The 72,089-nt window shown below is 46.1% G+C and overlaps 1 protein-coding gene across 1 annotated transcript; it reads right to left on the bottom strand.

The window, feature by feature from the left end:
* Positions 1-36,534: 36,534 nt before the first annotated feature.
* On the bottom strand, positions 36,535-54,139 carry LOC135007766 (uncharacterized; the record flags this gene model as incomplete). The annotated part of the gene is made up of 3 exons (XM_063952150.1): positions 54,053-54,139; positions 38,767-39,234; positions 36,535-38,403 (listed from the first exon to the last, which is right to left on the bottom strand). Coding segments are annotated over exons 1-3 (2,424 nt in total), but the record flags the coding sequence as incomplete, so codon positions are not given.
* Positions 54,140-72,089: the final 17,950 nt, after the last annotated feature.

The following is a 72,089-nucleotide window of genomic DNA, read 5'->3' as shown; positions in this document are numbered from 1 at the left end:
GCTCTTTATTTACATTACTCCACACCATATTGCTCTTTATTCACATGAGACCACACAGTAGTGCCCTTTCTATACATTACACCACACCACACAGTAAAGCACTTTATACACATAATGCCACACATTGGTAATGCATTTATACACATAATACCACACAGTAATGCCCCTCACACATATGACACACATTATTAATTTCCTTATAAAAAAAATGCGCCTTACACATTATGCCAACCTTTATTAATGCTCTTATACACATAATGACACACATAATGCCCCTTTACACATATGCCGCACATTATTAGTGCACTTATACACATAATGACACACATAGTGCCCCTTTCACATATGCCACACATTATTAAAGTATTTATACACCTAATGACACACATGATGCCCCTTACACATATGCCGAACACTACTGCACAACTAACCCACCCGCACACAGCACTGCCTGGATACAGATGAGTCCTTATACATCTTACATCTTGCCTCAATATGCCATGCAGCAGGAGACGCCTGGTGTGAGTCAGCTGGCAGCTCTGCTAACGTCGGGCGCCTTTTTTGACATAAATGCATCTTATTTGCATTACTATGTGGCTGGGATGCACAAGCGGCTTCTGCTGATTACAATGATATGCGGCATGCCTATATTCTGTGTGCGACTGTGGCTGTATCTGCATACAAAATGCTACAGTGATTTCCAGGAATACACTATATCATACAGTAGCATTTCGTATGCAGTTACAGCCGCAGTCACACACAGAATATAGGCATGCCACATATCATTTTAATCAGCAGAAGCTGCTTGTGCGCCTAGGCATACTAAATACCCTAGGCATTTGCCTAGTTTGCCTATGCCTAGGACCAGCTCTGGTGCTGCAGCCGCATTTCTATCCTGACGGGCAATCTACATCAACTGTGATCCATTCATAATCCTAAACCAATCCATTACTGAAGAATTTGCTGTTGTGCTTACTAGTTTTAAGCGTGCCAATATCCCTGAAATTAGACAGACTGAAATTATAACTTGATTGTTGGTCAAAAATATATAATATTGCATGCGGATGTGGCACCACTCATTTAATGTGTTATGCAAACATAGTGTCTGTAAACACAAACCTGTTTCATAGTAACATAGTAACATAGTATCTAAGGTTGAAAAAAGACAATTGTCCATCGGGTTCAACCTATTTGTGGTCTCCTATGCACGATTATTTTGTATAAAATTTTGACTGAAGTTGCTGACTGCCGTTCCGATTAACCCCTCTTTTTTATAATAACCATAGAGCGTGACTATGCCCCGTAACCCTGGATATCCTTATCCATTAGGAATTTATCTAACCCATTCTTAAAGGTGTTGACTGAGTTGGCCATTACAACTCCCTCAGGCAGGGAATTACAAACACGTATCGCCCTTACCGTAAAAAAGCCTTTACGCCATATTGTGTGGAATCTCCTCTCCTCTAACCTGAGCGAGTGTCCACGAGTTCTCTGTGTTGATCTAACCAAAAACAGGTCCTGCGCAAGATCTGTATATTGTCCCCTTATATATTTGTAAATGTTGATCATGTCCCCTCTTAATCTCCTCTTTTCCAGTGTAAACATGCCTAGTCTTGCAAGCCTTTCCTCGTATTCCAGCGTCTCCATACCCTTAATTAGTTTGGTCGCCCGCCTTTGAACCTTTTCTAGCTCCAGGATATCCTTTTTGTAGTAAGGTGCCCAGAATTGTACACAGTATTCAAGGAGTGGCCTCTCAAGTGATTTATATAACGGGAGTATAATACTCTCGTCCCTAGCATCAATTCCCCGTTTTATGCATGCTAATATCTTATTAGCCTTCTTTGCTGCAGTCCTACTTTGGGTACTACTGCTTAGTTTGCTATCTATGAGGACACCTAAGTCCTTTTCCAGTACAAAATCCCCTAATTTTACCCCATTTAGTAGGTAGGTGTTATTTTTGTTCTTGTTACCACAGTGCATTACCTTACACTTGTCTGTATTGAAGCGCATTCTCCATTTCGCTGCCCAAGCTTCTAATTTAACTAAGTCATTCTGAAGCGACTCAGCATCCCCCTCCGCATTTATAACTTTACACAATTTGGTATCATCTGCAAAAATTTACACCATGCTCTCTAGACCTTCTGTTAGGTCGGTAATGAAAATATTGAACAATAGCGGTCCTAATACTGAGCCTTGCGGCACACCACTTAGCACTTCAGTCCAAGTTGAAAAAGATCCATTAACCACAACGCGCTGCTCCCTATTATCTAACCAGTTTTTGACCCAAGTGCATATTGTGCTTCCTAGCCCTGATTCTTGTAGCTTGTAGATAAGTCTCATTTGTGGTACAGTATCGAACGCTTTGGCAAAATCTAAAAAGATTACATCCACCTCTTTACCCTGATCTAGGTTTGCGCTTACTGTTTTATAAAAGCCAAGTAAGTTGGTTTGACAGGATCTGTCCTTCATAAACCCATGTTGATTCATTTTAATGACCTTATTGACTTCAAGGAACTTCTGAATACTATCTTTTAAAATACCTTCCAATACTTTCCCCACTATAGATGTAAGACTAACTGGTCTATAATTACCTGGTTCAGCTTTACTTCCCTTTTTGAATATAGGCACTACTTCCGCTATACGCCAGTCTTTGGGAACCATACCTGATATTACTGAATCCTTAAAGATCAAAAATAGCGGTTTTGCAAGTTCAGAATGAAGCTCCATTAGAACCCTTGGGTGAATACCATCGGGACCTGGTGACTTTAAATGTTTTAATCGGTCACAGAGTACTTCCTCGCTTAAATAAGTACCTATCAGTGGGATATTCTCATTATTGAGATTATATGTTAGTCCCTGAATTGGGTCCTCTCTAGTTTCATAATGACATTGGGGGTAATTCCAAGTTGATCGCAGCAGGAATTTTGTTAGCAGTTGGTCAAAACCATGGTGGTCATTCCGAGTTGTTCGCTCGTTGCCGATTTTCGCTATATTGCGATTAGTCGCTTACTGCGCATGCACAAGGTTCGCAGAGCGCATGCCGTTAGTTATTTTACACAAAAATTTGGTATTTTACTCACGAGGATATATATGACCAGCAGCCCTCCAGGAGCTCCAACAACCGATCCGTGCGTGTTGGTGAGCACGACCAGGGTTGGAGGGGGGGAGTTTGTGGCCAGGGCCGGCGATGGGGGGGGGGGGGGGGGTCAAAGGGGACACCTGTACCAGGCCCCAAGGATATGCCACTTAGTGCCTGGCAGAGATGTGAGTCAACTTGTCCAAATAGCGCAGAGAGCTGTAGGTGGAGTGAGCGTAGCCTAAGAGCGACCAAAGCATCTCAAACACAGTGACTGTGCAGCGTGAATGTGTGCCTGCTCTTCTGGGTCTAGCCATGTTGCAGGCAGTTATGGGATATGGCAGCAGCTCCACTGGCCAGGATTCTCATGCCCTGTGCCAGCCTCTTCTGGGGTGTGAGGACCGAATGGTACCTGCTGTACAGTGTGAATGTCTGGCTACTGGGGAGTGCAACGCAGGCGAGTCTCTCCCCGGAGTAAGAGTGGCTTGGTGAGGGGATACAGGGCTTTGGGATGGGATGGTTGGAGCTGGGAATGCTGCATGGAGTCATTGGGGAGAGACAGACTGTGGGGTATATCGGTGGAAGGAGAGATATACATAGATAGATAGATAGATAGATAGATAGATAGATGTATATATCTATCTATCTATATATATTTAAATATTTATTAACAGTTTAACAGCAAATTCCGTTGTGCTTATATTATATATATATATATATATATATATATATATATATAAAACGAGGATTTTTCAACGTTCTGGTGATCGTAGTGTGATTGACAGGAAGTGGGTGTTTCTGGGCGGAAACTGGACGTTTTCTGGGCATGTGTGAAAAAACGCTGGCGTTTCTGGGAAAAACGCGGGAGTGTCTGAAGAAACGGGAAGTGTCTGGGCGAACGCTGGGTGTGTTTGTGACGTCAAACCAGGAACGAAACTGACTGAACTGATCGCAATGGCTTTCGTTCGCAATTCTGCTAAGCTAAGATACACTCCCAGAGGTCGTCGGCTTAGCGTGTGCAATGCTGCTAAAAGCAGCTAGCGAGCGAACAACTCGGAATGAGGGCCCATGTGCACTGCAGGGAAGGCAGATTTAACATGTGCAGAGAGAGTTAGATTTGGGTGTGGTGTGTTCAATCTGCAATCTAATTTGCAGTGTAAAAATAAAGCAGCCAGTATTTAGCCTGCACAGAAATAAAATAACCCACTCAAATCTAACTCTTATTGCACATGTTATATCTGCCTCCCCTGCAGTGCACATGGTTTTGCCAAACTGCTAAAAAAATTCCTGCTGCGATCAACTTGGAATTACCCCCCTTATGTTGAAACCCTGTGTAATTATCCGTATAATGGGGGTAATTCCAAGTTGATCGCAGCAGGAAATTTTTTAGCAGTTGGGCAAAACCATGTGCACTGCAGGGGGGGCAGATATAACATTTGCAGAGAGAGTTAGATTTGGGTGGGTTATTTTGTTTCTGTTCTGTTGTGTGTAAATACTGGCTGCTTTATTTTTACACTGCAAATTAGATTGCAGATTGATCTCACCACACCCAAATCTATCTCTCTCTGCACATGTTATATCTGCCTCCCCTGCAGTGCACATGGTTTTGCCCAGTTGCTAACATAATTCCTGCTGCGATCAACTTGGAATTACCCCCAATAGTCTTTACATTATGCCGTTATATTACTATTTGAGGTTCAATCTATATGGTGTATATCTCCTACAAAGAGCACAGTTAATGGATATGGAAATTTATCAAGTATAGACCTATATTCGGAATAATGACCTCCTGAGCTATGCGGGCTAGGTGATACTTTAGAAGAAGACACATCATACAAACGATATATATAATATATGGATAATAATAACACCGGTCGATGATAGATACATACTTTAGCCGTATATAATATTGAGTGGTTATAACATACACTATTGGGGAGGAATTGCATTAGCAATCAGGACATTTATCTTGGAATATCATTAGCCTGTTCAGCACAAAAAAAACACAAAAAACAGAAAACTGTGGTGCGCAGGAACCTGGCAGTATGATCAGCTCTGTGTGTCCGATGGACACACAAGCTGATCGCATTTAAAAAAAGTAAAAACAAATCCCACTCACCTACCCAGGGACCGGTGATTAGTGCTACAGTGTGGGCTGCAGATCATTGGGGCTCCCTGCCACTCTGGTGACCCCTAGTGCAGCAAATTGATGCTGAAAAGCGGAGGCTCACTTTACAACACCGGAGGCCACAGCAACAGGGAGCCCTGATGACCAGCAGCCCTCCAGGAGCTCCAACAACCGATCCGTGCGTGTTGGTGAGCACGACCAGGGTTGGAGGGGGGGAGTTTGTGGCCAGGGCCGGCGATGGGGGGGGGGGGGGGGTCAAAGGGGACACTTGTACCAGGCCCCAAGGATATGCCACTTAGTGCCTGGCAGAGATGTGAGCCAACTTGTCCAAATAGCGCAGAGGGCTGTAGGTGGAGTGAGCGTAGCCTAAGAGCGACCAAAGCATCTCAAACACAGTGACTGTGCAGCGTGAATGTGTGCCTGCTCTTCTGGGTCTAGCCATATTGCAGGCAGTTATGGGATATGGCAGCAGCTCCACTGGCCAGGATTCTCATGCCCTGTGCCAGCCTCTTCTGGGGTGTGAGGACCGAATGGTACCTGCTGTACAGTGTGAATGTCTGGCTACTGGGGAGTGCAACGCAGGCGAGTCTCTCCCCGGAGTAAGAGTGGCTTGGTGAGGGGATACAGGGCTTTGGGATGGGATGGTTGGAGCTGGGAATGCTGCATGGAGTCATTCGGGAGAGACAGACTGTGGGGTATATCGGTGGAAGGAGAGATATACATAGATAGATAGATAGATAGATAGATAGATAGATAGATAGATAGATAGATAGATAGATAGATAGATAGATAGATAGATGTATATATCTATATATATTTAAATATTTATTAACAGTTTAACAGCAAATTCCGTTGTGCTTATAAGTAATACCCTGAAGCTATTGCACCATGGAGATCCCCTTGTGATTTTTTTTTTTGTTTACATTGTGGAACTACAAGTCCCAGAGTAGATTGTGGGCTGAACTTTATGTGACCCTGTCAGCTTGGGACAGGGATTTTGCCGCCAATTCTCTGGTCCTGTCACTTCTTACCCAGCAACATAAAAAGTCTGGGAAACATGTCCCCAGCTGATTGGGTCCCCTGGGTTGTAGGGCAGAGTGACCAGGAGGTAGTCTGTTGCTGGGGCCCCGGGAGCCAGTCATCATAGAGGAGAGGGGAGGTGGAGGAGCACCAGGACCCTTAAAAGAAGCCTCACAGCACAGGAGAAGGAGACCTGGAGGAATGGGAATATGTACCTGGGGAAGTGGAGCCATGTAGTGTCCAGAGCCTGAAGACTGGAGTATGCAGCGCTGGGAGGATCGCTGCCAGAGGAGCCCTGGAGGAATGGGAAGATTACCTGGGGAAGGTGTCGCCATGTAGCCCCAGGAGCCGCCTGCCAGTGTGTGAGGACCGTCTGCGCAGAGAAGAAGCCGAGGGGAGAACCAGCGACCGGAGCACCAGTGCCAGAAGAATGCCGGAGACCCTGCCTGAGGAGAAGAGCTGGCCGCGTCAGTGCCAGCGGGGATGGAGTGCGGAGAAGAGCCGCCGCTGCTGAGAGACTGGAGCGCTGGGCCGGAGGAACCGCAGCCCGTCCAGCAGAGCAGTGATGACATCCGTCCCCTGGATTCCAAGGAGCGGCAGATGAGAAGCGCGCAGGCACCGCGAAGGACGACCCCGGGAAGAAGACCCCAGCGAGGACCCCTGGCGGCTGGAGTACGGCGAGGACCCGAGAAGACCCCAGCGTAGAGATGACGGCGCGGACCGGAGTCTGCTGCACAAGAGGAGTGAAGACCCGGAGACGGCGCGGAGGCAGCTGAAGAGTAGTAGACCGGACCGGAGACTGAGGAGGGAGACTCCAGACAGCCACGCTGAAGATGCGGAGGATCGGAGGTGGCAGAAGCGCCGCAGCGATGGGTGAGAACTTGCAAACAACCCTTCCGCTGCCAGAAACTCTGCCCCTGTTGTGCCCTCCGCTGCAAAAACTCTGCTAATAGGGGACATAGTATTTGAAAAAAGGTGTAGACACCCCTAAGATCCCCTGTGTCCGGTATTTAACCCCTTCCGCTGCATGAACTCTGCATTTGGGGAACATATTTACTAAGTGGGTAGGTTGCCCTTCATGAGTGCCCCGGTGAGACAATTAATAATAAAAGGGGTGGGCTCCCCTCATCACAGTACCCCCGCAAGTTTAGATAATTAGGAGTTGCGCTCCCCTCATTTGTATGTGCCCGGCTTAACCCCTTCTGCTGCAAAGACTCTGTAATCTGGGGGCAATATATTGTATTCCAGGGGAAGAGGCTCCCCACTAGTGCTGTGCCCCGCATATTTGTTTTTGAATGTTGTAAAAGGGGGTAGACTGCCCTTATATATTTGTGAATGTATTTATCTGCTATTAAGGAATGCTGGTACTGATAGGTCTTTTTATGCAAGCTCCGCCCAGCAGTGTGAAAGCTAATGTTAATGTATTTATCTGCTATTAAGGATTGCTGATACTGATAGTTCTTTTATGCAAGCTCCGCCCAGCAGTGTAAAAGCTAATGTTAATGCATTTATCTGCTATTAAGGATTGCTGATACTGATAGTTCTTTTATGCAAGCTCCGCCCAGCAGTGTGAAAGCTAATGTTAATGCATTTATCTGCTATTAAGGATTGCTGATACTGATAGTTCTTTTTATGCAAGCTCCGCCCAGCAGTGTGAAAGTTAATGTTAAAGCATTTATCCGCTATTAAGGATTGCTGATACTGATAGTTTTTTTTTATGCAAGCTCCGCCCAGCAGTGGGAAAGCTAATGTTAATGCATTTATCTGCTATTAAGGAATGCTGGTACTGATAGTTCTTTTTATGCAAGCTCCGCCCAGCAGTGTGAAAGTTAATGTTAAAGCATTTATCCGCTATTAAGGATTGCTGATACTGATAGTTCTTTTTATGCAAGCTCCGCCCAGCAGTGTGAAAGCTAATGTTAATGCATTTATCTGCTATTAAGGATTGCTGATACTGATAGTTTTTTTTTATGCAAGCTCCGCCCAGCAGCGTGAAAGCTAATGTTAATGCATTTATCTGCTATTAAGGAATGCTGGTACTGATAGTTCTTTTTTATGCAAGCTCCGCCCAGCAGTGTGAAAGTTAATGTTAAAGCATTTATCCGCTATTAAGGATTGCTGATACTGATAGTTCTTTTTTATGCAAGCTCCGCCCAGCAGTGTGAAAGCTAATGTTAATGCATTTATCTGCTATTAAGGAATGCTGGTACTGATAGTTCTTTTTATGCAAGCTCCGCCCAGCAGTGTGAAAGCTAATGTTAATGCATTTATCTGCTATTAAGGAATGCTGGTACTGATAGTTCTTTTTATGCAAGCTCCGCCCAGCAGTGTGAAAGCTAATGTTAATGCATTTATCCGCTACTAAGGAACGCTGGTTACCTGAGACTGTTGTTAACAAGCCATAACCAGCCTGCTTTAATTGTGCACAAGTTCCTGCTTACCTACTACCTGTATTGCTGACGCTGGTTACCTGAGACTATTATTTAGAAGCCATAACCAGCCTGCTTCAATTGTGCAACAGTTACCTGCTTACCTGCCACCTGTATTGCCAACGCTGGTTACCTGAGACTGTTATTTAGAAGCCATAACCAGCCTGCTTCAATTGTGCGCCAGTTACCTGTTTACCTGCCACCTGCATTGCCAATGCTGGTTACCTGAGACTATTATTTAGAAGCCATAACCAGCCTGCTTTAATTGTGCACAAGTTACCTGCTTACCTGCTACTTGTATTGCTAACGCTGGTTACCTGAGACTGTCGTTTAATAGCCATAACCAGCCTGCTTTAATCGTGCACCAGTTACTTGCTTACCTGCTACCTGTATTGCTAACGCTGGTTACTTGAGACTGTTATTTAGAAGCCATAACCAGCCTGCTTCAATTGTGCGCCAGTTTCCTGTTTACCTGCCACTTGTAAATTTTGTTAGGATAATAAAATGGAGTTGGATACTATATTATGTTTGTGTTGTCATTGTGTCTGAGAGGTAAAGCAGGTCTGCCGCTCTGATCACCCGAACCTGATTCACACTAGCACCCCACAATTTAGTTCAAGTTTTCGGCACCGTAAATGTCATGTGTTTGTTTGTGGGTGGACATTACATAAATTTTGGCGTCATGAACAGGATTCGAACCTGTGCGGGGAAACCCCATTGGATTTCGAATCCAAAGCCTTAACCACTCGGTAACTATCTTGCTCTCATCAATAACTTATCGTTTGTTTTATTTATTTTCGTTTACCTGGCTCTATTCTATATCCTGTAGTAGTGCTTGTGCTAGGTGTAAACAACTGTTTGGGATGTAATCCTGTTATTCTTTACAGAAGAAATAAAATCGTGTTGTACTCATTAAAAAAAAAAAAAAAATTATCAGAACTATCAGTACCAGCATTCCTTAATAGCAGATAAATGCATTAACATTAGCTTTCACACTGCTGGGCGGAGCTTGCATAAAAAAGAACTATCAGTATTAGCAATCCTTAATAGCGGATAAATGCTTTAACATTAACTTTCACACTGCTGGGCGGAGCTTGCATAAAAAGAACTATCAGTACCAGCATTCCTTAATAGCAGATAAATGCATTAACATTAGCTTTCCCACTGCTGGGCGGAGCTTGCATAAAAAAAACTATCAGTATCAGCAATCCTTAATAGCGGATAAATGCTTTAACATTAACTTTCACACTGCTGGGCGGAGCTTGCATAAAAAGAACTATCAGTATCAGCAATCCTTAATAGCAGATAAATGCATTAACATTAGCTTTTACACTGCTGGGCGGAGCTTGCATAAAAGAACTATCAGTATCAGCAATCCTTAATAGCAGATAAATACATTAACATTAGCTTTCACACTGCTGGGCGGAGCTTGCATAAAAAGACCTATCAGTACCAGCATTCCTTAATAGCAGATAAATACATTCACAAATATATAAGGGCAGTCTACCCCCTTTTACAACATTCAAAAACAAATATGCGGGGCACAGCACTAGTGGGGAGCCTCTTCCCCTGGAATACAATATATTGCCCCCAGATTACAGAGTCTTTGCAGCAGAAGGGGTTAAGCCGGGCACATACAAATGAGGGGAGCGCAACTCCTAATTATCTAAACTTGCGGGGGTACTGTGATGAGGGGAGCCCACCCCTTTTATTATTAATTGTCTCACCGGGGCACTCATGAAGGGCAACCTACCCACTTAGTAAATATGTTCCCCAAATGCAGAGTTCATGCAGCGGAAGGGGTTAAATACCGGACACAGGGGATCTTAGGGGTGTCTACACCTTTTTTCAAATACTATGTCCCCTATTAGCAGAGTTTTTGCAGCGGAGGGCACAACAGGGGCAGAGTTTCTGGCAGCGGAAGGGTTGTTTGCAAGTTCTCACCCATCGCTGCGGCGCTTCTGCCACCTCCGATCCTCCGCATCTTCAGCGTGGCTGTCTGGAGTCTCCCTCCTCAGTCTCCGGTCCGGTCTACTCCTCTTCAGCTGCCGCCGCGCCGTCTCCGGGTCTTCACTCCTCTTGTGCAGCAGACTCCGGTCCGCGCCGTCATCTCTACGCTGGGGTCTTCTCGGGTCCTCGCCGTACTCCAGCCGCCAGGGGTCCTCGCTGGGGTCTTCTTCCCGGGGTCGTCCTTCGCGGTGCCTGCGCGCTTCTCATCTGCCGCTCCTTGGAATCCAGGGGACGGATGTCATCACTGCTCTGCTGGACGGGCTGCGGTTCCTCCGGCCCAGCGCTCCAGTCTCTCAGCAGCGGCGGCTCTTCTCCGCACTCCATCCCCGCTGGCACTGACGCGGCCAGCTCTTCTCCTCAGGCAGGGTCTCCGGCATTCTTCTGGCACTGGTGCTCCGGTCGCTGGTTCTCCCCTCGGCTTCTTCTCTGCGCAGACGGTCCTCACACACTGGCAGGCGGCTCCTGGGGCTACATGGCGACACCTTCCCCAGGTAATCTTCCCATTCCTCCAGGGCTCCTCTGGCAGCGATCCTCCCAGCGCTGCATACTCCAGTCTTCAGGCTCTGGACACTACATGGCTCCACTTCCCCAGGTACATATTCCCATTCCTCCAGGTCTCCTTCTCCTGTGCTGTGAGGCTTCTTTTAAGGGTCCTGGTGCTCCTCCACCTCCCCTCTCCTCTATGATGACTGGCTCCCGGGGCCCCAGCAACAGACTACCTCCTGGTCACTCTGCCCTACAACCCAGGGGACCCAATCAGCTGGGGACATGTTTCCCAGACTTTTTATGTTGCTGGGTAAGAAGTGACAGGACCAGAGAATTGGCGGCAAAATCCCCGTCCCAAGCTGACAGGGTCACATAAAGTTCAGCCCACAATCTACTCTGAGACTTGTAGTTCCACAATGTAAACAAAAAAAAAAAATCACAAGGGGATCTCCATGGTGCAATAGCTTCAGGGTATTACTTATAAGCACAACGGAATTTGCTGTTAAACTGTTAATAAATATTTAAATATAAATTAGATTGCAGATTGATCTCACCACACCCAAATCTATCTCTCTCTGCACATGTTATATCTGCCTCCCCTGCAGTGCACATGGTTTTGCCCAGTTGCTAACATAATTCCTGCTGCAATCAACTTGGAATTACCCCCAATAGTCTTTACATTATGCCGTTATATTACTATTTGAGGTTCAATCTATATGGTGTATATCTCCTACAAAGAGCACAGTTAATGGATATGGAAATTTATCAAGTATAGACCTATATTTGGAATAATGACCTCCTGAGCTATGCGGGCTAGGTGATACTTTAGAAGAAGACACATCATACAAACGATATATATAATATATGGATAATAATAACACCGGTCGATGATAGATACATACTTTAGCCGTATATAATATTGAGTGGTTATAACATACACTATTGGGGAGGAATTGCATTAGCAATCAGGACATTTATCTTGGAATATCATTAGCCTGTTCAGCACAAAAAAAACACAAAAAACAGAAAACTGTGGTGCGCAGGAACCTGGCAGTATGATCAGCTCTGTGTGTCCGATGGACACACAAGCTGATCGCATTTAAAAAAAGTAAAAACAAATCCCACTCACCTACCCAGGGACCGGTGATTAGTGCTACAGTGTGGGCTGCAGATCATTGGGGCTCCCTGCCACTCTGGTGACCCCTAGTGCAGCAAATTGATGCTGAAAAGCGGAGGCTCACTTTACAACACCGGAGGCCACAGCAACAGGGAGCCCTGATGACCAGCAGCCCTCCAGGAGCTCCAACAACCGATCCGTGCGTGTTGGTGAGCACGACCAGGGTTGGAGGGGGGGAGTTTGTGGCCAGGGCCGGCGATGGGGGGGGGGTCAAAGGGGACACCTGTACCAGGCCCCATGGATATGCCACTTAGTGCCTGGCAGAGATGTGAGCCAACTTGTCCAAATAGCGCAGAGAGCTGTAGGTGGAGTGAGCGTAGCCTAAGAGCGACCAAAGCATCTCAAACACAGTGACTGTGCAGCGTGAATGTGTGCCTGCTCTTCTGGGTCTAGCCATGTTGCAGGCAGTTATGGGATATGGCAGCAGCTCCACTGGCCAGGATTCTCATGCCCTGTGCCAGCCTCTTCTGGGGTGTGAGGACCGAATGGTACCTGCTGTACAGTGTGAATGTCTGGCTACTGGGGAGTGCAACGCAGGCGAGTCTCTCCCCGGAGTAAGAGTGGCTTGGTGAGGGGATACAGGGCTTTGGGATGGGATGGTTGGAGCTGGGAATGCTGCATGGAGTCATTGGGGAGAGACAGACTGTGGGGTATATCGGTGGAAGGAGATATATACATAGATAGATAGATAGATAGATAGATAGATAGATAGATAGATAGATAGATAGATAGATAGATAGATCTATCTATATATATTTAAATATTTATTAACAGTTTAACAACAAATTCCGTTGTGCTTTTATATATATATATATATATATATATATATATATATATATATATATAAACTAAGGGGGCCCCAGAGATATCACTGTACCGAGCCCCAAGAATTCTGTTTCCGGCCCTGTTTGTGGCGCAGGGGAGGTTGTCACGACGGGGAGGGGGTGCCAGCGGCAGTGATAGCAATGGGGATGTCTGGTAGCGGCACATGCGTAGTACATATTCAGGATATTTTTTTCATGAAAAATACCCCAATTTGGCTGCAGAGTGGCATCGCAGGGACAGAGCTTTCTCGCAAGCTCTGTCCCTGCATGCTGTAATTGATACATCCATGCGATGAAATCCATTATCACATTGCAGATTGGGCAGTTATTATCACAGCACATCTGCATGCTCAGATGCGGATGGTGATAACTTGGCCCCTTATTCCATACAGTACAAAAGTGCAGTAATATGCTGTAAAATATTTGCTAAGCTTTTTTCCAAATGTTAATTAATTCAGCCTTTGTAACTACAACAGAAAGATAAGTGGATAGTTTAGGGACTGAAGGTACAATGGGTCAATATACAGTTTTTTAACACTTCTAGAAAGCGATTCAATTCAAAGTGATAGCTGGAAAGATGGCACATTGTCCCTCATCGAAGATGGAAAATAAGAAAATGTGTGTAGGAAAATATGCATTGTTGGCCTACAGCCGGTTATTGTAACCACACAGCCCAAGAATTGAATTGCCCTCTACAAATAGGATTTTGGTACCTACCGGTAAATCCTTTTCTCGTAGTCCGTAGAGGATGCTGGGGTCCACATTAGTACCATGAGGTATAGACGGGTCCACCAGAAGACATTGGCACTTTAAGAGTTTTAGAGTGTGGGCTCTATATGCCCCTCCTACCAGACTCAGTCTAGAAACTGTACCCGAGGAGACGACATACTTCGAGAGAAGGATTATACACAGATAGTGGTGAGATTCATACCAGCTCACACATACAAGGCACGTCAAGTCAACTAGCTTGAACTACTCAGCAACAGCTGAAACATTACTTACCAAGTAACAACGCAGTACTCAACTAAACCGAAGTAGTACTGAACCAAATAACATTTGCAGGAAAACGAAGCGCTGGGCGGACATCCAGCATCCTCTATGGACTACGAGAAAAGGATTTACCGGTAGGTACCAAAATCCTATTTTCTCTTACGTCCTAGAGGATGCTAGGGTCCACATTAGTACCATGGGGATGTACCAAAGCTCCCAGAACGGGAGGGAGAGCGCAGAGGCTCCTGCAGAACTGATTGACTGAACTTCAGATCATCAGAGGCCAAATAATCGAACTTGTAAAACTTAGCAAACGTGTTCGACCCAGACCAAGTTGCAGTTCGGCAAAGTTGCACAGCCGAGACACCCCAGGCAGCCACCCAGGAAGACCCCACCTTATGAGTAGAGTTGGCCTTAACAGATTTTGTACACGGCAGTCCTGCCGTAGAATAAGCGTGCTGGATAGTAAACCTGATCCAGCGAGAGATCGTCTGCTTAGAAGCAGGACACCCAATTTTCTTGGGATCATATAGGACAGAGAGTCCGACTTTCGGTGAAGAGAAGTTCTCTTCACATATATCTTCAGAGCCCTTACGACATCCAAGGACTTTGAAGTAATCGAGGAGTCAGGTGCGACTGGCACCACAATAGGTTGGTTGATATGAAATGCCGACACAACCATCGGAAGAAACTGCTGACGAGTCAGTAGCTCAGCTCTATCTTTGTGGAAGATTAAGTAAGGGTTTTTACAGGATAATGCCGTAGGCGGTACAAAGGGAGGTTGGATATGCAGAACTCACTTCAAAAGGGTTTGAACCTCAGGGAGGGCAGCCAATTGTTTCTGAAAGAAAATGGATAGGGCTGAAATCTGGACCTTCACAGATCCCGACCTCAGACCCATATCCACTCCTGCTTGCAGGAAGAGGAGGAAACGTACCAGTTGAAATTCCACCGCAGGAAACTTCTTGGACTCACACCAAGAAACATATTTCTTCCAAATACGATGGTAATATTTTGACGTTACCCCTTTTCTAGCCTGTATGAGGGTAGGAATAACTTTCTTCGGAATGCCCTTCCGAGCAAGAATCAAGCACTCAACTTCCATGCCGTCAAACGTAGCCGCGGTAAGTCTTGATAGGCGAATGGTCCCTGCTGCAGCAGGTCCTCCCGAAGAGGAAGAGGCCTCGGCTCTTCTTGTAGTAGATTCAGAAGAACCGCGTACCAAGCCCTTCTTGGCCAGTCTGGGGCAATGAGGATCGCTTGAACCCTTGTTCTCCTTATGAGCTTTAGGATTCTTGGGATGAGTGGGAGTGGTGGAAACACTGACTGGTACACCCACGGAGACACCAGGGCGTCCATTGCCACTGCCTGTGGGTCCCTCAACCTGGAACAATAACGCCAAAGCTTCTTGTTGAGACGAGAGGCCATCATGTCTATTTGGGGTAGGCCCCAAAGATCTGTTATTTCCTTGAACACCTTCGGATGGAGTCCCCACTCTCCCGGATGGAGGAGATCGTGTCTGCTGAGGAAGTCTGCTTCCCAGTTGTCTACACCCGGAATGAAGATGGCTGACAGCGCCAACGCGTGCTTTTCTGTCCAGAGGAGTATTCTTGTCACCTCTGACATTGCTGCTCTGCTCTTCGTTCCGCCATGTCGGTTTATGTAAGCCACTGTTACGTTGTCCGACTGCACTTGAATGGCCCGATTTCGTAGAAGAGGGGCCGTCTGAAGACCGCTGTAGACGGCTCTTAGTTCCAGAATGTTGATGGGCAGGCCGGCTTCCAGGCTTGACCACCGTCCTTGGAAGGTAACTCCGTGAGTGACAGCTCCCCAGCCCCTGAGGCTCGCATCCGTTGTTAGCAGGACCCAGTCCTGAATCCCGAACCTGCATCCTTCCAGGAGATGAGGCAATTTGAGCCACCAGAGGAGTGAAATCCTGGCCCTTGGTGACAGACGAATTCTCTGATGCATGTGGAGTTGAGATCCCGACCACTTGTCCAGGAGATCCAGTTGGAAGGTCCGAGCGTGGAACCTCCTGTACTGGAGAGCCTCGTAAGAGGCCACCATCTTTCCCAATAGGCGAATGCATTGATGAACCGACACCCGGGGTTGCTTCAAGTCATCCCGGACCATGCATTGGATCACCAACGCCTTGTCCTGCGGAAGAAACACCCGCTGCACTTCCGTATCCAGGATCATTCCCAGAAATGACAATCTCTGGGTTGGTTCCAAATGTAACTTTGGAAAGTTCAGAATCCAACCGTGACTCTGGAGCAGTCGCGTTGTGAGAACAATGGACTGCAGCAGCTTCTCCTTGGACGATGCCTTTATCAGGAGATTGTCCAGATATGGAATGATGTTCACACCCTGTTTGTGGAGGAGTATCATCATTTCCGCCATCACCTTGATAAACACCCTCGGTGCTGTGGAGAGGCCGAATGGCAGAGCCTGGAACTGAAAATGACAGTCCAGCAATGCGAAGCGGAGATAAGCCTGATGCGGCAGCCAGATCGGATTGTGAAGGTACACATCCTTGATATCCAGTGATACCAGGAATCCCCCCTCTTCCAGACCTGATATCACCGCCCTGAGAGACTCCATCTTGAACTTGAACTCCTTTAGAAAGGGGTTCAGTGATTTTAGGTTCAGAATGGGCCTGACCGAACCATCCGGTTTCGGTACCACAAAAAGGTTCGAATAGTAACCTTTGTTCAGCATGTGAGGTGGTACCGGCACAATGACTTTTGCCTCTACCAGCTTTTGGACAGCGTCCTGAAGCATTGCGCTGTCCTCCAACAGGGTTGGCAAGCCCGACTTGAAAAAGCGATGGGGAGGGAGACTTTAAAATTCCAGCCTGTATCCCTGAGACACAATATCTACTACCCAGGGATCCAGGCTGGACGACACCCAGACATGACTGAAATGTCTGAGTCTTGCTCCCACTGGCCCCACCGCCGGGCCGTGCAGTCCACCGTCATGCAGAGGACTTTGGGGTACCTGAAGCAGGCTTTTGTTCCTGGGAACCTGCAGCGGCAGGTTTCTTGGACTTTACCCTACCTCCCCTAAAGAAGGTATTGAATGTTCTTTCTAGGCTTGTTAGGCCGAAAGTACTGCTGTGCAGCTGAGGGGAAGGATTTCTTCGGAGCAGGTGCTGCTGAGGGAAGAAAAGGAGACTTACCCGCTGTAGCGGTGGATATCCACGCGTCTAGAGCTTCCCCAAAGACAGCCTGACATGTATAGGGTAGCGACTCCACACTTCTTCTGGATTCCGCGTCGGCCGACCACTGGCGCAGCCATAGTCCCCGACGAGCTGAAACAGACATGGAAGAAATTCCCGCAGCCATGGAACCCAGGTCTTTCATGGATTCTACCATAAAACCTGCAGAATCATGTATGTTGCGTAAATATAATGCATCGTCATCCCTATCCATCGTATACCAATCCTCAAGCAAGGTAGCCAACCACTTCACTATTGCTTTTGCAATCCATGCACTAGCAATAGTCGGACGTAATATGGCCCCAGAGGCAGTATACATTGATTCAAGTGTGTTATCAATCTTTCTATCTACCGGCTCCTTTAAGGCGGTAGATCCTGGAACAGGCAAAACCACCTTTTTTGAGAGTCTGGACACAGATGCGTCAACAATCAGTGGGTTTTCCCACTTTTTCCTATCCTCCTCAGGGAAAGGAAAAGCCACCTGAACACTTTTAGGGATCTGGAACTTTTTCTCAGGGTTTTCCCATGCTTTTTCAAATATAGCATTAAACTCCTTTGACACAGGGAAGGTTAGCGAGGCTTCTTTATTTTCAGTGAAAAAAGCCTCCTCAACCTGCTCAGGTGTGGTATCATTAACATTTAACACATCCCTGATAGCCTCTATCAATAATTGCACCCCCCTTGCAAGAGATGCGGCCCCCCGCAACACGTCCCCATCACGCCTGTAGTGTCAGAATCGGTATCTGTGTCATCTTGTGTGACATGCACAAGCGCACGTTTGTGGGGGTATATAGCGGGGTGTCCCGAGGTACCAGACACAGGCCATACAGCCATAGAACTCTGTAATACCTGGGTTGCAGATTCATTACTAGCAACTAGAGATGAGCGGGTTCGGTTTCTCGGAAACCGAACCCCTCCGAACTTCAGCCTTTTTACACGGGTCCGAGGCAGACTCGGATCTTCCCGCCTTGCTCGGCTAACCCGAGCGTGCCCGAACGTCATCATCCCGCTGCCGGATTCTCGCGAGGCTCGTATTCTATCGCGAGACTCGGATTCTATATAAGGAGCCGTGCGTCGCCGCCATTTTCACACGTGCATTGAGATTGATAGGGAGAGGACGTGGCTGGCGTCCTCTCCGTTTAGAGTAGACTAGAGAGTAGTAGAGAGTAGAGACACTTGATTTACTAATTTTGGGGAGCATATTAGGACGGAGTACTACTTGCTGATAGTGTGACCAGTGACCACCAGTTTAATTAATCCGTTCTCTGCCTGAAAAAAAACGATACACAGTGTGACACAGTCACATACCATATCTGTGCTCAGCCTCAGTGTGCCCTCAGTGTGCTGCATCATCTATGTAATACTGTATATCTGACTGTGCTGAGTGCTCACTGCTCACACAGCTTAATTGTGGGGGAGACTGGGGAGCAGTTATAGCAGGAGTACATATTTTAACAGTGCACACTTTTGCTGCCAGAGTGCCACTGCCAGTGCCAGTGTGACTGACCAGTGACCACTACTACTTGCTGATAGTGTGACCAGTGACCACCAGTTTAATTAATCCGTTCTCTGCCTGAAAAAAAACGATACACAGTGTGACTGTTATGCACACCAGTGCCTGCAGGAAAGTACTGGTGTCAGAACTATTATGCACTCCAGTGCCTGCAGGAATGTACTGGTGTTTGAACTGTTATGCAAAACAAATGGACTCACAGACAGACTGGGGAATATGACATAACGTACACAGAAGGTGATAGGGTAACAAAATACACACAATGTGAACAGAGAAGCCCAGAGGCTAAGGAACTGGGTATCTCCCTTGTATTAGAAATGCTCAGATGGGAAAAGCAAGATGTTGTGTTTTAATACGTAGAGAACCCGAAATGCTGTTGCTAAGGGCAACAGCAAAACCCTAAAGGGTTACCAACGGGTGTGGCAGTAAACTCCTTGGTCAGAGATGGAATGATAGACACAAGGAGAGTCTCCACAAGCCTAATTCTCACTTGCAGTGCACAGGTTCAGCTTACTGCCACTAAGCTGACCCCTGACACCTAGCACAGTGAGACAGGATTAGACAGGCAAGTCTTAGAATACAGCCGCAAACTTGCTAAGTTCACAGAGTAATAACAGAACCCCAGCAAGCTAAACGACTGACTCCAGTCTTACTGCTAGGTCTGGATTGGCAGAGTGTAATACCAAATCCCCAGGCCTATTTGCAGTAAGCAACAAACAAATACAAAGCTACACAGTACTGGTTAACTTTCAGGAACTGACTAACCAACAAAGATTCAGCAGCATCTGCTTACCCTGAGAAGAGGCCTTATAAAGCAGGTGCTGTCCACGCCCCACTCAGACCTCACAGACTGTGAGCACAAAAACCAGCACCGGATCCCCTGCCGTGCACAGAGCCTATAACCACTGCACAGCAAAAGACCCGAACCGGAGTATCAGCTGCGCTCAGGTTACTCCGCTAGCACTTGTCTCCCGGTTGCCATGACGACGTGGCAGCACAGGGCAGGAGACCCTAACAGTACCCCCCCTCTGACGAGGGGTCAAAGAACCCCTACCACCGGGTTTATCGGGGAACTGCGAGAAGAAAGAGCGTATCAGTCTGGGGGCATGAAGATCACAACTGCGCACCCACGACCGCTCCTCCGGGCCATACCCCTTCCAGTGCACCAAAAATGACAGCCGACCCCGAACCACCTTGGAGTCAAGAATCCTTTCAACAACAAACTCCCTCTGGCCACGTATCAGAAGAGGGGAAGGTCTTCCACTGGAAGAAGGATTACTAATCCCCCGTTTTAAAAGGGAACAATGAAATGTTTTATTGGTACCCAAAGAACGGGGCAGATCTAACTGAAATGCCACCGGATTGATAACCCTGGTGATCTTATAAGGGCCGATGAACCGGGGGCCTAACTTATGAGATGGCTGTCTCAACTTCAAATTCTTGGTAGACAACCAGACGAAGTCTCCTAATTTGAAGCTGCAGGGTCTTTTCCGCTTATCAAAAACCCTTTTGGTCACTAATGACACAGACACAAGGGCTTTCTTCACTTTCCGCCAAATACCTCTAAGGACCGAAACCACAGAGTAACCACCAGGCGTGGAGTCCAGGGGGTCAAAAGAATTGGCCTTAGGATGATGCCCATACACACAAAGGAAGGGAGAGATCCCTGTAGCAGAGTGAGCCGCGTTGTTATAGGCAAACTCCGCCATGGACAGATGAGCAACCCAGTCAGTCTGACACTTGGAGACATAACACCTGAGGAACTGCTCCAAGGACTGGTTCACCCTTTCAGTCTGCCCATTAGACTGCGGATGGTAGCCTGACGACAAGCTGACAGAAATCTGGAGATCGGAACAAAATGCCCTCCAGAATTTGGCCACAAACTGGGATTCGCGGTCAGAGACCACATCAAGTGGCAACCCGTGGAGACGCACAACATGCAGCATAAATAATTCAGACAGGCGTCTAGCCGATGGCAGCCCAACCAGTGGAACGAAGTGCGCCATCTTCGAAAACCTGTCAACGACAACCCAGATGGCTGTCATCCCCGAGGATTTGGGCAAGTCCACCACAAAATCCATTGAAATGTGGGTCCATGGCTTAGATGGGATAGAGAGTGGATGTAATGGGCCAACAGGAACCCCTCTAGGAGTCTTATTTCGGGCACAAATGTCACATGCCCGAACCCACTGATCCACATCCTTAGCCACCGAGGGCCACCACACCGCCCTAGATAGCAACTCCCGAGTTCTGGCAATACCCGGGTGACCTGCCGACTTCTTGGCATGGAATTCCAGGAACACTCGCTGTCTTAACCTAGGAGGCACAAACAAAAGACCTACCGGAAGGTCTGGAGGAGCCTGCTCCTGTGCTCTAAGGACTAATGATAAGAGGTCCTGGGTAATGCCCACTTTAATACATGATGGGGAAACAATGGGCAACGGCTCCTCGGTGGTCTCCTGGATTTGAGCAAAACTCCGCAAGAGCGCATCAGCCTTGATGTTTTTTGACCCAGGGCGATATGTTATCAAAAAATGAAAGCGAGCAAAAAACAAAGCCCATCGTGCCTGCCTGGCATTGAGACGCTTCGCTGACTCTAAATATGCCAGATTCTTATGGTCAGTGAGAATGGAGACCACAAACTTAGCCCCCTCAAGCCAGTGTCTCCACTCCTCGAGTGCATCCTTAATAGCCAACAATTCCCGGTTACCCACGTCATAATTCATCTCGGCAGGCGAAAATTTACGGGAAAAGTAAGCACAGGGATGAAGGCGATTATCAGACACTCCCATCTGAGAAAGCACTGCCCCAATACCCATCTCAGAGGCATCCACCTCCACCACAAAAGGACGCTCTGGATCTGGGTGTCGCAGCACCTTGGCCGAAACAAATGCCCTTTTGAGACGGGCAAAAGCCGCTTTAGCCTCACAAGACCAGTGAGCAACATCCGCCCCTTTCTTAGTGAGTGCCACCAAGGGCGCCACTATAGACGAAAATCCAGCGATAAATCGTCTATAAAAATTCGCAAAGCCCAGGAAACGCTGAAGCGCCTTCAAACTAGTGGGCTGCACCCAATCCAGGACTGCCTGTACCTTGGAACCCTCCATTTGGAAACCTTCTGGGGAGATAATATATCCTAGAAATGCGATTTGCTGAACTTCAAATTCGCACTTCTCCAGCTTCGCCCCAAGCCGGTGGTCTCTGAGTTTCTGGAGGACTAAGCGTACATGCTTCCGATGTTCCTCCAGGGAATGGGAGAAGATTAGGATGTCATCTAAGTATACAACTAAGAATCTATCCAAATATTCCCTGAGCACATCATTCATGAAATCCTGGAAGACTGCCGGGGCATTACAGAGCCCAAAAGGCATCACCAAATATTCATAATGCCCTGAGTGGGTATTAAAGGCAGTCTTCCATTCATCCCCCTCTCTTATTCGGATTAGATTGTACGCACCGCGTAGGTCAATCTTAGAAAAAATGGTGGCAGTACGAAGCTGGTCAAACAAGACCGAAATGAGAGGCAGTGGGTATGAGTTTTTAATCGTGATACGGTTCAATTCCCTGAAGTCGATGCAGGGTCGCAACGAACCATCCTTTTTACCCACGAAGAAGAACCCCGACCCAACTGGAGACTGTGAAGGTCTGATAAATCCCTTAGCCAAGTTCTCCTGAATGTACTCTGCCATAGCCTGAGTCTCAGGACGTGACAGGGAGTACAACCTGCTCTTGGGAAGCTTAGCATTTGGCAACAAATCAATGGCACAGTCATAGGGGCAATGGGGAGGTAGTACCTCTGCAACTTTTTTGGAGAACACGTCCGCAAAATCTGCATAACACCCTGGCAATCCTGGCAAGCTTAGCTGCGAGAGCCTGACTGGAAGGCTCAAGCAACTCCTGAAACAATCAGTACCCCAACTAAGAATCTCCCCAGAGACCCAGTCAAATTGAGGATTGTGGGCCCTTAACCAGGGTAACCCCAACACCAATGGGGCAAAAGTACAGACAGTCACATAAAAGGACAATTTTTCAGAGTGTGTGGCTCCAATAAACAAAGAAATCTGGCTAGTGCAAGAGGTAATTTTACCTTGGGATAATGGTTCCCCGTTTAACCCACAAATCTCAATTTCCGATGCCAAGGGTACTAAGGAAACAGAGTGTTTCAGGGCGAATTGGCGGTCCATAAAAACCCCGTCGGCCCCACTGTCCACAAAGGCCTCAGTCTTGACAGTTTGACCGAGGATCTTCAAGGTCACCGGAATGATAAAAGTCTTCTTGGGAAATTCTGACTTCTGGCCTGACAGGATATTTCCCATCACCCTCAGGCCCTGAAGTTTTCCGGCTTTTCTGGGCATGATACTAACACATGACCTTTATTCCCACAGTACAAACACAACCCCTGCTGTCTCCTCCGCGTCTTCTCACGCGAGGAGAGGCGGGTAGCCCCAATCTGCATAGGCTCCTCGGAAAATTCCTCAGAGTCTGAGGTTCCCTTGGGAAGGAAGGAAATCTCAGTCTCCCTTTCAAGCCTACTCTCTCTCAGCCGTCTATCCACCCGGATGGATAACTGCATGAGCTGATCCAAGCTATCAGGCAAGGGATATTGTACCAGTTGGTCCTTTATCTGGTTAGAAAGACCTCTTCGGTACTGGTGTCTCAGGGCTGGGTCATTCCACTGGGTATCATGGGCCAACCTCCGAAACTCCGTACAGTAAACCTCAACTGGCCTTCGCCCTTGCTTAAGGATCAAAATCTGAGCCTCGGCTGAGGCCGTCTTGTCAGGGTCATCATACAACATGCCCAGTGCCGTAAAAAAAGCATCAACACTTTTAAGCGACGGACAGTCAGGCTGCAACCCATATGCCCAGACCTGTGGGTCTCCTTGTAGCAAGGAAATCACTATGCCCACCCGCTGAATCTCCGACCCAGAAGACTGAGGCCTAAGCCGGAAGTATAGCTTGCAGCTCTCCTTGAAACAAAAGAACTGCGAGCGATCTCCAGAAAAACGATTCGGGAGATTTACTTTCGGCTCCTTAACCCCTGCAGGTGCTGCTGCGGGAGCTCCGCCAGCAGCCTGGGAGGTGTGCATTTTAATGGACAAATCATTAAATTGTCGAGTCAGGACCTGCACCTGATCGACCACCTGTTGCAACGTATTTTGAGGGGTATGCTCCATATTCCCACAAAATTTCAACAGGAGTATTAGGCTGCTGAATATGTTATGCACACCAGTGCCTGCAGGAAAGTACTGGTGTCAGAACTATTATGCACTCCAGTGCCTGCAGGAATGTACTGGTGTTTGAACTGTTATGCAAAACAAATGGACTCACAGACAGACTGGGGAATATGACATAACGTACACAGAAGGTGATAGGGTAACAAAATACACACAAAGTGAACAGAGAAGCCCAGAGGCTAAGGAACTGGGTATCTCCCTTGTATTAGAAATGCTCAGATGGGAAAAGCAAGATGTTGTGTTTTAATACGTAGAGAACCCGAAATGCTGTTGCTAAGGGCAACAGCAAAACCCTAAAGGGTTACCAACGGGTGTGGCAGTAAACTCCTTGGTCAGAGATGGAATGATAGACACAAGGAGAGTCTCCACAATCCTAATTCTCACTTGCAGTGCACAGGTTCAGCTTACTGCCACTAAGCTGACCCCTGACACCTAGCACAGTGAGACAGGATTAGACAGGCAAGTCTTAGAATACAGCCGCAAACTTGCTAAGTTCACAGAGTAATAACAGAACCCCAGCAAGCTAAACGACTGACTCCAGTCTTACTGCTAGGTCTGGATTGGCAGAGTGTAATACCAAATCCCCAGGCCTATTTGCAGTAAGCAACAAACAAATACAAAGCTACACAGTACTGGTTAACTTTCAGGAACTGACTAACCAACAAAGATTCAGCAGCATCTGCTTACCCTGAGAAGAGGCCTTATAAAGCAGGTGCTGTCCACGCCCCACTCAGACCTCACAGACTGTGAGCACAAAAACCAGCACCGGATCCCCTGCCGTGCACAGAGCCTATAACCACTGCACAGCAAAAGACCCGAACCGGAGTATCAGCTGCGCTCAGGTTACTCCGCTAGCACTTGTCTCCCGGTTGCCATGACGACGTGGCAGCACAGGGCAGGAGACCCTAACAGTGACACAGTCACATACCATATCTGTGCTCAGCCTCAGTGTGCCCTCAGTGTGCTGCATCATCTATGTAATACTGTATATCTGACTGTGCTGAGTGCTCACTACTCACACAGCTTAATTGTGGGGGAGACTGGGGAGCAGTTATAGCAGGAGTACATATTTTAACAGTGCACACTTTTGCTGCCAGAGTGCCACTGCCAGTGCCAGTGTGACTGACCAGTGACCACTGACCACCAGTATATTGTGATTGTCTGCCTGAAAAAGTTAAACACTCGTCGTGTGGTGTTTTTATTCTATAAACGCATTCTGCTGACAGTGTCCAGCAGGTCCGTCATTATATAATATATACCTGTCCGGCTGCAGTAGTGATAGATATATATATATATATATTTTTTATATCATTATCATCCAGTCTATATTAGCACTGCAGCAGACGCAGTACGGTAGTCCACGGCTGTACCTACCTCTGTGTCGGCAGTCGCTCGTCCATCCATAATTGTATACCACCTACCCGTGGTGTTTTTTTTTTTTCTATCTTCTTGATACTAGTAGCTTACTTTAGGAGTCTGCAGTGCTGAGCTGACAGTGTCCAGCAGGTCCGTCATTATATAATATATACCTGTCCTGCTGCAGTAGTGATATATATATATATTTTTTATATCATTATCATCCAGTCTATATTAGCAGCAGACGCAGTACGGTAGTCCACGGCTGTAGCTACCTCTGTGTCGGCAGTCGCTAGTCCATCCATAATTGTATACCACCTACCCGTGGTGTTTTTTTTTTCTTCTATCTTCTTGATACTACTAGTAGCTTACTTTAGGAGTCTGCAGTGCTGAGCTGACAGTGTCCAGCAGGTCCGTCATTATATAATATATACCTGTCCTGCTGCAGTAGTGATATATATATATATTTTTTATATCATTATCATCCAGTCTATATTAGCAGCAGACGCAGTACGGTAGTCCACGGCTGTAGCTACCTCTGTGTCGGCAGTCGCTCGTCCATCCATAATTGTATACCACCTACCTGTGGTGTTTTTTTTCTTCTATCTTCTTGATACTAGTAGCTTACTTTAGGAGTCTGCAGTGCTGAGCTGACAGTGTCCAGCAGGTCCGTCATTATATAATATATACCTGTCCGGCTGCAGTAGTGATATATATATATATTTTTTATATCATTATCATCCAGTCTATATTAGCAGCAGACGCAGTACGGTAGTCCACGGCTGTAGCTACCTCTGTGTCGGCAGTCGCTCGTCCATCCATAATTGTATACCACCTACCCGTGGTGTTTTTTTCTTCTTCTATCTTCTTGATACTAGTAGCTTACTTTAGGAGTCTGCAGTGCTGAGCTGACAGTGTCCAGCAGGTCCGTCATTATATAATATATACCTGTCCTGCTGCAGTAGTGATATATATATATATTTTTTATATCATTATCATCCAGTCTATATATTAGCAGCAGACGCAGTACGGTAGTCCACGGCTGTAGCTACCTCTGTGTCGGCAGTCGCTAGTCCATCCATAATTGTATACCACCTACCTGTGGTGTTTTTTTTCTTTTCTATCTTCTTGATACTACTAGTAGCTTACTTTAGGAGTCTGCAGTGCTGAGCTGACAGTGTCCAGCAGGTCCGTCATTATATAATATATACCTGTCCGGCTGCAGTAGTGATATATATATATATTTTTTATATCATTATCATCCAGTCTATATTAGCAGCAGACGCAGTACGGTAGTCCACGGCTGTAGCTACCTCTGTGTCGGCAGTCGCTCGTCAATCCATAAGTATACTAGTATCCATCCATCTCCATTGTTTACCTGAGGTGCCTTTTAGTTGTGCCTATTAAAATATGGAGAACAAAAATGTTGAGGTTCCAAAAATAGGGAAAGATCAAGATCGACTTCCACCTCGTGCTGAAGCTGCTGCCACTAGTCATGGCCGAGACGATGAAATGCCAGCAACGTCGTCTGCCAAGGCCGATGCCCAATGTCATAGTACAGAGCATGTAAAATCCAAAACACCAAATATCAGTAAAAAAAGGACTCAAAAATCTAAAATAAAATTGTCGGAGGAGAAGCGTAAACTTGCCAATATGCCATTTACCACACGGAGTGGCAAGGAACGGCTGAGGCCCTGGCCTATGTTCATGGCTAGTGGTTCAGCTTCACATGAGGATGGAAGCACTCAGCCTCTCGCTAGAAAAATTCAAAGACTCAAGCTGGCAAAAGCACAGCAAAGAACTGTGCGTTCTTCGAAATCACAAATCCACAAGGAGAGTCCAATTGTGTCGTTTGCGATGCCTGACCTTCCCAACACTGGACGTGAAGAGCATGCGCCTTCCACCATTTGCACGCCCCCTGCAAGTGCTGGAAGGAGCACCCGCAGTCCAGTTCCTGATAGTCAGATTGAAGATGTCAGTGTTGAAGTACACCAGGATGAGGAGGATATGGGTGTTGCTGGCGCTGGGGAGGAAATTGACCAGGAGGATTCTGATGGTGAGGTGGTTTGTTTAAGTCAGGCACCCGGGGAGACACCTGTTGTCCGTGGGAGGAATAGGGCCATTGACATGCCTGGTGAAAATACCAAAAAAATCAGCTCTTCGGTGTGGAAGTATTTCAACAGAAATGCGGACAACATTTGTCAAGCCGTGTGTTGCCTTTGTCAAGCTGTAATAAGTAGGGGTAAGGACGTTAACCACCTCGGAACATCCTCCCTTATACGTCACCTGCAGCGCATTCATCATAAGTCAGTGACAAGTTCAAAAACTTTGGGCGACAGCGGAAGCAGTCCACTGACCAGTAAATCCCTTCCTCTTGTAACCAAGCTCACGCAAACCACCCCACCAACTCCCTCAGTGTCAATTTCCTCCTTCCCCAGGAATGCCAATAGTCCTGCAGGCCATGTCACTGGCAATTATGACGAGTCCTCTCCTGCCTGGGATTCCTCCGATGCATCCTTGCGTGTAACGCCTACTGCTGCTGGCGCTGCTGTTGTTGCTGCTGGGAGTCGATGGTCATCCCAGAGGGGAAGTCGTACTCGTAAGACCACTTTTACTACTTCCACCAAGCAATTGACTGTCCAACAGTCCTTTGCGAGGAAGATGAAATATCACAGCATTCATCCTGCTGCAAAGCGGATAACTGAGGCCTTGGCATCCTGGGCGGTGAGAAACGTGGTTCCGGTATCCATCATTACTGCAGAGGCAACTAGAGACTTGTTGGAGGTACTGTGTCCCCGGTACCAAATACCATCTAGGTTCCATTTCTCTAGGCAGGCGATACCGAAAATGTACACAGACCTCAGAAAAAGACTCACCAGTGTCCTAAAAAATGTAGTTGTACCCAATGTCCACTTAACCACGGACATGTGGACAAGTGGAGCAGGGAAGGCTCAGGACTATATGACTGTGACAGCCCACTGGGTAGATGTATGGACTCCCGCCGCAAGAACAGCAGCGGCGGCACCAGTAGCAGCATCTCGCAAACGCCAACTCTTTCCTAGGCAGGCTACGCTTTGTATCACCGCTTTCCAGAATACGCACACAGCTAAAAACCTCTTACGGCAACTGAGGAAGATAATCGCAGAATGGCTTACCCCAATTGGACTCTCCTGTGGATTTGTGGCATCGGACAACGCCAGCAATATTGTGTGTGCATTAAATATGGGCAAATTCCAGCACGTCCCATGTTTTGCACATACCTTGAATTTGGTGGTGCAGAATTATTTAAAAAACGAGAGGGGCGTGCAAGAGATGCTGTCGGTGGCCAGAAGAATTGCGGGACACTTTCGGCGTACAGGCACCACGTACAGAAGACTGGAGCACCACCAAAAACGCCTGAACCTGCCCTGCCATCATCTGAAGCAAGAAGTGGTAACGAGGTGGAATTCAACCCTCTATATGCTTCAGAGGTTGGAGGAGCAGCAAAAGGCCATTCAAGCCTATACAACTGAGCACGATATAGGAGGTGGAATGCACCTGTCTCAAGCGCAGTGGAGAATGATTTCAACGTTGTGCAAGGTTCTGCAACCTTTTGAACTTGCCACACGTGAAGTCAGTTCAGACACTGCCAGCCTGAGTCAGGTCATTCCCCTCATCAGGCTTTTGCAGAAGAAGCTGGAGACATTGAAGGAAGAGCTAACACAGAGCGATTCCGCTAGGCATGTGGGACTTGTGGATGGAGCCCTTAATTCGCTTAACAAGGATTCACGGGTGGTCAATCTGTTGAAATCAGAGCACTACATTTTGGCCACCGTGCTCGATCCTAGATTTAAAACCTACCTTGGATCGCTCTTTCCGGCAGACACAAGTCTGCTGGGGTTCAAAGAACTGCTGGTGACAAAATTGTCAAGTCAAGTCGACCTGTCAACATCTCCTCCTTCACATTCTCCCGCAACTGGGGGTGCGAGGAAAAGGCTCAGAATTCCGAGCCCACCCGCTGGCGGTGATGCAGGGCAGTCTGGAGCGACTGCTGATGCTGACATCTGGTCCGGACTGAAGGACCTGACAACGATTACGGACATGTCGTCTACTGTCACTGCATATGATTCTCTCCCCATTGAAAGAATGGTGGAGGATTATATGAGTGACCGCATCCAAGTAGGCACGTCAGACAGTCCGTACTTATACTGGCAGGAAAAAGAGGCAATTTGGAGGCCCTTGCACAAACTGGCTTTATTATACCTAAGTTGCCCTCCCACAAGTGTGTACTCCGAAAGAGTGTTTAGTGCCGCCGCTCACCTTGTCAGCAATCGGCGTACGAGGTTACATCCAGAAAATGTGGAGAAGATGATGTTCATTAAAATGAATTATAATCAATTCCTCCGTGGAGACATTGACCAGCAGCAATTGCCTCCACAAAGTACACAGGGAGCTGAGATGGTGGATTCCAGTGGGGATGAATTGATAATCTGTGAGGAGGGGGATGTACACGGTGATATATCGGAGGATGATGATGAGGTGGACATCTTGCCTCTGTAGAGCCAGTTTGTGCAAGGAGAGATTAATTGCTTCTTTTTTGGTGGGGGTCCAAACCAACCCGTCATTTCAGTCACAGTCGTGTGGCAGACCCTGTCACTGAAATGATGGGTTGGTTAAAGTGTGCATGTCCTGTTTATACAACATAAGGGTGGGTGGGAGGGCCCAAGGACAATTCCATCTTGCACCTCTTTTTTCTTTCATTTTTCTTTGCGTCATGTGCTGTTTGGGGGGTGTTTTTTGGAAGGGCCATCCTGCGTGACACTGCAGTGCCACTCCTAGATGGGCCAGGTGTTTGTGTCGGCCACTAGGGTCGCTTAGCTTACTCACACAGCTACCTCATTGCGCCTCTTTTTTTCTTTGCGTCATGTGCTGTTTGGGGAGTGTTTTTTGGAAGGGCCATCCTGCGTGACACTGCAGTGCCACTCCTAGATGGGCCAGGTGTTTGTGTCGGCCACTAGGGTCGCTTAGCTTACTCACACAGCTACCTCATTGCGCCTCTTTTTTTCTTTGCGTCGTGCTGTTTGGGGAGTGTTTTTTGGAAGGGCCATCCTGCGTGACACTGCAGTGCCACTCCTAGATGGGCCAGGTGTTTGTGTCGGCCACTAGGGTCGCTTAGCTTACTCACACAGCTACCTCATTGCGCCTCTTTTTTTCTTTGCGTCATGTGCTGTTTGGGGAGTGTTTTTTGGAAGGGCCATCCTGCGTGACACTGCAGTGCCACTCCTAGATGGGCCAGGTGTTTGTGTCGGCCACTAGGGTTGCTTAGCTTACTCACACAGCTACCTCATTGCGCCTCTTTTTTTCTTTGCGTCATGTGCTGTTTGGGGAGTGTTTTTTGGAAGGGCCATCCTGCGTGACACTGCAGTGCCACTCCTAGATGGGCCAGGTGTTTGTGTCGGCCACTTGGGTCGCTTAGCTTAGCCATCCAGCGACCTCGGTGCAAATTTTAGGACTAAAAATAATATTGTGAGGTGTGAGGTGTTCAGAATAGACTGAAAATGAGTGGAAATTATGGTTATTGAGGTTAACAATACTTTGGGATCAAAATGACCCCCAAATTCTATGATTTAAGCTGTTTTTTAGGGTTTTTTGAAAAAAACACCCGAATCCAAAACACACCCGAATCCGACAAAAAAAATTCGGTGAGGTTTTGCCAAAACGCGTTCGAACCCAAAACACGGCCGCGGAACCGAACCCAAAACCAAAACACAAAACCCGAAAAATTTCCGGTGCTCATCACTACTAGCAACCCTGTCAGAAATCTGAGAAATCCAAGTTTTGATAGAGGAAAACCACTCTGGTTCCCTTGCTGGTATCTGTGCTAAACCAGTGCTATCCTGATTACATGGAATGGGATCATCCTGGGAGGATAAATCCTCTGCAGCATATGACACAGTGTCCCTGGACAAAGCTAAAGGAGACCACCTAACACTCCACACACACACACAGATGGGGGCAGACAGAGTAAGAAAGGCAAGAGAGACACAGAGATCGGAGCCAACCCACAATACAGCGCTTTTAGTAAAAGGCAACCCCTTACCAGCGCAGACTGTGTCCCTTAATAGGAGACACAGTCATTTTGCAGCCTCCCCTCCCTTCTACAGGGTTCACTACGGCTGGCCGGCGGTCGGGCTCCCGGCGACCAGCATCCCGGCGCCGGGAGCCCGACCGCCGGCTTACCGACAGCTTGGCGAGCGCAAAAGAACACCCTTGCGGGCGCGCTGCGCACGCCACGCTACGGGCACGGTGGCGCGCTACGCGCGCCACACTATTTTATTCTCCCTCTATGGGGGTCGTGGACCCCCACGAGGGATAATAATTGTCGGTATTCCGGCTGTCGGGCTCCCGGCGCCGGTATACTGAGCGCCGGGAGCCCGACCGGCGGCAAACAGAAGACCACCCCTTCTACAACCCCCTGATACCGTGTACAGCCAGATGGAGCTGCTGTGGAGGGACCTGATCTTCCATCCAGCGCTGTGCAGGCAGGAAAATGGCGCTGGAACGCTGCTGGGTCTGCTCAGAAGCTCCGCCCCCTTAATGGCGCTGTCTTCCCGCTCTTCAGATTTTTATACTGGCCTGAGGACTTTTGCTGGCTGTGATCCGTGGACCCCGACAGGCTTGCTGACCAGTGTGGGGGTAAGTGCTGGCCCAGGGTCGCCCCTCACAGCGCACCACCATGTGCCTCTGGTACCTTCCCAGGAGCGCAGTTAGTACTGCGCTCCCTCCCCATTGCCGCCATCTTCACACCGGCCCCCCGCTTGCTACCCCCTTGGTGACTAACTCACCACTTCTTCAGCTCTGTAAGGGGTTGGCGGCATGCTGCTGGGGCAAGCGGTCCCCTGTGACGGAGACCAATCTGACCCCTCTGGAGCTCAGTGTCCAGTCAGCGGAGACAGTAGCTCAGACCCCGCAGGGCAGACACTGCTCCCCCCCTTAGTCCCTCGCTGCAGGCAGGCTGTTGCCAACAGCCTCCTGTAAAAAAAAACAACTCTAAATAAAAAATTTACTAGAAAAGCTCAGGAGAGCTCCCCTAGCTGTGATCGGCTCCTCAGGGCACAGTTTCTAAACTGAGTCTGGTAGGAGGGGCATAGAGGGAGGAGCCAGCCCACACTCTAAAACTCTTAAAGTGCCAATGGCTCCTGGTGGACCCGTCTATACCCCATGGTACTAATGTGGACCCCAGCATCCTCTAGGACGTAAGAGAAAATGTGTTAAACTACTTATCCTAAATGACTTGTAACATGTGCTTCAGTACAAGTACATATATAATAATGTATACACATTCTGTGTTGCTAAGTGAGACTTGGAATGTAGATCTGACAAGCTAAGCAGGATCTGCCTCTAGCAAGATTCTGCAAGGAAAGGTTAGGAGGATAATCTGTGACAGATGGAGTCATGATACCTTTATAAAAGTGTAATTTATTCCAAGTTAATGCACATATACATATTACACTACAAACAATCAAAAGCTAATTCACAGCAAAAAAATAAATAAAAAATATATATACCTATATAATAAGTGTGTGTGTGTGTGTGTGTGTGTGTGTGTGTGTGTGTGTGTGTGTGTGTGTGTGTGTTTGTTTGACATTTATGTAAGTACCTAGCGCTACCAACTTTGGCATAGTGGTGTAGTTTGACCAGGATTTGGTTAATGCCTAGGTTTGAATTTCGTCAGGATAATGGAGGTCTACATGTTGGCCACCAACTAGACAACTTTGCTCAGGACGTCTCCCAGTTCTGAAAACTGCACTGATCTGAAGGCGCGGGCTGATATGTACCAGTGGGGGGCAGGCAGAGCTCCAATGGAAGAGCAGTGAGTCCGAGGATCAACTGTCACACTGCACCTGCATTGACAGTTACTAGCCATGGTCTCCAATGTTGGTCTGCTGAAATTTCTGCTCGCCAATGATTTCTGAAATTGCAGTAATTTTGGAAGCTATACTGATTTCTGTTCTGTAAGTTAGTCTGTTCCTGATATACCCCATTCCAAACAGTCATTGTGCACTGAAAGTAGGGGTGGGTGTTGCTTAGGATTGCAGTTTTAACATTCCAAAAGATTCACAATGCACTCAAAATTCTGGAATCAGTGTTGATAATGGCAGAAGTGAGTCAATTACCAACTAAAAAAAAGAACTGGCAATGGTCAGTGCCTAATAAAGCATGAGAGATGCTTAATGAATCATCACCTTGAAAAAGACACAAGCAAGAGGGAGAAACGCGTTGGTGGGGGATCAGCAGTGTTGCCAGAAGAGTGCTTGCCAGTAGAAGCAGAGTTCCAGGAAGCATATCCGGATCATGTACTGGTGATATACTATCTCTTATGCTTTATTAAGAACTGACCGTTGCCAAATCTTTTGGAATGTTTCGTGATTTTACATGTTTCTGTCTGTTGTATTAAAAAACATATTATGCTATGCGTTGTGCCGTTTTTATATTGCATGCCATTTGTGAAAAAAACCTCACTAACGACTCTGACATCGGTTTATGGAAGGAGATGAATGTTGTGGATTAATCGCTTATACAGAATCACTATCTCCCTGCTATAAGTATTTAAGGTGTCAGCGTCCGGAGTCTTACTGGCACGCTGGGGCCGCGGGGCTGGCTTCTCTGGCGGTGTGCGGGCAGCGGCGGAGGTGGGCTGCTGCGCCGGATCCGTGGGCAGCAGTGGCGGCGGTGAGGGGGTCCGCTCGTGGCAGCGGGACGCCGCTACAGCGGGTCGCTCTTGCTGAGCCGTTGCTAGGAGACCAGAGACAGTGAGCAATGTGGCTTTGCAGAAAGGTCTGCATTACTCGGCGGCGCCATTTTGGAGACCAAGTTTTAAGCATAGTTCCTGTTTCCTGTTTCTTCCAGCCAATCCAGGGGAAGCTCTCCCTATAAAAGGGGTCTGGTTTAGGACAGGGACGCCAGTGCTTCAAGTTACAAACCTGTTGTAGGTGCTTTAGCCTGTGCTCCCAGGATCCTTGCAGTATTCTGGTTACTACTGCTCCTGCTTGGTCGGTTCCCTATTGCTGCTGCAGTCCTGCCGTTCCTAACCTGCTACTGCCTGTGGAAGCGCTCCTGGAAAACCCGGTCCAGTAAGACTTTTTGGGCACAGTCGGCCCCGTCTTCTGCCTCGTCTTTCAAGCCACACTCCACAGTTCTACTTCACCAGCCACGTCTTTGTACCACCGACCACAACCTGCAGATTGTTATCTTCAGCCTCATCCTCCAAACCACAGTTCACAGTCCTTGTCTCCAGCTACGTCTTCAACTACCATCCACAGTTCCACAGTTCATCATCTACAGTCTCGTCTTTCATATCACAGTCCACAGTTCTTTACCTTTAGCCACGTCTTTTAACCACCATCCTTAGTTCCGCAGTTCATTATTCACAACCTCGTCTTTCAAGCCACAACCTGCAGTTCTTTATCCGCAACTACGTTCTTTAACCATCGTGTCCAGCCACAGTTCTCTACCTCAGCCCTGTATATAATAAATATTATTTATTGACTTTCAACCCCACCTACGTTCTTCATTGCTCCGTGTCCCATGCGAAGGAACTATATCCAACCCCCTCATCTTGTTCACCCACAGCCATCTACCTCCTCGGGCAAGTCTCAGCTGCCGGATCCTCAAACTTTGCTAGATGTGACAGTAAGCACTGGCCAAATGGATTCGATGGGTGATCAGGCCTCAGGAGGGGATTCAACTGCAGATATCTGGTCTCGCTTAAGTAAGCAGGAGGCCACACAATCTCAAATTGTGCAGTTCATGCAGAATATGTCCGAACGTCTCGACTCTCTCTGTGCTGCCATTACGGCCCCTCAAGTATCTACAGCTGCTCCCACATTAGCACCTCCGGTCCCGCTTCCTCCTGTACCAGCAGGCTTGGACTGGCCCACAGGGGTACAGGGGAAACCACCGGTGGGCCCCACTGCCTGGGGGCCCACCTCCTGCTCTAAGGATTAGGTTCCAGACTGTGCACTTGAATTATACATTATACATAAATTACCTTATACTGGGCTATGGTGTATTTTCTACAGTGCATTGCTGTTATTAATCTGGTTCATTATCATGCATTCAGCAGCTGAATTTACTGTATATATTTATGAAGGGTCCAAGATGTTGCACTCTTTAATGGTTAGTCAAACCAATGAGGTTGCAGACCACACCCCCTCCGCGCAGAGCCGGATTAAGACCATGGGGGGCCCGGGGCACTTGAGAGTGGGGCCCCTAATAGAGAAGGCAGAATATATATATATATATATATATATATATTTGCCTCCCCAAGCAGCACACGCCGGACCTCCTGCCCTCCACTCCTGTCCCCTCTGCAGCAGCGGGCGCACAGACAGGACAGCTGAGCTGAGCGACGGCTCAGCTGTCCAATAAAGTATGAATGAAGCAGCCTGCCGCTCAGTCATTGGCTGGGCACGCAGGCTGTTTCATTGATACATTATTGGACAGCTGAGCCAGGGGCAAACGCAGGATTTTTACAGGGGGGTTTCCAAAATAATAATTAAAAAAAATTATATATATATATATATATATATATAATGTGTGTGTATACCCTGAACAAGGGTGTTAATCGATGGATGATTCACAGACAGAGGAGTGCCATCATTGATTTTTTTATATACAGTATATATATATATATATATATATTTTATTATTATTATTATTATTATCCTTTATTTATATGGCGCCACAAGGGTTCCGCAGCGCCCGATTACAGAGTACAAATGCACATAAAAAATAGGAAAACAGTGACTTACAGTTGAATACAATATAGGACAAGTACAGGGCAACTAAGCATAACTACACCAGTGAACATAGAGATAAGTTCCAGGTGGTCAAAAAACTGTGGGATCTGGGCAGTTGAGGATTATTAAAGTAAGAAAAGTATAAGCACATGAGGGAAGAGGGCCCTACTCGTGAGAGCTTACATTCTAAGGGGAGGGGTAGACAGACAGGGATGACACAGATGGGGTACATAGAGAGCGTGGAACAGAGGGTTATGTTGAGATTTGGCTAGGTTTGGTAAAGAAATGGGTCTTAAGAGCCCGTTTGAAGTTTTGTAGAGAGGTGGAGAGTCTGAGGGGGAGAGGTAAAGAATTCCAGAGAAATGGAGCAGCACGTGAAAAATCTTGGAGATAGGAGTGGGAGGAAGTAATCAGAAGACAGGAGAGACGGCGTGCATTAGCAGAGCGAAGAGGACGGGTGGGAGAGTAAAGGGAGATAAGGTCAGAGATGTAGATGGGAGAGGAGTGGGTGAGGGCTTTGTAAGTGAGTGTGAGAAGTTTGAATTGGATTCTGAAAGGGAAGGGAAGCCAGTGGAGGGCCTGTAGGAGGGGGGAGGTAGACGTAGTGCGTTTGGTGAGGAAGATGAGCCGGGCAGCAGCATTGAGGATAGATTGGAGTGGAGAGAGGTGATTGTCAGGGAGGCCAGTTAAGAGGAGATTACAGTAGTCTAGTCTGGAAATAATCAGTGAGTGAATAATGATCTTAGTGGCATCCTGTGTGAGAAAAGGTCTGATTCTAGAAATGTTTTTGAGATGAAAATGACAGGTTTGTGAGAGGTGCTGAATGTGTGGTTTGAAGGAGAGGGAGGAGTCAAGGATTACGCCAAGACAGCGTACTTGGGGGCTAGGGGAGATGGTTGTGCCATCAATGGATAATGAGATTGTGGGAGGTGAGGCTGTGCGGGAGGGTGGGAAGATGATCAGCTCAGTCTTAGACATGTTGAGTTTAAGAAAGCGCTGAGACATCCAGGAAGAGATAGCAGAAAGACAGTTTGAGGTACGAGTGAGGAGAGCCGTGGAGAGATCAGGGGAGGAGAGGTAGATTTGAGTGTCATCAGCATAGAGGTGATATTGGAAGTTAAAAGAACTAATGAGTTCACCTAAAGAGGACGTATAGAGAGAGAAAAGGAGAGGACCAAGAACAGAGCCTTGGGGGACACCAACAGTTAGTGGAAGTGGGGGGGAGGTAGCATCATGAGAGGAGACAGAGAAGGAACGATCAGAGAGGTAGGAGGACAGCCAGGAGAGGGCAGTATCACGCAGACCAAGAGAGTGAAGGATTTGCAGAAGGAGAAAATGGTCCACAGTGTCAAAAGCAGCAGAGAGGTCAAGAAGAATAAGCAGAGAGTAGTGGCCCTTAGATTTGGCTGCATGGAGGTCATTGCAGACTTTTGTGAGGGCAGTTTCAGTGGAGTGGAGAGAACGGAAACCAGACTGGAATGGGTCAAGCAGTGAGTGAGAGGAAAGAAAGGCAGTGAGGCGATTATAGACAATACGCTCAAGAAGTTTGGAGGCAAAGGGGAGGAGAGAGATGGGTCGATAGTTGGAGAGAGTGTTAGGATCAAGGGTAGGTTTTTTAAGAATAGGGGAGACAAGAGCATGCTTGAAGGCAGAGGGGACAGTGCCTGATGAAAGGGAGAGATTGAGAAGGTGGGCAAGATGGGAACAGGCAGAAGGGGAGAGGTAACGGAGGAGGTGGGAGGGGATAGGGTCGAGCGGGGAGGTTGTGGGGGGGGGGGAACGGATGAGGGCCATGACTTCCTCGCCAGATACATGGGAGAAAGATGTCAGAGTTGGTAAGAGGGAAGGGGAGGGGTGGCAAGGGATGGGTGGTGGCTGGTTGCTGGTCTGGTGGGAAGTGATATCCTGACGTATGGAGTCAATCTTGGATGTGAAATAAGTGGCAAAGTCAAGAGCAGACAATGAGGAAGGGAGAGGAGGTGGTGGTGGGCGGAGGAGGGAGTTAACAGTGGCAAAGAGGCGCCGGGGGTTGGAAGACTGTGTAGAAATGAGGATTTTGAAGTATGATTGTTTAGCAAGGGAAAGGGCAGTACTGAAGGATGAGAGTATGAATTTGAAATGGAGGAAGTCTGCTTTAGAGCGTGATTTCCTCCACTGTCGCTCGGCAGTACGTGAGCATTTTTGTAGGTATCTGGTGCATTTGGTGTGCCAGGGTTGAGGTGTTGATCTGCGAGGGTGAATAGTGGTTGGCGGAGCAACAGAGTCAAGGGCAGAAGTAAGAGATGCATTGTATAAGGATGTGGCTTGTTCAGGGCATGTGAGAGAGAGAAGAGGAGAGAGAAGGGAGTCAAACAGGGAGGACAGGGATGAGGTGTCAATAGCCTCAATGTTACGCTTCGTGATGGTAGCCTTAGGAGGGAGAGATGGGGAAGCAGAGATAGATAAGTTGAAAGAGAGCAAATGGTGGTCAGAGAGGGGAAAAGGGGAATTGGAGAAATCAGAAATATCACAGCGGTGAGTGAAAACCAGATCCAGTGAGCTCCCGTTCACATGGGAGGGTGAGGTGGTCCACTGGGAGAGACCAAGTGAAGAGGTGAGGTTAAGGAGTTTAGAGGCAGGTGATTTTGTGGGGTAATCGATAGGGATGTTGAAATCACCTAGAATAATGGAGGGAATGTCAGAAGAGAGGAAGTGAGGTAGCCAGGAAGCAAAGTTGTCAAGGAATTTGGAGGAAATGCCAGGTGGATGGTAAATTACAGCAACTCGAAGATTAGTAGGTTGGTAGAGGCGTAATGCATGGACCTCAAATGTAGAGAATGTAAGAGAAGGTTCTGGAGGTATAAGTTGGTATGTGTAGCTTGAGGGTAAAAGGATCCCAACACCACCCCCATGGCGACCCCCGGGTCGGGGTGTGTGTGAGAATGTGAGGCCCCCAGCAGAGAGAGCAGCAGGAGAAGTGGTGTCATGAGGGGTAATCCAGGTTTCTATAATGGCCAGGAGGTGCAGGGAGTTGGAAATGAAAAGGTCATGAGTGGGGGTCAGTTTGTTGCAAATAGATCTGGCATTCCAGAGTGCACAAGATAGGGGGTATGAGTTTGTGTGAGAGATGTGAATGAGATTATCAGGATTGCTGTAGCGTTGAGGTAGGAGTAATTTGGAAGGAGAAGATAAAGAGGGTGTGATGATGGTGCTGGGGCCTTGGCTAGGAAGGGAGACTGCATGCGTGAAACAGGGAGGGAGTGCAGTTTGATACTGGTGGAGGAGAGGTGAGGAGACAGGCAGAGGAGGGAGAGAGCAGGGTTGAGTGGTGGGGTATAAGTGGTGTGAAGGGGCAGAAGTGAATTGCAATGGGGAAACAGAAGAGGGGTAGGGAGGCAGACAGAGGAGAGGAGAGAGGATGAGATGTAGGAGACTGTGAGAGAGGGATAGAGGTGGTAACAGGGGACAGAATAAAGGAATAGAAGGACAATGAGTAAGGGGGGTTGCCAGCCTGGCCATAGTGTGGATGGTGTGTAAACTGGTAGTAAAATGAGAATAGGAGGAGGAGTGGTGGCTGTATGAGAGAGCAGTGAAGTTTGCAGAAAGAAATACGATTTGCAAGTATTTAAAATGATGTTAATATCTACAGATTACCAGTAAATCAAATATTTGTTGATGTTTGATGGAAAATTACACAGTGTTGGCAAACCACAAGTCAGTGTTACTTCATCAAATATGCTTCTCAATTAAACATTTGTTTTCCAGGTATTTGCAGGGTCAGAGTAAAAGTTGTATTGCAGGTTTTTTGCAGAAAGTGAATGTTTAGTGTCCGGGTAAGTGAGGTTTGGAGAATAATAGGTGTGTACATACATTTGTAGCTGCAGTCCAAGTTTTGGTGGATTGTGATGATTTATTTGCTTTTGTTTGGAGTTTCCAAGCAGTTTCTGTCCAGTTAAAGTCCAGTATAAGTGCCAGACGAATCCCTTAGAGATTTTCTCCACACAATGATTCAGCTACGCTAATTCAGCTAAACTACACACTAATATAAAGCCCAAACATGTGTATGTAAGCACATTGATTGATTGGACCCTCCCCTAGCCCATCACCCATTTGGAGCAATAAAACTTAAACAAACAAATAATGTGTAGGGATGAAACCATTACACATTCCCCAAATAACTACAAATAAAACTTGAATAAATCTGCTAATATTTAATACACTAGTGACTAGACATACCTATGGCTAAGCATTCAGGATATTCCTATATGATAATTAGCAGACTCTGTACAGCTTGCTGGGCAGTGTTGTTCCACTAGACATACCTATGGCTAAGCATTCAGGATATATGTATATAATACAGCTATATAGATATGGCACACATGTATGTCTGACACACACGCATACAGCTGTATATTTAGCACACATGTATGTTATAAACACACGCACAGCAATATATGGCACAAATGTATGTCACACACACACACAAACACACCACAGTTACAGTATATAGCACACATGTATGACACACACACAACGCAGTTACAGTATATAGCACACATGTATGTCAAACACACACACCACAGTTACAGTATATAGCACACATGCATGTCACACACACACACACACACACACACACACACACACACACACACACACACACACTATATAGCACACATGCATGTCTCACTCACACTCACACACAGTTACAGTATATAGCACATTTACACTGTCACACACACACCTTTTTCACAATAAAATAAAACAGCCATGTAAAGCAAGAAAATAGTAAATAAGCACCCATTATTTATAAAAGCCCCCACCCCCACCCCCATATACCCAGGAATGCGAGTCAGAGTCAGACACACTCCTGCAGATGGGATTACTGAGTACTGGCCGAGCCAACATCAAAGTCACCCACACATCACTCTCCCAGCCTGGCTCCCCCGAAAGAGACACAAACCTTTTGGCTTCAGCAGTCCGTGCCACTCACATCCGTACAGCCTAACCAGCTCTCCCCAAGGGAACTTCCTGAGAGGAGCTCCCTCTACTGGTCATTCAGGCAGCCTCCAGCGCTCAGAAAATATGTGGAGACAGCTGCCGCGTTCTACACACACCCTGCGGAGCTCCTCCATCTCCATAAAAAAAAACAAATGTATCGGTAAGTTGTGCGATAGATCGGTGGGCTGGGGGGGGGGGGGGTTCCAGGTACTCTGAAACCCCCCCTGCGTGCACGTATGAGCTGAGCCGTCGCTCAGCTCAGCTGTCCTGTCTGTGCGCAGCTGCTGCAGTGAGGACCGGAGCCGGGGAGCACAGCACTGCAGATCGGATCGGAAGAGAGATCTGATCTGCGGTGTGGCAGGGGGCCCTTTTGGAAAGGGGGGCCCGGGGTACGTATCCCACGGGCCCCCCCCCCCTTAATCCGGCTCTGCCTCCGCGGACTTACCACACCTGTAAACATGGGCCCCTACCACCGCATTCCCCGGTGGGCCCTACATGCCCCAGTCCGACACTGTGTACCAGTACCACTTCCATGGTTACATTTGCCATCTCCCAGTAAGTTTGATGGGAATCCAAAACAATGCCGCTGGTTTCTTAACCAATGCGAAATCCAGTTCGAACTACAGTCGGCCAACTTCCCATCAGCATGAACCAAAGTAGCTTATATAATTTCTTTACTTACCGGGCAAGCGTTGGAATGGGCTCCACCCTTGTGGGAGAGGATGGATCCCATCCTGTCTAACTATTCAGAATTCGTGGCCACCTTTTGAAGAATCTTCGACGAACCGGGCAGGACTTCTGCCGCCTCATTGGAGATCCTGCGCCTGCGTCAGGGCACGCGTACGGTCAGTCAGTACGTGATCCAGTTTCGTACTCTCTCCTCAGAACTGAACTGGAATGAGGAGGCTCTCATTGCAGCTTTCTGGAGCGGTCTTTCCGAAAAGATCAAAGATGACCTCGCAACTCAGGACGTACCTGATAAGTTGGATAAAGTAATTTCTTTATGCAATAAATTAGTCCTGAGGTACAGAAAACGCTGTATGGAGAGGTCGCGGTCAGATCGTCCCAAGCCTAGAGTTGTTCTTCCACCAACACCATCATCACCAACTGCGGAAGAACCCATGCAGATCAATCGCTCCCGCTCGCCAACGAAGAACGTCAGAGACGGCGACAAGGGAACCTCTGCTTGTATTGTGGTGCATCTCGTCACTTTGTCAAAACTTGCAATCTACGTCCGGGAAACGCCCGCTCCTAGCTTGTGCTGGAGAGGTCAAGCTAGGAGAATTCTCAGAATTACATACAAAGAAAGAGTCTGTCTTGTTAACCCAATTGGAGCTCCCTTCTTCTTCTCTTCTCATCCCTGCACTACTCGACTCCGGAGCTGCCGAAAGCTTCATTACATCAGCTCTGGTCAAACGATCTGGAATACAAATGGTTCCTTTGGATCGTACCATTTCTGTTACTGCGGTGGATGAAAGTTATATCCCTGAGGGTATTATATCCTTTCGTACTATCCCTCTCAAGATGAAGGTCGGAGTTCTTCATTCAGAAAAAATCTCTTTCCTTGTAATTCCTAAAGCCTCTCATGAAATGATCCTAGGGTTTCCATGGTTAATCAGACACAATCCCCACATAGATTGGCAAACTATGGATGTTCTCTCTTGGGGACAAGACTGCTTTCAGAACTGTTTACATTCAGTTAGACCTCTCTGTTCTTCCAGTCCTTCCAGCATTCCTGTGGAATACCAAGCCTTTCAAGATGTTTTCAGTAAGCATGGGGCAGACACCTTGCCTCCGCATCGTACTTGGGATTGTCCCATTGAGCTAATGGTAAGACTCCTCCCCGAGGTCGTATCCACCCTCTCTTACTTCCCGAGACATAGGACATGTCGGAGTATATCCGGGAGAACTTGGATAAAGGGTTCATCAGGTCTTCCACATCTCCAGCTGGGGCGGGGTTTTTCTTCGTCAAAAAGAAGGATGGGGGTTTGCGGCCCTGTATTGACTATAGAGGTCTCAATGACATAACAATTAAGAACAGATATCCGTTACCCCTGATTCCAGAAATATTCGCCCGTATTAAAGGAGCTACTGTATTTACTAAGCTGGACTTACGGGGGGCCTACAATCTTATATGTATTTGCCCAGGTGAGGAATGGAAGACGGCATTTAATACCCGCGACGGCCATTACGAATACCTGGTAATGCCTTTTGGCCTATGTAATGCCCCAGCCGTCTTTCAAGAGTTCGTTAACTAAATCTTCAGAGATTTCCTCTATGACTGCTTGGTAGTGTACCTGGATGACATCCTAATTTTTTCTAGGGATCTGAAGACCCATTGGGAACAAGTCAGAGAAGTGCTAACTCATTTACGAAGGAATCAATTATTATTCTGTAAATTAGAGAAGTGCACCTTCGAAGTACCCACGATTCCATTCCTCGGTTAAATTCTTTTAGGGCCGAGGTTACAGATGGATCCCGCTAAAGTCCAGGCGATTCAGGATTGGGCACTTCCAGCTACCCTTAAAGGAGTTCAATGTTTCCTGGGTTTTGCTAACTTCTACCGAAGATTCATTCAAAATTATTCTTCTGTCATAGCTCCCATAACCGCATTAACTAGGAAAGGAGCCGATCTTGCCAAGTGGTCTCCGGAGACTTTGGAAGCCTTTTCATCTTTAAAGGAGGCCTTCATGACCGCTCCAGTTCTTCGACAAACTGATCTCAGCCGTCCGTTCTTGGTGGAGGTTGATGCCTCTACTGTAGGAGTAGGATCAGTATTATCCCAGCTCTTCGAGGACAAGAAGGTCCATCCTTGTGCGTTCTTCTCGCGAAGATTTCCCCCCCGCTGAACAGAATTACGCTATTGGGGAACAGGAATTACTGGTGATTAAGTTGGCCTTTGAGGAGTGGAGGTATTTGTTGGAGAGAGCTCAGCATCCAATCTCGGTAACCACGGATCACAAGAACCTCCTGTATCTACAGTCAGCCCGATGTCTGAACTCACGCCAAGCAAGGTGGGCACTCTTCTTTACCTGTTTTAACTTTAAACTTAGCTACCGACCTGGTTCCCTCAACAAAAAGGCTGATGTATTATCTCACTCCCTAAGTTCTGAAGAACCCTCTGACCATTCAAAAGAGCAATTCATCCTGGAATCCACCTCTTTTTCAGCTACTAATACCTCTCCACTTCCTCCTCCAGGAAAGATCTTCGTTGCACCAAATCTTCGCAAAAAACTTTTTACATGGGCTCACTCCTCCTCCTTCATGGGCCATGCAGGCATTCATAAAACACTCAAATTCATTCAGCGCTCCTACTGGTGGCCTCATCTCAGGACTGACGTTCAGGAATTCGTGGCTGCCTGTCCAAAATGTGCCCAGCATAAGAATCCCAAAGGTCCTCCAGCCGGGTTACTCCATCCGTTACCTGTGCCACTAAGACCATGGACGCATATTTCTATGGACTTTATTACTGATTTACCTGCGTCTGGTGGACGGAACACCGTATGGGTCATAGTTGACCGATTCTCTAAAATGGCACACTTCGTTCCTCTGGCTAATCTTTATGAATGCCAAATTGATTTCTCACAAATATTTAAAATGCCCACTCTAATATATATTGTAAATGCCTGCACCTCTTACTACCATATACGATAAAAGTGCGCTGTACATCGCAAAACACTGTATCCCATAAGAGAAAACAATACACCCACACATTATCTGAGTTCCAAAGCTCATTGATGTATATATTTGTTGTTAAAAGGATATGGATTCAATATATATTACAAAGTACAGTATACCTATAGTTTCATGAATACAACTCACACAGTAAACAGTTAGAACATAGTTAAAACACAGTTACCTACAGTTACAGTTAAATGCCAGCGATACAATACCATATATTTCAATGCATCCTCCTCTTAATATCTCTCTCTCTGCAAATAAATACAGGAACTGATCTGGCAATAACTCCTCCATCATTCCCTGAGACCAAAAAGCAACAGCAACTCTGAGAGCGAAACAGGAACGAACTTTCCTGTGTGGTCAGCAGAGTATTATCTAGTTTCTGGGGGAGGGGACTCTCTCTCATTGAGTCACTAGTTTCTTTGTATATGCTGAACAGGTTCAGCCCTGAGGATGGACAAAGGGGCTGGCCTGAGTTCCCTTTCCACTGTAACATTCATTGTTCTAACAAAGTGATTTTAGCTTTTATACATTCAATCATAACTATCCGCTGCAATGTCCTACAACTTAATAACAAGTATCAAATTAATCTACACACCAATCTGCTTGTTTTAAAAGTAAACATGACAGGTGTATCTGGTTCCATTCAAATAATACACATTCATGACATTAATTTATTAGGTGATTTTAAATCACCATGATGTCTGGCGCTTGATATTATTATAATTATGTACTGTATGAAATAAGTGTCAAATCCATCTCTGTGGCATGTCCGTGTAAATGCGTGTGTTACCATATATTGCTGTGCTCGCTGCGCATATTTGCAAGTATAGCGACTTAAATGTGTGTAGTTTGTATGTTCTCTTTATGTAATATTTTTGACTTTGACAGTCCACCCTTTGGCAGTAAACAATAACTGCCATCAATTATTAACATAAGAAAAAAATATTTCATACCATATTCGGTGACCTAGACACAAGTATGTATGCATTTCGCAAATCAGACGCTTGACTATATTTGGGGAAGACAGGGAGGAGGACGAGATATCCTCTATATGCACTCGGCGGTCACGGGACCACTGGTTGGGTGTGGGACAACATTCAACCTAGTATGCTGGGACAGTGCTTTGGCCTATAATGTCTGATTTGCAATGAACATTTCACACATACATGTACCTACGTCCTTGTACACTGATGTTTGGGTTCTATTGAGGTTCTGCTGGGTAGATGAAAAAGACACAAACAAATCGTGACAGTGACATATAAAATTTTCATGATCTACATATTCCTATTATTTTCTGAACATTGGGGTATATTTACTAACATTCGTAATTTTCGGAAAAAGGTCAAAGTTCAATCATGAATGACATCGAAAGTGTAAAACTGCAACTTTTTGAATTTATTACGCCTAATTTACTAAGCTGTCGTATTCGGATTTTTCATTTGTTCCGATGTCGATGTCATTCGTGGTTTTTTCCCATTTTTTACGGCAGTGATTAGCAAAACACTGCCGACTTTATCACAATGAATCTCGGCCGGATCTGTGTGATCCGTGCTGGGGTTCATTTTTTTTTTTTTTTAAATAAACACTGTAAAACGGAGAAAAAAAATGCATGGGCTCCCCTCCTAAGCATAACCAGCCTCGGGCTCTTTGAGCCGACCCTGGTTGCAGAAATATGGGGAAAAAAATGACAGGGGTTCCCCCATATTTAAGCAACCAGCATCGGGCTCTGCGCCTGGTCCTGGTTCCAAAAATACGGGGGACAAAAAGAGTAGGGGTCCCCCGTATTTCTAAAACCAGCACCGGGCTCCACTAGCTGGACAGATAATGCCACAGCCGGGGGTCACTTTTATATAGTGCCCTGCGGCCGTGGCATCAAAAATCCAACTAGTCACCCCTGGCCGGGGTACCCTGGGGGAGTGGGGACCCCTTCAATCAAGGGGTCCCCCCCCCAGCCACCCAAGGGCCAGGGGTGAAGCCCGAGGCTGTCCCCCCCATCCAATTGGCTGCGGATGGGGGGCTGATAGCCTTTTGTGAAAATGAAAAGATATTGTTTTTAGTAGCAGTACTACAAGGCCCAGCAAGCCTCCCCCGCATGCTGGTACTTGGAGAACCACAAGTACCAGCATGCGGCGGAAAAACGGGCCCGCTGGTACCTGTAGTACTACTACTAAAAAAATACCCAAAAAAAGACAATACACACACACCTTGAAAGTAAAGATTTATTACATGCATCCACACAAACATACATACATACTTACCTTATGTTCACACGAGGGTCGGTCCTCTTCTCCAGTAGAATCCATGGGGTACCTGTTGAATAAATTCTACTCACCAGATCCAGGGTCCCAGGCTCCTCGTAGCATCCATTTGTAATCCACGTACTTGAATAAAATAAAAAAAACGGAGAGCCGAGCCACGCACTGAAAGGGGACCCATGTTTGCACATGGGCCCCCTTTCCCCGAATGCCAGAAACCCACTCTGACTGATGTCTAAGTGGGTTTCTTCAGCCAATCAGGGAGCGCTACGTTGTAGCACCCTCCTGATCGGCTGTGTGCTCCTGTACTGTCTGACAGGCGGCACACGGCAGTGTTACAATATAGCGCCTATGCGCTCCATTGTAACCAATGGTGGGAACTTTCTGCTCAGCGGTGAGGTCACTTTCGGTCAACCGCAGGGCAGAAAGTTCCCACCATTGGTTACAATGGAGCGCATAGGCGCTACATTGTAACACTGCCGTGTGCCGCCTGTCAGACAGTACAGGAGCACACAGCCGATCAGGAGGGTGCTACAACGTAGCGCTCCCTGATTGGCTGAAGAAAACCACTTAGACATTAGTCAGAGTGGGTTTCTGGCATTCGGGGAAAGGGGGCCCATGTGCAAACATGGGTCCCCTTTCAGTGCGTGGCTCGGCTCTCCATTTTTTTATTTTATTCAAGTACGTGGATTACAAATGGATGCTACGAGGAGCCTGGGACCCTGGAGCTGGTGAGTAGAATTTATTCAACAGGTACCCCTTGGATTCTACTGGAGAAGAGGACCGACCCTCGTGTGAACATAAGGTAAGTATGTATGTATGTTTGTGTGGATGTATGTAATAAATCTTTACTTTCAAGGTGTGTGTGTCTTGTTTTTTTGGGGGGTATTTTTTTAGTAGTAGTACTACAGGTACCAGCGGGCCCGTTTTTCCGTCGCATGCTGGTACTTGTGGTTCTCCAAGTACCAGCATGTGGGGGAGGCTTGCTGGGCCTTGTAGTACTGCTACTAAAAACAATATCTTTTCATTTTCACAAAAGGCTATCAGCCCCCCATCCGCAGCCAATTGGATGGGGGGGACAGCCTCGGGCTTCACCCCTGGCCCTTGGGTGGCTGGGGGGGGGGACCCCTTGATTGAAGGGGTCCCCACTCCCCCAGGGTACCCCGGCCAGGGGTGACTAGTTGGATTTTTGATGCCACGGCCGCAGGGCACTATATAAAAGTGACCCCCGGCTGTGGCATTATCTGTCCAGCTAGTGGAGCCCGGTGCTGGTTTTAAAAATACGGGGGACCCCTACTCTTTTTGTCCCCCGTATTTTTGGAACCAGGACCAGGCGCAGAGCCCGATGCTGGTTTCTTAAATATGGGGGAACCCCTGTCAATTTTTTCCCCATATTTCTGCAACCAGGATCGGCTCAAAGAGCCCGAGGCTGGTTATGCTTAGGAGGGGGGACCCCACGCAATTTTTTTAAAGAAAATAACCACTTTCCCACCCCTTCCCACTGATATACATGCACGGATCTCATGGATCCCTGCATGCCTATACAATCACGGATTAAAAAAGCAGGTCTGTTTTTTTTTAGCACTTTTTTACGAGTTGTAATTTTTCACGGCAGTGTTTGTTTGTTTTTTGCTTTGCACTTCTTAGTAAATTACCGAGATTCATACTTAAACAGCCGCGTTTTGACCGATGGTGTATTCATTCGTATTTTTTTTGTTGGACTTCCAAAAAATTACGAATGCCCTCATCACTGCCGTGATTATTGCTTAGTAAATTACCGAGATGACACTTTGATGAAAAAACGGCATCTCGGTCAAAATCGGGACCTTAGTAAATATACCCCATTGGGGTATATTTACTAACATTCGTAATTTTCAGTTTGTGGTCAAAATAGAATCGCGATTGACATCGAAAGTGTAATTGTGCAACTTTTTGAATTGATTACGCCTAATTTACTAAGCTGTCGTATTTGGTTTTTTTCTGTTGTCCGATGTCGAAGTCATTCGTATTTTGAGGTGGCTTTTTTCGGCCGATTTTGATGTTTTGCGGACGTGATTTGTTTGTTTTTTACGACTGCGTCACATGTCTGTTACGGCAGCGATTTTTATTTCGCGGCCGCGTTTTCATTCCTAAGTTTCGGTTTTATCACGCGTTCGTGATTGGTTGTATTTGTGATGGAGGAGTGTCTGTGCACATTACTATAAAACCGCCCCAAACACACCGCACCTCGTGGGTTTAGCTAGTGGAGAGGAGAGAGGAAGGTGTATTTGGAGTTGGTGAGTTTGGTGGATTTTTTGGTGGATTTGGAGAGGAGTTTTGTGATTGTTGAGTGCTGTACTGTGTGTGTAAGTAGTCTTGTCATATTTGTTGTCTAGTTTTTTCAGAGTTTGTAAACTTTTTTGTCCTTGTTTTTTTTCAAGTCTTTTGTCATTGTTTGTGAGTGAGTGAGTGAGTGAGTGTGTGTGTGTGTGTTGGCTGTGTGGTGTGTAGTAGTAGTGGAGGAGTGTGTTTTGTGTTTTTTTTTCTCTGTGTTTTGTGTCGTTTGTCCTAATTATGTCTGACTCAGAGGTCAGTGTGGTGGAGGAGGTTAGTGAGAGGGAGGAGGTGAGTGAGAGGGAGGAGGTGAGTGAGGTGGAGGGGGTTAGTGAGAGGGAGGAGGAGAGTGAGGAGGAGGAGGGGGTGCCTGTTGCTCAGTTTTCAAGTGATAGTGATGGTGCTGTGGCTCCGCAGCCACGCACCACTACCAAGACTGGGCGTAATGTAAAGTTCAGCTATGCTGAAAACATGGCGTTGGTGCGGGAGCTGATGAGGCATCATCGGCAATTGTTTGGCCAGGATGCTGCCAAGGTGTCCTCCCGCAGGAAATCTGTCCTGTGGGGGAAAGTAATAGTGGCAGTTAATAGTGAGGGTGTGGTGAGGCGGACTGAGGACACGTGTCGCAAGAGGTTTTACGACATCAAGCGCCGTGTCAAGGCCAAGATGGCCAAGGAGGCAAAATCAGCCCGCCAAACCGGGGGAGGCCCCCCTTTCCGGGCAACCTATCCTGACTGGGAGGAGCCTGTGCGGGCACTGATTCCTGCAGAAGTGGTGTCTGCAACTCATGTCCGGGATTCGGACCGCCCTACGCAGGATGGTGAGTTGGAATTGTAAAAATTATATATTTTTTTTTTTTTAATTATCATGCAGCAAAAAATTTTTTATAATTTAAGTATGCATACATTGTGTTGGTCATGTATTGCAGGCCTGAGCACCCTTAAGGTGTATTTGTGTTTTTAAACTGCATTTCCCATCATGCCTTGGCTGTTTTTTTCTTTTATTGAATGCAAAATCAGGTGCAGTGCATGCTGGTATGTGTAGTTCCAATACTTAATATGAGATATTTCTTGCCCATAGCTGTTGTATCTAATAGCAGCTTTGTATGATTTGTGTGTGTGTTTTTGCAAGTATTTTTAATTTGAATAAATTTTGGTTTAAGTTGCAAGTAATCAAACTCAGCAATATCTTGCACACAATTCATCAATGTTACTGTTTTATTTAGTGCAACACCATGTTCATTTTTATAGATAAACCAAATTAAGTAATCACAAAGATCTTAACCAGAAATTAGTTTACTTTACAATACGTACAAGATAGTTACAGTACACTAAGGTTTTGCAGTTAACAATGTTTTTTTCAAGTATGGTAATAATGTTGTTAACACTTTTTTAACAGTACACCAGACCAGCCGCCCAGACAGGCCCCAGCCAACTGATGAGGATGCTGGTATTGCAGGTAAGAATTCACTGTAGTCACATATTCTGCAAACACATAGAAGTACAAAATATTAATGTTTATATATTCACATAGGTTCTACTTCTGTAAGCCGACCTCCTCTAAGGCGCCCATCACAGGGCTCGGCTAACTTACCCAGGAGGCCAAGCAAGACACGGCGTCTTGAATCAGAATCTGCGGCTCCATCTTCCCCACCCAGGCGGCGCATCTCCGCAGTCTCACCCCAGCCACCACAAGCACTATTGGCTAGTCCACAAAGTGATGAGCCACGATCACCTCAGTTATCTGGTGAGTAAAAACTTACAATAAGCACATACAAAATAATATACACAGTACAGTTACTATGATGTGAGTTGGAGTTGAGATTACATGTTTGCCATAACAACCAATCAGATTTCACGTATAAACTTTTTGAAGGTGCAAATGCATAAATTTAATAAATCTTATTGGTTGCTATGGGCAACATCACATTTAAAATTGAACAGCCATCGTAATAAATTTAGGACACACACGTGGCCAGAAAAAAAACAGCAAATTACTCACCAAAAAAAACCACCACCACCCCCTGAACACCATTATAGTGTTCACACACCTCCCCTGTCCTGGAGGTAGACTGCTTACTTGATCCGCTCCTCTGGACCATCCAGGTGAGCAGTCTATATCCTGGACAGGGGAAGTGACAGAACACTGTAATGCTGTGGAGGGGAGTTAGTTAGGTGAGGATTCCGGCAGTCAGTCTATGTGCACGCATGTGATGGGATATATGTGTTTTGAATAAAAATATTCCTCGTTTCGAAAAACACAATTCCAAAAATTAAAAAAATGCAGTATAATTCATTTTGAAATGTTTAGGCCTACAAAATATATTATGTGGAAAGTAAACAGTGCATGTTGCCCACCCCATACAGAACCATCCTTGATGCCCGACGTTGGCCAGCAGGAACAAGACCAACAGGCCACCTACACACTAAACCTAACACCCGTTATCCCGAGCCAGCCAACACAGCCGCAGGATATACCCCAAGCCTCCATTACTCCACAACTGCTCCAAGCTCCACCCCAGCAACAAGTACCCGATGACTTTTGGTCCAGTTGGACAACCCAACAGACCCAAAACAATGCCTGCCTGACCGCCCACACCCAACACCTTGCCAGTCTGCCCCATCATCTGCCGCGCATTAGTCGCAACTCGGGCAGACTGATTGTCCAAGTAGGTCGAATAGCCACTTCTATGGATCAAATTCGGGCCGACAACAATCAAATGCTGGCTCATTTGACGCGCATCATTGATGAGCAACAACGCCAGCAGCAAACACTCATCCAACTGATACAACACAATCAGGTTGTGAATGAATCATTGTCCAGGATTGTTGCCAGCCACACTGCAACCAACAACCAACTGAATGCCAGCATCCATAATTTAAGCCAGAACATCTCTTTGATGGCAGCACAACAAGTGAGCTCCAGCTCTGGAACCACGACCCCTAGCCAAACGCCAGTAACCTCCCCTGTTCGTCGATCCTCCCGAACACGTGCCAGTGAGCCAGCACAAAGCACGGCACCCAGCACACACAAGCGAAAAAAATAAAAATTAAAAAACTTGTGTGTAACACAATAAAAATTTGATACTTTCAATCACACAACTTCCAGTGTCCGTGTCAAACATTGTAGAAGACGCGATGTATGTATGTTTTTCTTGGGTAATGAATTACAATGTATTTATCTCAAAAACTAACTACAATGTACACACCACTATAAACAACAAACATTAAGTAACAAAACACTCAATCACACTTACAAAAATGTATTGAAAAGTGTTTAGTCAAGGTTAATTACATCCAACAAAAACTTACCAGTAAAATACCGCTGAATCACTTCTTGCCTTACCTGCCTCCCTACATCTGTACTCACACTGTCACCAGATGTTTCTAACTCCTCTGCTTGCTGACTGCTTTCTCCCTCATCATGTGCCAGATGTTGATTCAAACACAGATTATGGAGAAAACAGCAGCAGAACACAATCCTAGTCACCTTGGAGGGACTATACAACAAAAGGCCAGCAGATTTATCCAGACACCGAAACCGTGATTTCAGCACACCAAAACATCTTTCTATCACATTCCGCGTAGCCTTATGTGCATGATTGTAACTGTGTTCAGCAGGAGAATCAGGTTGGGACAATGGAGTAAGGAGCCAAGAGAAGCAGCCATAACCACCATCACCTGAAAAACATATTTAGGCAACATTAGGACATGTGTATGAATATTAATTACCCTATACAAAAATGGAGTTTGTAGTTAAAAGACATACACACAACACATTTGGAACATACCCAGCAGCCAGCCATCAGGCATTTGTCCGTCCTCAAATTTATCGAAGAGCGATGACTGACTGAGGATGAAGGAGTCATGGCAGCCACCAGGGTAACCTGCAACCACACTCATAATTTTTAGTTTTGCATCACAAACCACCTGGACATTAGTGGATTGGGCCATATGTCTGTTGGTATATATATATTGACGGCCCCTAGGTGGTCTCAGCTGAACGTGTGTGCAATCTATGGCCCCCAGAACATTGGGCATGCCAGCAAGCTCATAGAAAGCTACCCTGACAGCACGCCACTCCGACTCCTGGGTAGGGAAGCAGATTGAGGCATTAATATGTGGATCCAAGACATCCAAAACCTGAGTGGACAGTAAACAATCTAAGGTGAGTGTCATGTTATGTATTCTATACAATACTGTGTTGTAAGAGCTTACAGAAGCAACACTTAGACATAAACGTGTATGTATTTTTCAACTCACCTGATTCAAATATTTTGAAAAGGTTGGCTGCGAGATACCAATAACGTCGCCTGCCACAGCCTGGAAGCTCCCAGTAGCCATAAAGTGTAACACAGCCAGGAGTTTGTGCAGGCCTGAGACAGAGCGAGAGCGTGCTGTCTCAGGGTCTAGTCCCAGTTTGACAAGGTCATACAGGCGGAAAATGTTGGTTCTATTTAGGCGGAACATCTGTATGACACTATCATCAGACAATGCGTTTAAGTTTAAACGTCCCCTAAAAAAACGTGGCTGGCGCAGCCTCCGCGGCACCTGGACAACCTGCTGACCATGTTCACTTACCTGGCCCTGATTTCTGGAAGCCTCATGGTGCAGGCTCAGGTATCCCACAGCAAACAGAAAGTCATTAGCACACAACACAGCCGCCATTTCAGAGTGAGAGAATTTCAAAATGTGCCTGAAACACTTTTATAGGGCCAAAAATTCAGGTGTGAGTAATGGATAATTGAGTACACATGTAAACACGCTTTTCAAAAGCAGGTCTGTTTTTTTTTAGGACTTTTTTACGATTTGTAATTTTTCACGTCCGCAAATGCATTTTCACGGCAGACATTACAATTACGAATGGTTAGTAAATTACCGAGATTCATACTTAAACAGCCGCGTTTTGACCGATGGTGTATTCATTCGTAATTTTTTGCTTGGACTTCCAAAAAATTACGAATGCCCTCATCACTGCCGTGATTATTGCTTAGTAAATTACCGAGATGACACTTTGATGAAAAAACGGCATCTCGGTCAAAATCGGGACCTTAGTAAATATACCCCATTGTGTCCATTTCTGGAATGTATGCTAATTCTGTTTAATCATTGAACAAGGGTTATAAGTAGTGTCCTTCCTAAATAACATAAACCTTCGGAGTTGGGGGAGAGCCACTCATAAACCTTTCTTCCACATATATTAATGAGCTCTTTATCTGCAATGTGTGAATAGCCATTGTCTGACTGTTCCTGATTACCTCTGAACTCCATAACTACTAGGCCTTTGATTTTTCTCTGATTTTAACAAACTGATCGGCTAATCCTGGGATTCTATAAGGAGATCACTCCTTCCTACAGAACCAGTTCCAGTCCCACACTCGACTCCTCATAAAATAACCTCGCAAAAATAGAATATCCTGAAAGATAATGTTTGTCAGCGGGAAAGAGAGAAAAGAGAAATAGAACAAAACAAATCTTGTTTATAACAAATCAATTACAATGACTGGTCTTTCTGCAGTCCTTTAGTACGCTCAGGTAGTGTCCAACAGTGCCGTCTCTCAGTCTTCATGGAACAGAGTCTCTGGTGATACTTTTGCGATCTCTTTGCCTTGCTCTTTGAATACACAGTTCACTTGGAACACACAGTTCACTTTGCTCTCCACCTTGCTCTTTGAACACACAGTTCACTTGGAACCAGTGGCGGTTCTTGCCACGGGCAAGCGGTACTTTTGCCCGGGGCGCCGCCTTCCGGAGGGCGCCGGCGCCATCCGGAGGGCGCCGCACCAGGGCAAGATCCGCCACTGTGCCCCCGCAGTGCCCTGCTGTGCCCCCCCGCTTTGAAGGGAACCAGACGCGTAGCGTCTAGTTTCCCTTCATTGAGAGGACCTTAGTTGTGCGGTGCGCACCGCACAGCAAAGGTCCTCTCCATGAAGGGAAACACACGGTCTAGTTTCCCTTCATGTAGAGGACCTTTGCTGTGCGATGCGCGATGACGTCATCGCGCACCGCACAGCATAGTGGCACAGACACTAGGGGTCACAATTGACCTCTAGTGTCTATGCTGTTCTATGGGAGAGACGTAATAACGTCTCTCCCATAGATCGAAGAGAGGAGAAGAGCGGCGCCGCCGGCGGATGGGGGTCTGCAGCGGTCTGGATCAGGAACGGGGATGGTAAGTATACGTTTTATTTATTTATTTATTTCAGCGTCATGACCACACCCCCATTTGAAGCCACACCCCCATATTTTGCCCGGGGCGCCACAAGACTAAGAACCGGCCCTGCTTGGAACACACAGTTCACTTCAAACACACAGTTCACAAACTCGATGAATGTGAGCAATAAACTACTTTGTCACGAGTTCTCTCCGGATCAGCGACCTTCTTGCAGTTGGGCGAGTGGACCCATGTCTTTCTTTCGGCGACCTTTAGTGCTATCAACAAATCTTGGTATGGTCCTTCCCACCTGTCTATTAGGCAACCTGAGCGTAAGGGCAATCACACAGTCTCTTGGTTCATAATCAATACAGTTAGCATTTGGCATACCAGCAATCAACAGTTTCAAGTTCTTTTGTCAAGTTCTCAAATGCTGGCTCATCTCAACAAGGTACTGTACTGTCACCTCATTGGTGTATTTCTGATCATTGTGCGGATCAATCATGACATGAGGTTGTCTTCCAAAAACAACCCAAAAAGACACAAATACCAAAACAAAAACAAATTTCGAAGAGGGTGATTCGTCGAGTGAAGATCTGAGAGTGGTTCTGAAGCTACATAATACTAGTGGCAGTATCTATGATCACGATAGTACAATTTCAAGCTTTGCTAAACCTTTAGGGGTACCATTATCTGCACACAAATTTCTGCACAATTTTTCTTTGCAGTAAACACAGCAGCATCCGTGGCGGCAGGAAATGCCTCTACCCAGTTTGAGTAAACATCAGTGCACACCACTACATAACAATAATTCCTAAAGGGTATTAACTGTACGAAGTCGATTTGTATTTCCTGAAAAGATCCGTCTGCAGGAGGGATATGGGATGGCTCTGTTGGTATTGCTTTACCAATATTCTTCCTCAAGCAAGTAAGACAGGTCATTGCTCTCTTACCTGCATGAGAATAGAATCCTGGCGCACACCAGTAGGCTCTCATCAGCCTGTACCTACCCTCTTTGCCTAGATGAGTCAGACCGTGTGCCACCTCAGCTAGACTTGGAAGGTATGCTCCGGGGGCTACTGGCTTACCGTGTCCACCTGCCCACAGTCCTGAGGACTCCTGGCCATACCCCTTTGTCCTCCAGACTGCCTCTTCCTGCAGGTAACACAAATTTTTTGTATCTTAATTTAACTATCGTGTGTTTGTAATGTAGAGTACCATGAGCATAACTAAAAAAAAAAAAGAAACATCTCTAGAGGAGAGAAAGAAGAAGAAAATGAAAAAGAAAATGTCAGGTTTGCCATTCACCAACAGACATATCAGTGTCTATACAAAATTTCCCTTCACCAGTATTCCCATTCTCCACCCTTTGTGCATGACAAGGCACACTGCAGTAATACTGGAGTCATCGTGCTGTTGAGATATACTGGGTTTGGGCAGAACTCTGAAGGACCTTGGCATGTGGAGTTTGGACTGTACTTGGGTCCATGTATTGTACCACCCTGTGTGAACGCAAAAGATGAAGAGGAAACTGTAGAGAAACAGAATAGAGGTTGGTGACAGATGAGTTTGTAGAGGTGGAGAAGATTTTATAAAAATTTGACAACTGGATTGGGCACTACGGGGAAGTGATTCTCTACTTGGTCTACTCCTTAAAAAAAATTCTGTGTGTCTTATCTCTACTGGGACTATCCCAGCCATCAATCCAGTGTCCTGTCCATCCTAAGTTCATAGGGAACCCGGTATCTGTGAGTTAATTTTTCTCTACCTGTGATGGACATGCATCTAGAACAGCGAAATGTAACATTAGTAAGTTGCATTTATTTTGTTCTTCCCATTAGCTGAATCTGTGTTTTCTATATGGCTTGTGATTCTTTACTATATGTCCCTTGGTCCCGTCTATGTGTTTAATAATGTGGCTTGTGTTTTCTGTCTAGGGGATCTATATTGACTTTGTGTCCTACTACTCCTACAATCTCTGGCAAAATGCCCTTCCTTCCTACAAGTGTAACATATTATTGACCATTAGGGATTTGGGTTTTGGACTGATGGGTCTTTCCTGTATGTGCCAGTATACTTACCGTCCTCAACCTCTCCACCTGTTGTTCTCTGCGCCTAACACTATTCTTGTGATGTTCAATAGCACACTATCTAAGATTAGCTACTGTGACCTTTCCAATTTTGCAAAGAAGTCTGCACCCTGACACTCAATGCCTTATTGAGCCCGTCCATTTGCACAGAGACAGCCACCTCCCATTTGCCGAATTAGTGTTTACCAGTCGTCTTATCCAGATGGAGAGTTTTCTATTACTGCAAGAGACAAAAACAAAAAAAGTTTAACAAGCTTCTAGGTCATGCGAAGTATTCATCCAATCCTTCTCATCCCGTATTAAGGGTCTGTACATGGTCCATCAAACATTTCCGAGCTCATCTTTACTAGGGGCATTACTAGGAACAAATACTTCTTATATGGTAACTGAAAGAAATACCCTGGGGTTACCTTGTCTCTGTCCGCTTTCCTGCTGGCAAATACTAATGCGCGGACAGGTTTTTTCTCCATTTCTGACGTTACTTTCTTGATTTTTTTTGTTTAATTTTTTTTGGGATTTTACTATATATGTACACGAATGATGCCATACTTACCTGTTCCACTGGTCTCAGCCACTTCCCCCACAGGCTACTGCTCTTCTTTTACCGGTTGGATACTCCTCTGGGTACATGAGAAATGGCTGAAAACGATCAGGTCACCTTCTCCTCCTAAATAAAACTTCAACATTAATTAGTACATATATAGGTTACAGTCATATTTTTCATATTTTTATTATTTTCTATATTTTGTATGCTGGCTGTAACTGCTTCCACATCTACATAAGGCGGTGTACTTGCATTCTCTTTTTTTTTTCCTACTTATTTATTGTTGCTACAAGTTCAAACAGTTCTTATATTTCTATTCTTGTCTTATATGACTTTGGTTAAACATACCACCTGCAATACCTTTGGTTCAAACTCACCAACCCCTCTTGCTGTCATAGGTTTAAACAATTTGTATATCTGACCCTTTGTTTTCGGGATTTTATCAGACATATTTTACTGCTTACATTCTGCAGCACCTCTGGTTCAAAGCTGCCCACTTTAGGGAATGGTACTCTATCATTGTTAGTCATACATACCCACTCATTGCATAAAACTTCTGTGTGTGAACCATATTTTTCACACATGATAAACCTTGCTGAGCCTTTTGGCCACAATTCTGCCTGAACCCTGTCTAAATGTCTCTTACTTGAGCAACTGGCTCCCATATTTGTGGGTCTCTTCTAATATCTTTAAAAAATTCCCACAAACACCAAAATACTCAATATAAGTAGACGGTGGAAGTATACCTGAGCGCCTTCCACTCGCTCGCGCCCACGCTGGCCAATGCAACGATACACTGTTGATAGCGGATCGCAATGTACCCAACTTAGGGCTCCTATCAGACCTTACACCGTAATTTATTTCGGTGGAAGTTCTTTTTGGAATATTTTCTTGAGAGAGGCAGTGAAAATTTCCTTTTCGGTATCTTTCAACTGGAATTGTTTGTAGGGTGAGAAACAGAGAAATTAGATAACTATCCTTCACCCTTTCCAGTGAAGCCCACCAGGGAGATTTCCCGAAGTTATCAAAGAAAAACCCCTTTGTCTATACAATCACGTCTGCGTATGCTCTTCCACAGCAAATGTGACACAATAATATCACGTTGCGCTATGCAGAACAAACGGACATGTGATGCAATAGCACAGCCTATAGATACTAGTTATATGCCCTACGATTGCTGTAGACCACCTAGTAGACCACCTAGAGTTGTATGGGATACCACTCAGTCCACCAAGACCACCTAGTCCACTTAATTAATAACGCAGGGTTGCGAACGCTATGCCACCGGGCCTCTACTAACCCAGTGTGTCCACCTAGACCACCTAGCAATCCACCTAGTCCACCTAGTCCACCTAGTTCTTGGGTTCAGTATCCACTCACTCCTGCATTCGCTTACTCAAATACACGTTATTTTTCTGTACAGAAAATTAGGATTCATTCAAGTTGGCAGCTTTACCCCCAGAGGCAATTTGAAAAAAATTATTTATATTAAATTTTGTTTTTATACTAAATTTCTTAAGAAACCGGGTAGTTTGGTGCTATTGTAGCGTGGCTACTGTCCCACCTTTAAACTAAACGAACTATTGTGTAATTTGTACTTAGCGACCGTACTCTTACGCAATTTGCGTAAACACGCGACCGTGCTTACGCCGCGTGTGCAGTTCCGTACTTTGTCCGAGACACGTGTACAAAACCGTACGTCCGCAATAGCACAAATCATACAATTTCTATAAATGTGAGCAATACCAACTATAATTGCTCACTTAACACAACACACATTCTTTCTGTATAAACCCTCTTTCTACTGGGCCAGAACTGCGTTTTGTGATTTTACTCTTACTTCCTTAAATACTTATTTTAGTTTTAACTATATAGTAACAAAATATCTCTGGTTTCACATAGGTTTATAATGACTCTAGCAATAATCAATAATTTAAATGATATGATTCAGATTGGATAGCCATCTTGCAGAACATACACTGATATAAACACCCACATAGTTATAATAATATTGTATATATGTATCATTCACTGGTCTCCTATGAAACTCATTTACCCATTTAGTGCTTCTAATTTGCATATCAATGCTGTGTGCTTTTGGCTGCCTGTAAATGTGATTTTCACTGCTAAGAAAAAGCAGTTACACAGGTTAATTTGCATTTCAATGGCTATCTTATAGTAAGCAGAGTTACCTAAATCCTAGAGGTAAAAGAAAAAAAGAAAAAAAAAACGTTGTTTTTTTTCTGTGTGTACTTCTTACATCAAGTATTCATCTCACTATTCACTTTCACTAAGCCCCATTGAAACTATTTGTAATTGACTATGGCATGGGTTATATAAATGCATTGGTAACTCATAAATTGTTTTTCATGTGACCAAGGAAAGTTGATTATTCTTGAGCAGACTGAAAATCAGCCATTTAGAAAAATGACCTTCCCAAAATGGCCGCTACTCCTCCCCCTTCCACATCCATGAGGGTTACACAAAATGGTGGACAGGCCATGTGGTTAGTCCAAAATGGAGGACAGATCATGCGGCTTCCTTTGTCACAAAGAAATCACACACCATGCAAGCACCTGAAGTTATTTTAGGCCTGAGTTAAAAATAAAAATTATATCAAAGCTATGCAGCAACTTTTAAATATACTTTTAAACCTACTTAAACAGATAAACAATCCAATCTGAATCAAACACAATATGACTTATTTGAACCTTGTTTTGCAACAATAAAAATACATTTTAGCATCTTAAATATTATGAGAAATGCATTGTCCCTTAAATTCCATATCAGCGTCTTACTAATAACACAACACAATACACGTGAATGTGATTCGTCAGCATTTTGCGATGCGTCCATCATTAGCCGGTCGATCACAGCCGCGTTTGTAATGTACAGTGCATCATTAATAACGTGATATCCCGGACGAGCCCTCATCTATGAATGCCAAATTGATTTCTCACAAATATTTAAAATGCCCGCTCTAATATATATTGTAAATGCCTTCACCTCTTACTACCATATACGATAAAAGTGCGCTGTACATCGCAAAACACTGTATCCTATAAGAGAAAACAATACACCCACACATTATCTGAGTTCCAAAGCTCATTGATGTATATATTTGTTGTTAAAAGGATATGGATTCAATATATATTACAAAGTACAGTATACCTATAGTTTCATGAATACAACTCACACAGTAAACAGTTAGAACATAGTTAAAACACAGTTACATATAGTTACAGTTAAATGCCAGCGATACAATACCATATATTTCAATGCATCCTCCTCTTAATATCTCTCTCTCTCTCTTTGCAAATAAATACAGGAACTGATCTGGCAATAACTCCTCCATCATTCCCTGAGACCAAAAAGCAACAGCAACTCTGAGAGCGAAACAGGAACGAACTTTCCTGTGTGGTCAGCAGAGTATTATCTAGTTTCTGGGGAAGGGGACTCTCTCTCATTGAGTCACTAGTTTCTTTTTATATGCTGAACAGGTTCAGCCCTGGGGATGGACAAAGGGGCTGGCCTGAGTTCCCTTTCCACTGTAACATTCATTGTTCTAACAAAGTGATTTTAGCTTTTATACATTCAATCATAACTATCCGCTGCAATGTCCTACAACTTAATAACAAGTATCAAATTAATCTACACACCAATCTGCTTGTTTTAAAAGTAAACATGACAGGTGTATCTGGTTCCATTCAAATAATACACATTCATGACATTAATTCATTAGGTGATTTTAAATCACCATGATGTCTGGCGCTTGATATTATTATAATTATGTACTGTATGAAATAAGTGTTGAATCCATCTCTGTGGCATGTCCATGTAAATGCGTGTGTTACCATATATTGCTGTGCTCGCTGCGCATATTTGCAAGTATAGCGACTTAAATGTGTGTAGTTTGTATGTTCTCTTTATGTAATATTTTTGACTTTGACATCTTCCATCAGCATCCCAGTTGGCAAAATTATTTATAGCAGAGATCTTTCGACTTCATGGTCTACCACAGGAAATCGTGTCTGATAGAGGTCCTCAGTTTGTGGCCAAGTTTTGGAGATCCCTATGTTCTACTCTTGGTGTGAAATTGAACTTCTCAGCATATCATCCCCAAACGGATGGTCAAATAGAGAGAGTGAACCAGGATCTGGAGACTTTTCTGCGTTTATTTATAGTCCTCCTCACAGGATGACTGGCTGAACTTCCTCCCGTTTGCAGAGTTTGCCCATAACAATCTCTATCACTCTGCCACAAAATCTTCTCCATTCTTCATTAATTATGGTTACCATCCGAGAGTTCCTGACTTCCAACTTCTGTCTACACTCGAGGTTCCTGCTGCAGAGTCAACACTTCGACAATTTACTGAAACCTGGCAACAAATTCCCAAGGCCTTGCTCAAGACATCCAAGAGGTATAAGACTTATGCAGATCTGAAGCGAAAAGCTGTACCAAGCCTTAAGGTAGGAGATCGGGTTTGGGTTTCCACACGTAACCTAAGATTAAAGGTTCCTACGAAAAAGTTTGCTCCCAGATTTATTGGGCCCTACCCAATCGAAAAAGTTTTGAATCCTGTGGCTTATAAAGTGAAATTACCTCCGTAGTTAAGAATCCCTAATGCATTTCATATTTCTCTCTTAAATCCTTTGGTACTTAATCGATTCAGAGCTGCTTTGCCTAAATCGCCCAAGATCCAATCAGCACAAGGAGACGAAATTTGAGATTCACAAGGACCAGAGGAGAGATCTTGGGTAGAAGCCGAAGATGTCCATGCTCCAAGACTTCTTCGGACATTTCATGCCAAGTTCCCAACTAAACCATATAGGTGTCCAGAGTCCACCTGCAAAGGGGGAGGGTACTGTCTGTGTCCGGAGTCTTACCGGCACGCTGGGGCCACGGGGCTGGCTTCTCTGGCGGTGTGCGGGCAGCGGCGGAGGTGTGCTGCTGCGCCGGGTCCATGGGCAGCAGTGGCGGCGGTAAGGGGGTCCGCTCGTGGCGGCGGGACGCCGCTACAGCGGGTCGCTCTTGCTAAGCCGTTGCTAGGAGACCAGAGGAAGTGAGCAATGTGGCTTTGCAGAAAGGTCTGCATTACTGGGCGCCGCCATGTTGGAGACCAAGTTTTAAGCATAGTTCCTGTTTCCTGTTTCTTCCAGCCAATCCAGGGGAAGCTCTCCCTATAAAAGGGGGCTGGTTTAGGACAGGGACGCCAGTGCTTCAAGTTACAACCCTGTTGTAGGTGCTTTAGCCTGTGCTCCCAGGATCCTTGTCGCATTCTGGTTACTCATGCTCCTGCTTGGTCGGTTCTCTATTGCTGCTGCAGTCCTGCCGTTCCTAACCTGCTACTGCCTGTGGAAGCGCTCCTGGAAAACCCAGTCCAGTAAGATTCTTTGGGCACAGTCGGCCCAGGATCTTCTGCCTCGTCTTTCAAGCCACACTCCACAGTTCTACTTCACCAGCCACGTCTTTGTACCACCGACCACAACCTGCAGATTGTTATCTTCAGCCTCATCCTCCAAACCACAGTCCACAGTCCTTGTCTCCAGCCACATCTTCAACTACCATCCACAGTTCCACAGTTCATCATCTACAGTCTCATCTTTCATATCACAGTCCACAGTTCTTTACCTCCAGCCACGTCTTTTAACCACCATCCACAGTTCCGCAGTTCATTATCAAGCCACAACCTGCAGTTCTTTATCCGCAACTACGTTCTTTAACCATCATGCTCCAGCCACAGTTCTCTACCTCAGCCCTGTACATAATAAATATTATTTATTGACTTTCAACCCCGCCTACGTTCTTCATTGCTCCGTGTCCCATGCGAAGGAACTATATCCAACCCCCTCATCTTGTTCACCCACAGCCATCTACCTCCTCGGGCAAGTCTCAGCTGCCAGATCCTCAAACTTTGCTAGACGTGACATAAGGAACGTATTTTCATTGATACTCATTATCAGCGCCAGTAGGGAAATTACTAATTTTTCAAAACTACATTCTTATTTAAGGAGTTTGAGGAATACTCCTAGAAAATTTCTTGTTTAGCTGCTAGAGGTTGCACATGTGAGGGACTTACCTTTTTATTATTGGCTGCTCAGGTTTAGCCCGGCCCCATAATTAGTGGTAAGCGGCTGCTCCGTACTGCAACACAATGAGGAGGCAGCTGTCTGAGCCCCACAGTTACACACTAATGATTCCTCACCCTGCCTCTGACAGTATGCCACTGTTTAATGCTCAGAGGAGAGGAGGCTTGATGCACTGGTCCACATCCCGGAAGTGTCCCCCACCACCTTACTGTCCTTCCCTGCTATCATTAGTGTGCCTACTCCCTGCCTGAACATGAAGCACAGGATACTGAACTATGCTGTACCGGAATCTCTCTTTCAAGTGTCAGATGAGTGGGGGCCGGACTCAGAGTTGGGTAGGTCTGACAAGGATTAGGGACGGGCCAGAAATGTAATGAGGTTAGGGAGGAGTAGAAGCATGTTGTTAGACTATTGGTGGGGGGGGGGGGGCGAGAAGAGGGACAGCAGTGTGGGGTGAGAGGGGGGGTTACATGAGAATGGAGGGGAATAGCTGGGGGGGAGCAGCAGGGGGGTTACAGGAGAACTGAGAGGAGTAGTTGGGAGGGAGACAGCAGCAGGTGGGTTACAGGTAATAGAGAGGAATAGCTGGGGGGCGGCAGCAGCAGGGGGGTTACGGGAAAACAGAGGAATAGCTGGAGCGGAAGGTGGGACAGCAGCAAGGAGGGTTTAAGGTAACAATAAATCTAAAAAAGACGCAGACTAGATGGACCAAGTGGTTCTTATCTGCCTTCAAATTCTATGTTTCTATGTTACAGGAGAACAGAGGAATAGCTGGGGGGTGGGGTGGAGAACAATAAGTGGGAAAGATGGAGATCTGGGAAAGACCAGAAGGAGGAGAGTAGGAGAAAATTATATAAAGTATACAAGACTCTGGCGCACCCAAGAGTGGTTTCTCCTAGCAGCTGTAGTGGGAGATAGTCAGTCTCCCCAAATAAGTGGTAAACAGATAAATAGAAGAACAGTGCTATACCAGTTTCAGATAACAATAAAAACACTTTAATAAGCAAATGTAAATAAAATCAATTACATAGGCATATAAAATATAACGATATACAGTCAGTTGATCACACACAGATATTTTAGCTTCTGGATTTGCCCCACCAATTAATGCATTCCCTATTAGAGGGTCTCCAAGGTAAATGTTAATTCTTACTCACACATGGCCATGTTTGTTGATAATGAGATAAAAACATTTATTCCAACTGATAGGGCACTTTACCAGTCTCTGTTCCGGGTCAAAGAATCCAAGTAAGTGGTTAGCTTGTGCGACGACAGCAGTCAATAGTGTAAGGATCCTGGTTCACAGTGGATATTTTTGCAGATTTTGCTGTCCATATAGGAGTTCCACAATGATGATGGGTAGTGTTGGGTGAAGTAGTCCAGTACCTGGTGTGTGGGAGACTGACGCATTTCGCTGAACCAGGCAGCTTTCTCAAAGGAAAATCGGGACAGTTGGGAGGTATGGGTTACAGGGAAGAGAGGAATAGCTGGGAGGGAGACAGCAGCAGGGAGGTTACAGGGAATAGAGAGGAATAGCTGGGAGGGAGACAGCAGCAGGGAGGTTACAGGGAATAGAGAGAAATAGCTGGGAGGGAGGGAGACAGCAGCAGGGAGGTTACAGGGAATAGAGAGGAATAGCTGGGAGGGAGACAGCAGCAGGGAGGTTACAGGGAATAGAGAGAAATAGCTGGGAGGGAGGGAGATAGCAGCAGGGAGGTTACAGGGAATAGAGTGGAATAGCTGGGAGGGAGACTGCAGCAGGGGTTTACAGGGAATAGAGAGGAATAGCTGGGGGCAGCAGCAGGGGGGTTACGGGAGAACAGAGAGGAATAGCTGGGGCGTGGGGGGGGAGTGACAGCAGCAGGGAGGTTACAGGAGAACAGAGAGGAATAGCTGGAGCAGAAGGTGGGACAGCAGCAAGAGGGGTTTGAGGTAACAGTAAGGCTAAAAAAGACGCAGACTAGATGGACCAAGTGGTTCTTATCTGCCGTCAAATTCTATGTTTCTATGTTATAGGAGAACAGAGGAAAAGTTGTGGGGGGGGGGGGGGGTTAGGGTGTAGAACAATAAGTGGCAAAGATGGAGATCTGGGAGAGAATAGAAGGAGGAGAGTACATGTTGGGGGTGGAGAAACATTCAGCCACAGGCTTAGAAACAGGCTGCAGTGTTACCAGGGTTGCAGCTTGTGCATTGCTCTTACAGACTAGGGATGGCCATCCACCATCGATGATTCAAAATCATCGATGATCTATGGCCAATGACGAATAGAGTACTTTTCCAATTGATGGGGGAGAACGAGATGGTTTCCCGCCATCGATGGTTCAGTGCTACTGAATTGTTTTTCTCTCTCAAAGTGTCAGGGCACGGGGCTTAGCCCCTTGACACCCACGAAGACATGCCCCGGGCCCTGATTGGACCGCATTTCATTGCACAGTAATGCAGGGATGACCATAGATGGGTAAAACCATTGATGGATCCCTTCCAGATGGTTTTACGCCATCGAGGTTATCCATTAATGGTACCATTGATGGAAAACCCACCGATGGTTATCCCTATTACACCCCTATTACAGAACAATACTGTGTAGTGTACAGCTTAGTGTGTGGGTTATGGCACAGCATCAGACAGGCTCTGGAACTTAAGCCTTAAGGGGCGTACACATGAAGAGATATGTGCTGAGTGATCTATCACAGACCGCTCAGCACACATCTCTCCCCTGCTCAGCACTCAGCGTGATGTGTGCTGAGCAGAAGGGGGGGGGGGGGGGGGGGAGATTGCTCACTTCTACAGCGGTGAAGTGAGCGACCTGACTAGATTGTGCCTGCATGCAGATCAACACATCAGTCAGCCGATGTTGCTAGACATGTAGACTCAAGAGACGTGGAACATAATAAAATATGTGGGCCACGCTATATTATGTATGCATTTCTTATGCAGATACAGCCGCTGTCGCACATAGACTATAAACTTGGTGCATATAATTTAATCAGCCAAAGCTGCTTGTACATCCTATTCACACCATTTTGTACTTCCTGTTTTTAAATAAGGCAACAATAAAGTTGTTGATGTTTTTTCTTTGGATATGTACTCAGTAGTTCAAGCAGACATCCTTGACAGAGTGCAACAAGCCATGATACGTGTTGGATGCTGGGACTGCAATTGCTCCACATCGGAAGTGACGTCACCGCTTCTTCCAGCCGCATGAGTGGTACCAGCCGGTGATAACTACCACAATGGAAACGTGACCTGCACAACAAGAAGGAAAGTAGGATGGGGACAGCTAGGTAGGCACCTGCATCCTCAATCCTAGAGCAATTGCACCACAATCACGGATAATACCAGTGGACCCCTGAAAGGCACCACCAGGCTCCCAAATACAGGATGTATCAAGATCGCTTAAACATTAATACATTTTTGCCAGCTTTGCACTATTACACATACTTAAAGAAACAGCACTCCATTTTCTTCTCTTAATCATGAGACAAGGGGCCTAATTCAGACCTGATCGGAGATGTGCTAAATTTAGCACATCTACGATCAGTCTTTAGACATGCGGGGGGACACCCAGCACAGAGCTAGTCTGCCCCGCATGTCAGACCCTACCCCCCCTACCCCCGCACAAGTACAAAAGCATCGCACAGCGGCAATGCTTTTGTACTGAAAGAGTAGCTCCCAGCCAGCACAGCTCCTGTGGGCTGGCAGGGAGCCACTCGTTGCTGACTGGGTGGCATCGGCTGCGTGTGACATCACGCAGCCACCGCGGCCCGCCCCCTCAATGGTCCGGGCATGCCTGCGTTGCCCGGACTGTGCCCCTTAAACGGCGGCCAAACACCGCCGGTCCGCCCCCTCCCACCTCTGCCTGTCAATCAGGCAGAGGCAATCGCAGGACTAAGACAGCCGTCGGCTGTCTAGCATGCGCTGGCACACTGCAGTTCAGACCTGATCGATGCAGCGATCAGGTCTGAATTAGCCCCATGGAGTGAGCCAGTGATTTCTCATTAGGCATGTGAGGCACACGCCTAGGGGCAGCACTTGGATGCCTGAAATGCACCAGTAACTACAAAATGTTTTCACTGTACTGTACTGTCGAAGTCGGAAAATATTGCAATACACGCACCACATGCAAACACCACACAGATGGCATCCATATATGTACTTAGTCTGGCGTGCGTGCAGCATACTCGCAAATTGCGTACAATCGCCTCCCACGGGAGTGCGCGTACGGGCGTGGTATGAGCAATTACAGAAAGATTCTTACTTGCAATGGAAAATAATACAGACACATGCCACATGACCCAGCCTGTGTCGAGTCACTGTTCACATACACACTAATCTAACCAAACATGCACATCCTTCCAAAACAATGTCTTGTTCACTCCAATGTTTGAACAGACCCCCTGGTCTGTGAAGAAAGACAAACACAAACCAAACAAGACATTGTTTGGTGGGGGCCAGAACAATGGGAGACAAATATCCCAATAGATACACACAAGCTTGTGGTTGCAAATTATTAACTACTGGCAGCCTGCATTCTAGAAAACCTTTGAAAGATAGATATAATAAGCAGGGAAACAAATATATATATATATATATATATGTGTGTGTGTGTATCTTTAGAATGGTTGGTCATTTCATGTGTAGGATCATGTTGCTTGGAAATAGCATGACAGGGTAACCTAATGAACATGGAAATATCTGTCACACATTGCATGTTTCCCAAACTTGGTGCACACATTGCACATAGTCTCCCCTTTCCCCTCATGCAACTTTTACTTATTTGCAAGGCACAACAAGGGAATTATACACCTTTACAGTATGCGAGGGGACAGTAACTGATCAGAGCATCATGCATGGTATCTACGTGTTCGGATAATTATGAGTAATAATCCGGTGTTGGTTTGGAGAAGATCGCATGTCGTTGCGAATAGTTATTCGCAAAGGCAGATTAAAGGTATATTTGTGTTTATTATGTACTTGGTATGCGGTGGGAATCCAGAGCTGACCAGCAGTACACACCCCTGGATCAAGGCATCGCCCATCTCTTCAAACCGACCAATGACCTCTCCTGTACTGTAAACGACCATCCCTCCAACCAATCAGTGGAGAGCATACAACCCCATTGTATTGTATTTTGGGCAAGGGTATATAAACCTTGCACCTGGGCCGGTCACTCTCTCTCTCTGCTTTTTAAAAGACTCATAGGTCATCTCGCCAGACGGCTGGGGGCCGGATCCGGGTAGCGCAAGTGACAAAGCGTACGTATCATTGGGTGTGACTCTCTCTCTGTGATTGAATTGTATTGTGTTGTACCATTTATATTGTAACTTATTGTAATCCCCTGTTACAAATATATTATTACTTGTTGCTGCTTTGGACCACAATATACAATCAAATACTGGTGTCGCATTCAGTTTCTGTTGAGCATTTGTATAGTGTAATTGCCACACCTAGAGCTGCCTCGTGCTCTCAGCGTGTCGGTCTGTGTGTATGCACTGAGTGTAAGCTGCACGGCTATTCCAGCGTGTGTACGCAAAGTGCGTGCACAGTACGGGACTGTGTACGCTAACTGGGGACAGAGTACGTAGGTAAAGGATTTATTACAGCGGCCGCAGCGGCTTCAGTTGCAGTGTGCAATAGGGGTTAGTGGCTACTTTCCAAGAAGTCTATCGAACTTCTCAGTACCATATGCCATTTTGAATGGAGTGTAAATGGATAGGACATTCACATACTGCCCATGTAAGTCCTACTTAATATATATGTATACATTGGGGTGGTTGGTTTTTTTCGAGGATCAAAATCTAATAGTGCAAAAAAGTTGCATCTTTGGGCCAATAAAATGTGTAAAAAAAAAATGTAGCTTGATTGGTTAATCTCTTCTGTTGGACGCAGAAGAAAAAATATGGGAAATTTCCATTAAAAAAAATTGCAATTGCTGAGATGCTGTCTCGATTCAGGGCAGGTTAAAGACGTGTTGGGACCTGCGCTTGTGATTTGTATATATCTACTGAAAGGCCCTTATATATCACAAAGTACTTACTTTACATTTACGTTTCAATGTGGTTCAAAATAAGAAGAAATGGAAGTAAAGGCAGCGCTTAACAAAACCAGATGGATTGTCTAATAAACATATTGAAAAGAAAAATCCAAACATAGGTGGTCATTCCGAGTTGTTCGCTCGGTAAATTTCTTCGCATCGCAGCGATTTTCCGCTTAGTGCGCATGCGCAATGTCCGCACTGCGACTGCGCCAAGTAAATTTGCTATGCAGGTAGGAATTTTACTCACGGTTTTTTCCTCGTTCTGGTGATCGTAATGTGATTGACAGGAAGTGGGTGTTTCTGGGCGGAAACAGGCCGTTTTATGGGAGTGTGTGAAAAAACGCTACCGTTTCTGTGAAAAACGCGGGAGTGGCTGGAGAAACGGAGGAGTGTCTGGGCGAACGCTGGGTGTGTTTGTGACGTCAAACCAGGAACGACAAGCACTGAACTGATCGCAGATGCCGAGTAAGTCTCGAGTTACTCAGAAACTGCACAGAGATGTCTTATCGCAATATTGCGAATCTTTCGTTCGCAATTTTAAGAAGCTAAGATTCACTCCCAGTAGGCGGCGGCTTAGCGTGTGCAAAGCTGCTAAAAGCAGCTTGCGAGCGAACAACTCGGAATGACCCCCCTAGTGTATATAAACATTATGAAATTCATCATAATGGGAATCCGAGAAGCTTGAAAGTGTTGGGTCTGGAATTCATTTTCAAAACATTACGGGGGGGGGGGGGGGGGGGTAATCGGTATAAAAAACTGTGTAAGCAAGAGGTATTTTGGATGCTTAAAATGAACAGCATATTTCCTTCTGGTCTGAATGAGTCGGTAGAACTCAATTGTGTTATATAACCTTATTCAAATTTTTAAACAATGCACTGTTTTAAGGAAAACCTCTCCTCCCCTTCCCTTGGATACTTACCAACGGAATCCGAGGGGCAGCTCCTGAGGTGTAATAAGGGGTTGTTCATTTGTCTTTTTTCTATGTGCTCCTTGCTAAAATAATGTACTGTATGGTAACGGAAAAAACCCTTACAGATGTATTTCTAAATAGGGTTAATGAATTTAGTGGCAGTGGACCTTAAGAAAAAGGATAGAAATAGATATAACATCTTAATCCAATATACGTGAATTAAGATTTATAAATACTAGGTCTGATCAAGGGACATCACATGTATGGATTTGGTCACATGGCCTAGTGTATGTTCCAAAACTCCAGGGAACATTAAAGAAAAGATGAATGGAGAGAGATCACTGACATGTGCCACGTGATCGCATTCCGTCCAGCCTCCCGGAAGTAACACAGTGGGATCTGCACACTGTGGAATGCAGGCTGCGGGTCACGGACTTTGGTCACATGATCCCGCCTCTGGACTGTGGAGCACAGGCAGTGGATGACGCGCTTCCAGCAGCACAACGCAGCCTGTGCCCACAGAGTTGGTGAGAGCCAATCATATGGAATTTAATCACAGATATGAGGTAACATCTTGCGGTCCAAGGACTGGAAGTGAAGGGGCTTAGCATGCGCTCCAGCACCCGAGGTCGGGAATCAACGGAATAACATGTAAATATTTAACTTTTAACTTAAAATAGTAGTAGAACCGTTTCATTTCCCTTTGAGTCTAATTCTAATAAGTACACTATTATGAAATTATCATTATGTGAAATGATGAGATTAATTGATGGATTGTCTAACCAGGTGTTGGT

The sequence above is a fragment of the Pseudophryne corroboree genome, chromosome 2 (genome assembly GCF_028390025.1).
Source record: "Pseudophryne corroboree isolate aPseCor3 chromosome 2, aPseCor3.hap2, whole genome shotgun sequence".
NCBI lineage: Eukaryota > Metazoa > Chordata > Amphibia > Anura > Myobatrachidae > Pseudophryne > Pseudophryne corroboree.
The sequence above is the reverse complement of the archived record's forward strand: the minus strand, read 5'-3'. Positions and strand labels throughout refer to the sequence as shown.